This window comes from Melitaea cinxia, chromosome 3 (assembly GCF_905220565.1).
Source record: "Melitaea cinxia chromosome 3, ilMelCinx1.1, whole genome shotgun sequence".
NCBI lineage: Eukaryota > Metazoa > Arthropoda > Insecta > Lepidoptera > Nymphalidae > Melitaea > Melitaea cinxia.
The window spans coordinates 3,988,409-4,050,389 of record NC_059396.1 but is presented as its reverse complement, the minus strand read 5'-3'; the positions used below and the strand labels follow the sequence as shown (position 1 = coordinate 4,050,389).

At 32.7% G+C, this 61,981-nt stretch overlaps 2 long non-coding RNA genes and 2 other non-coding genes across 4 annotated transcripts; 2 read left to right on the top strand and 2 right to left on the bottom strand.

The window, feature by feature from the left end:
• Window positions 1-27,089: 27,089 nt before the first annotated feature.
• Trnah-gug lies at window positions 27,090-27,161 on the top strand. Its single transcript has one exon. It is a non-coding gene; the product is annotated as a tRNA-His (tRNA).
• Window positions 27,162-27,627: 466 nt separating this feature from the next.
• On the bottom strand, window positions 27,628-27,746 carry LOC123669795. Its single transcript, XR_006745792.1, has one exon. It is a non-coding gene; the product is annotated as a 5S ribosomal RNA (ribosomal RNA).
• A 1,100-nt stretch (window positions 27,747-28,846) lies between these two features.
• On the top strand, window positions 28,847-53,532 carry LOC123669073. The gene is made up of 4 exons (XR_006745684.1): window positions 28,847-29,130; window positions 42,520-42,528; window positions 44,101-44,104; window positions 53,522-53,532. It is a non-coding gene; the product is annotated as an uncharacterized LOC123669073 (long non-coding RNA).
• LOC123669064 lies at window positions 30,415-35,120 on the bottom strand. The gene is made up of 3 exons (XR_006745679.1): window positions 35,107-35,120; window positions 32,839-32,840; window positions 30,415-30,741 (listed from the first exon to the last, which is right to left on the bottom strand). It is a non-coding gene; the product is annotated as an uncharacterized LOC123669064 (long non-coding RNA).
• Window positions 53,533-61,981: the final 8,449 nt, after the last annotated feature.

The window sequence follows — 61,981 nt, the reverse complement described above, 5'->3', positions numbered from 1 at the left end:
AGGGTCTTCAAGTACTGGACGGTGAATATCGGAGCGTCGTTACTGCTTGTTATGGGAAAAGTTTATTCATCGTCCTCTCATTAAGAAGTGGTAATAATAAAACTCGCTCCGCTGATGTTATACAGACTATATTTATTCGATAGCTCAGAAAAATATAAGAACTCTTTTTAAGAAATGTATCTATGAACGAAAGGAAGTCCTTCTTGTAGTATTTTAAAGTGAATAAGATAAGTAATAGAATTTTTTATTAAATAAAAATATTATTTAACAGATTAGATAAAGGCTTTAATGTAATATATTAAAGAGTTCGATGTTTTAATGGAGGTTAACTTGTTTATGAGACGTAAAAGATTGCTTTTAAAGAAGAAATATTTTTTATATTACTTAAAGATTTCATTAAAGATTTTGTCTTTAGGGCTTATAAAAGGTTACATAGATGGCATATCAAAATTGTAATATCTTAAATATCAAATTATTCGCTTTTGAGTCAAATCCTTGGAAAAAGTTTGGAGAATTTACAAGAAATTTCCTAGAAAGAAGACATTTTGCGAAGTATTTATTTATTTACTCATTTCTTAGAGAAAAAAATATGTGATAAACAGTGCAGCAAAAACAATCAACAGTTTAACAGTGAACTGTGTATAAGTATTTATATATAAACACATATATATTTAGTTATTGTACAAAAAGATATAATACATAAAGCAAAATAGCTCAAAGCAGACGCTAAAGTAAATTAGATTTTTTTCTTTTGACGTTAAAATATTATAATACGGTCTCTATGAAGGTTCGTTATTTTTTAATTAACTTTTTAAGTTTCACTTGAAACCCTATCAAGCTATTAACAACGAAAACAAAAATAGTAACAACTACTTTGTTGTTGACAGTCTTGATATTAATACTGATATTATAAAGAGAAAACATTTTTTTTTTGTTTTTTTTTTTTTATTGAAGTGAAACTTCTTGGTGCATGAGGGTAATTTTTTTACGGATGAAACGGCAACATTTTTGTCGATGGCGCTGGAACGGAAATCTAAAGCTTTAGATTTGTATAAATATAAACGAGACTTAAAAATTAGTTTGCCAAAGACGTTTCACTTCTGACATGTGTACTTTGTACGCACACACTTTTTTTATTTACAATGAACGAAATCAAATACTACTAGACTGATTCTAATTTTTTTATTACTATTTACGTGCTCAGGCACCGGATCCGGAACCAGTATCAGCAACTGGATTATAAGCAGGATCTTAAAGACCGCAGTTGAACGCCTTTTGTACAAAAGTCTTTATCTGCTGAATCATTATATTTCAGTTTGACTATTATTTTAATTTGTAGCGATTTAAATGTGATTTTGAAGCGCTCTTGAGCGAAGATTTTTTAATATTTTTCAAAAGGCAGAAGTCTCAACAGCCAGACGTGTAATCCACGCGGCCGAAACCTCGACCAGAAAACTAGTATACTTTATATAACTTGTAACATTTTCCGATGCCTGCAACAGGCAACGGGTAAACAAAATCGATTTATAACAGAACGTCGTTAACGGCTTTATTGAGATGTTGGAAACGATGAATGGTTCAGGTGAACTTTTCGCATTTTCCGTACATTTTTATATTATCGCGGAAATATGTGAGTTCCTGTTGTTACTGGCGAATAACGTACCGTCACGTTGTTATTAATCTTACTGAACAAAGGTTAGTTATTATGTTAAGAGAAATTTGTTTTTGAGGAAATTATAGATAGATAAAATAGAACTTACTACTTACTAACTACTTATACTTTACTGCACACCACTCAGATTTTTTTTAAATAAAACTGTTATTTACTCAAAGTGATAGTAATGTACACGACGGTCTTATCGCTTAGTAGCAATCTCTTCCAGACAACCTTTAGAAAGAGGAAAATATGCATTGAAGGTAAGGAAGGCATAGCAATTATTTGTATAATTAGTAAATATAACATTATGCATGCAAACATAATGCATTTTCGTTCCCTACATAATAATATTTAAGTATGTATGTATAATTAATAACTAATAAAAGTACTTGTATGTAAACTTTATGTGAAAAAATTAATAGATCGTGACATTCATTATCTAACGAAATAACATCACGCTCATACCATATAAACAACACAAAAAAAATTAAATAACTATTAAAATGTACAGTCCGAACGAAAATTGCAAACTACTTGTATATAACTACTGGTATATATAATCAGTATCCGCTTAGGACGCATTTACAACATATTGTTAATAATTCAAGAGCTATTCTATAATTTTGTATTTATAAAAATCATAAGCTCTCGATAATAATTGGAACTCGATCGGATATGAAAATTGAAAAAAATCGTTTGTTAGTAGAGTTACTTTGAAAGAATGCAATCAATGCTTCACTTGTTTCCAGACGGGTCGAGTCGCAGTGTCGTGTTATGGAAATTGGAAAACCATGTTAGTCCAAAGCTTACTCAACTTGACGTGAAATTTAAGCTATCCTTTGATGTAGTTATGAGGGGTTAAAAACTCATACAGTTTTTTGTATTGATTACGTTATTTTTAGGATTTATTTGTTAATATTGTATGTATCAATGAAATATATGCTAGCTTATATATACACACATTTAAATACACTTTACTAACACTATAATTTTTGATGATTTATGATGGAAAACGAAACATAAATATTTTTTCTTTCATTTGGGTTAACACTTAATGTCCAAACATTTAAAAATACTGAAAATAATCATCATTACAGCCTATACAGTCCACTGCTGGACATAGGCCTCCACAAGTTTACGCCAAAAATAACGTGAACTCATGTGTTTTGCCCATAGTCACCACGCTGGGCAGGCGGGTTGGTGACCGCAGTACTGGCTTTGTCGCACCGAAAACGCTGCTGCCCGTCTTCGGCCTGTGTATTTCAAAGCCAGCAGTTGGATGGTTATCCCGTCACCGGTCGGCTTTTTAAGTTCCAAGGTGGTAGCGGAACTGTGTTATCCCTTAGTCGCCTCTTACGACACCCACAGGAAGAGAGGGGGTGGCTAAATTCTTTAGTGCCGTAGCCACACAGCACACAGCAGCAGAAAATAATAATATTTTTTTTTAAATAAAATAGTGTTCATACTAATGAGATTCTTGCCAGCTATAAAATCGCCTCAAAGTCAATATTAGCGTTTTATTAAATACAATCATTCTAATATTAATAATTAATACGTATTTACTTCAAAAATTCCATTGGTATAAAGGATTATCGGCCCCTATATTAATGCACTAATTATTTATCGATTTCGAGCAATCGCTATGTAGTTCTAACCAAAGCTAATTGAGCAAATAATCGTAGTGTTGGAGTTATTGGTAATTTACAAATGTTCTGAAAACACGTGTCTCAACCTATTTATCTAATGTAAATTTCATTTCATCGCAGTAGAATAAAAAAGTATATTTAAAAATATATTTTCGAATCTTTTTGAAGCAAAATAAAGGAAATATTTAAATAAATAAAAATAGGATTAGCTCATTCAAATAAAAACTCTTGTCGATTGTATTACATTGTTATTATATTTGAACATCTTTCACTGATTTTTTTTTCCTTTGAAATCGCAAAAATATTTTACATGTTATGATGGCTTAAAATTTTTGCTACCCGTTTGTTATCACGAAGATACAATGATACACCCGACGTGTTAACTCATCCGTAAACGGATAAAGGTCGGACAAACGGATCCGCTGCTTTAAAAGTTACCCGTCAAATATTAAATAAAATGAGGGTATTTTGAAAATATTTCTTGATGAATTATTATTTAAGATAGAGTAAAATTGAGATAGGAAAAGCTAGGTAGTATTCTCAATTATAAATAAATACAATAAGTGAAAATATATAAATTTCATCTCTTTAGTTTTTTTCGGTAAATTATAATTGCTTTTTCACATAAAAAAAAAACATAGACGAAAATTAATATTCGATATATTCTAAAAAGCGAAGCGTAAGCTTTGCATTTTAGACTGATTGAGATGTAAACACCACCTGTCTCATAAATGCTGTATTTTAGTTGACCTTAGGTTAGAAAGTTTAGCATCCAATTTAGGTACATTCACTAATAACTCATGTATTATGTAAAAAATATGCTCTTACATCGTGATTTTTTCACGTTTTAGTAGAAAGGCTTGTTCATTAGCACCAAAGGAACTACATTTCTAAAACAAGTGAAGTTCAAAGGTGCCACGAACAAAGACCACCTTCGTACTTCGATGGATCCTTTGCCAGATCCGTGTTTTTAAGAAAAAAAAAAAAACAATTGAGGCCCATAGCTCTTATTATCAGCTCATAAGGTCCAAAATAGTGAGATATTATGCTATCTCAACGTCTGGTTTTATCCTAAATAATTGCTCTTTTTTAACTTTCATTATTTTTAAGTAATAACCTTTTATCTGAAGAAAATATTAGAAACTGCAAAACAAGTATAAAATTATATCATTTTGCTTTTCAGCTGACAAGCAAAAAAGAAGAAAATTTCTCTTTTTTTTTGTAGGAGATAAGTACTGAACTCTACGTACGAATCTTTTTTTACAGTTTTTCTTTTTACATTCAGACTGCGTCATGGAGATATACTATTTAATGAGAACCTTTTATTTTTTTCTCTTTGTAAAGCTAAATGAATAGGCGAGTCGTCTCATCTGATGTTAAGGAATTAGCACCACAAAACCCGTGCAGCACTAGAGTACCTATATTCAACGGCGTTGATTACAGCGTTGAAGAGAGGGTACGAGGGGAATAAGGCAGACAAAAGACTAAGGGGACAGAGGGGTAACGTATGCCAAGCCGGTTTCTTTACTTTGTAATAGGAATTAAGTTACATTATACAAAATTAATATTAGCTTTTTATATCAATCTACGGTTGGTAGTGGTAGAGCAATAGCCATAAATACAATAGCGGTTATAGTAATTACTTATTTATTAAAACAACATTATCACAGTGGATTTTTGCGAAATATCTGAATTATTATGGTAATTTTGTACTAAAAACCCTCATTACGCTTTTTATTTATGCTTTATAACAGCGAGGCAGCTACTCGCGTTCAATCTTTAATATTTAAATTTACGGCAAAACAGCGCTAAATGTTATAGTATGAATATAAACATTTTATTTTATGGTTTAGTGATGTAATGAAAGTAAGACTGTATAAAAAAATCGTTTTATTATTTAATAATTAACTAGTGTGTATACAGTTACAATAACAAATTGCATGTATTGTGCAATTGTATTGAGTATCATAACCTAACAGGTAAGATTGATAAAAATGATTATATTCATAGTACAACATAACTTTTTCGGGATACTAAATCTGTTGTTATTTATCGCGTACTTAACAGTGGTAATAAATTAATTATTATTTTACTGTATTTTGTATGTACAAATATACATAGATGTTATTGATGTATCCGCATCTCAAAGAACTTTCGTGTTTGTTTAGTCTTGTGTTTAAATTTTTTTAATTATAATTTATTGAATTTATTATAAACGTGAAGTGAAGTTTATAAGTTCTAAAGCTTCCGTATATATTTTGAAAAAAAGGCGTCGTGACTGTGAAAATGTTACAGATAAATTTTAATGAAAAAGATGGACATCGACGGAATTTGTTAAAATATTTACTTTACCTCGAAATAAATTACTGTACACAGCTAAATCAAAAGTGATTTACTTGAAGACGCAAAATTTCACGAAAAACGTTATCGATGTAAACTTTAAACTGTTACAGATTCAATCGTTTTGTTAATCAATTCATTTAATAAACTAACAAAAAAATGTTTAGTTGGTACTGACAATAAACGACACACAAAAAAGATTTTTTATTTTATTTAATGCAGTGATTTGGAATTATGCACGTACACATATTATTATGGTGACTATGGGTAAAACATATGAGTTCACTGCATTTTTGGCGCGAACTTGTGGAGGCCTATGTCCAGCAGTGGACTGTAATAGGCTGAAATGGTGATGATGATGATGCCATATATTTAGGCGTTTCATTTTTAAATATGTATGTAGTATTCGGAAGCATTTCCTGAAACATTTATCGCTGGTAAACGTAAATTATTGATCGATAAGTTATTGAAAGCGGCCTTAATTCGACAAATAAGCCAACCGCCAAAGCCGTATTAATTACGCTGAGAAAATTGGATGGAACTCAGCGTTAGCGAGCTACGGCGCAAGAGAACTTAACTCTCGACGTGAATTAAATCTCGCGGTAATATATTTTATTTCATTCTCGTCTCCATCTCTAAAGCATTTATATATGTTAATTTCATTACTTTTACAAACCAAGAGTCGTAAAAAATTACAACTTTATAACTGGTTAGCGTCGAAATTTGTATTATTTATTACGTATATTCGAGTTATATTTCTGATTTATGATTATATTCTGATATTTTTAGGTGTTGACGTTTATAATAGGCCTTATAATCAGCCTGTAATATCCCCCTGCTAGATTGGAGCAGCCTGATGGATCAAACTCTGATCCTTCTCCTACATGAAGAAAGAGGGCTGTGCCCAGCAGTGGAATGTTACAGGCTGAATGCGTAAACAAATATACATGTATTATTTATACATGTATCATTTATTACGAAATACAAAAATAAACACATGGTTTTACTAGTTAGCAGTACGTTAGCAGTTACCTAAAGCACGGGCACGTTGTTCAACTTTACTATGCTTAGAACAAACAACTGAGTGACTTTTGTTTGATAAAGTCCTTTTGATAAAAAAGTATAACACGCTAGTTAAAAAATAGCAATATTTTATTAATATTTGTTGCCTATATAGAAAGTACGTTAAGAATCTTATTGACATAATTATATCATTACAATTAGCGCTTCAAGCGTCGACAAGTCTTTTGACGTCGTAAGCTATAAACGCTTGGTAAGGAAAATTACTCGCAACGCAAATGCTATTTGTACCATCGTGTATTTTTTAACCGACTTCTAAAAAAGGAGGAGGTTCTCAATTCGACTGTATTTTTTTTTATTTTTATGTATGTTACATCAGAACTTTTGAGCGGGAAGACCGATTTCGACAAATTTTGTTTTATTCGAAAGGTGGTGTGTGCCAATTGGTCCCATTTTAATTTATTTGAGATCTAACAACTACTTTTCGAGTTATATCTAATAATGCGTTGTTACTTGACGCTTTTTTCGTCGACCTACGTTGTATTATACCGCATAACTTTCTACTGGATGTACCGATTTTGATAATTCTTTTTTTGTTGGAAAGGGGATATCCCTAGTTTGATACTATGATAAGAAAACCAGTATCTGATGATGGAATCCTAGAGAAATCGAGGGAAACTCGTAAATCCGCAATAACTTTTTACTGGGTGTACCGATTTTGATAATTTTTAATTTAATCGAAAGCTGATATTTATCATGTGGTCACATATAAATATTATCGAGATCTGATTACTACTTTTTGAGTAATCTTTGATAACGCGTAGTTTCTTGACTATTTTTTCGTCGATCTACGTTGTATTACTTGTCGATGTAATTGAAGTCGGTTTTTTTTTTCGTTTGCGAGCAAACACAATTATAATGTACTTAAATATATCATGTTTTAATAATTTTTTGAGTATGTATATATATATTTGTATTTTTGAGTTTTCTTCTTATAAAACAGTAACGGTCTTTAAAAATGTAAGGAATAAAATCATGTAAAACAGTTATGCTAGAAAGAGATAATTATATTTTTTAAATCTCACGATATTATTTCTTACGTTGTAAACTTCAGTCTTGTGTTGGAGCTGAATCACATAATATTTTACAGAAATCCGGTTAGTTTGTGTCTTTGAATTCTATCATTGTTTAAAGAATGTCAACTAAGCCAAATGACACAATATACTGCAGTTTTTTATGTGTACGTAAATGCAACAGATGATAAACATATGAACGGATATTACATATTTTACTGAGACTAAATCAGAGTTAACATTTTCGTATTGTAGGTTAGGTATACATATATTACAAATACGATGTTTATAATTATTAGTTAGGCATTATCGTCCGTGATTGTAAAATAGAAAGGAAGAATTTAAATCAAATAAAAATCATTGTTAAACATAATTCACTTAAAAATCTTTTATCTTAAAAATATTTATGTAAATCAGAAAAACTTACAAAACTATAATTTAAGAATGTGATTTTGTGTAGACATTGAAGCGAAATAGTTTGATTAACTTTTATATACAGTTATATTTTTGGATATATTTTTACCAAAAGCGTCCTTTCAGTTACGTCGAATTATTAAAAAAATATCTTCATCATTATCATTTCAGCCTATCGCAGTCCACTGCTGGACGGCGACTTAGAGACCACAGGGCTGGCTTTGTCACACCGAAGACGCTGCTGCCCGTCTTTGGCCTGAATATTTTAAAGCCAGCAGTTGGATGGTTATCCCGCCATCGGTCGGCTTTTTAAGTTCCAAGGTAGTAGTGGCCTGCCCAGGTGACTATGGGCAACACGCATGAGTTCATGCGCCATTTTTAGCGCGAACTTGTGAAGGCCTATGTCCAGCAGTGGACTGCGATAGTCTGAAGTGTGTGTGTATGTGTGTTTGTGGAACTTTGTTATCCCTTAGTCGCCTCTTACGACACCCACAGGAAAAGAAAGGGAGGCTCTATTCTTACTGCCGTAGCCACACAACGATAAAAAATATCTTGTTAGTTTTAAACTTAACACTAGATTCAGAAGGATTCTCCTTTTGGGGCGCAGGATATTTTAAGCATACAAATAATAAATTTTGATATTTTTGAAACATATTAATCAAAATTTTGAAAAACGGAAGAACCAAGACAAATATTAAGGTACATAGTCACCTGTTGCAAAGATTCATCTTATGATTTTACTAAATAAAATTGCAACTATGTCCAACCCGAGATCCGAAATGGTCATTGACTTGTGTATTATCAAAATGAATCTAAATTAAAAATCACAATCACTTTAGCTTTTAAATATATTACAGTATATTGTTTTAATTTATTAGATAAGACTCAGGAGTTGCCGAATAATGTCTCATGAATTAGGAGAGATTCAAGCGAAATGGTAAGTAGAGGTAAGTAAACAGTTTCTAAAAACAAACATTTTTATTAAAAGTATTTTACTTACGAGGGAAATGTATTTATCCTAATAGCCGATACATGAGAAATCAGTTACTAGATAAAAGACTATTTACCTAAATACATTCATAGATTCTGTTTTAAAAGCGTAGTGTCTGCTGGGATTGAGGACGTTCCATCTATTGTGAGATAATTTGAGATGATCAAACTATCTTTGTTATCTTTGGTTTATTTATTTTATTTCAGAAATATTTATATGTTGTAAATATAAAATGAGTATTCTTACTGTTGTAATATAATAATATAATGGTAATTGACTTTATGCGATTTAAAATAAATACCATAAAAAAATGTTATTTATTAAAACGAAAACACGTGGTATTAAGTAAACTGGTGTAATTTGCATTATGTTTTCATAAACATGACTTTTACATTAAATATAATAATTAATTAAAATAATTGTGTTTGCTAACGCACTAGTCGTCACTACGATTTTCCAGGGTTTCCCTCGATTTCTCTAGGATTCCATCATCAGATCCTGGTTTCCTTATCATGGTACCACACTTAAAATATCTCCTTTCCAACAAAAAAAAAAGAATTATCAAAATCGGTTCATAAACGACAAAGTTATCCCCGAACATACAATATATATATATATATAATTATATATATATACTAGCTGACTCGGCAAAGTTGAATGGAGCTTTGCAAGGTGTCTAACCGTTCGTTTGTCTGTGCATGAGGGGGTGTTGGTTCCGACACTCATGTACGGAAGTGAAAGTTGAGTATGGCAGCAGAAACATGAAAGCAGAATAAATGCAGTTGAGATGAGAGCGTTAAGAAGTATGATAGGAGTTAAGCAGAGTGACAGGATAAGAAATAGTGAGATAAGGAAACGTTGGGGTGTGAAAGAAGATGTATTGACAAAAATTGAGAAAGGTATGCTCCGATGGTTTGGTCATGTCGAGAGAATGAGTGAAGAACGATTGACGAAAAAAGTGTATAAGGCGAGTGTGGATGGACGGGTTGGAAGGGGTAGACCTATGCGGACGTTCCGAGACCAAATAAGGGACGTCTTGAAAAAAGGCCAGGTCAAGAGTACCCTAAACCGAAGAGCATATATGAAGGGAATAATGATAGTGGACGAAGCGAAAGAAGTATGTAAGGATCGTAGCAAGTGGAAAGAAGTGATCTCTGCCTAACCCTACGGGAAAGTGATTATATGTATGTATGTATGTGTGTAGAAAGCTTGCGCTGTCATGATCAGGATTCGAAACTGAATTACAGTAATACGGTCACACTACGACAGGGTCCTACTACGACACTAGATGATCGCGGCTACCGGAACTGGCAATTTAACAACGAAATAAAATAAATACTTCTAAATAAATCCCTGTTCCGCTCGAAGTGACATCGAAATGACAAAGCCACGCCGTCGTTATTCATTACTTTCAACCGTAAAACAAATTATTTAATTATATCGTAATGACTACAATAAATTTGCAAGTAAATTGCCAGTAAAATAACGAAAGTAATATTTATGAAGCGTTTTCAATATAAATATTCCTAAATCAAGAAGGATTATTTTGCAATTTAAGTTGTTATTAAGATAATAATGGCAATGTAACAAAAAGTTTAAATTCAAAATGAAATTCATTTAAATAGACTTAACCTGAGTCCTTTTAAGTTATCAGTCAGTACATTTATCACCTTGCTTTCTGATAAAAAACAACTCAGGGACCGAAGGCTTAACGCGCTCTCCGAGGCACGGTGGGGAGACCCACAAGGACTGCACAAACACCCAGACCACGGCAAACACCTGTATGGCCAATACAAATGTTTGTCACGTGCGAGAATCGAACTCGCAACCGCCAGCGCAACAGGTACAATCCATGGCTGTGACCGTTGAGCCAACACGGCGTCTTGGCATTTACAATCCATTCAAAAACAGCCATTTTAAAAAACCAGACATAATAACGGTTGGCATAGACATAAGTTAAAGTAAAAAAAAATAGTTCGGTTATTAAGCCTACTGACAAACATAATGTTAAAGATAACTTCGAGGATTTAGAAACGGTCGACAGTCCAAATTTACGACCCAGTGAAATAGTACGGTTACCGGTAGCCGTACTGTTCTTGGCCGTAATAAGTCGAAAACCATTTCAATGGCATGAAAGGTTATGCTGAAATCCTTTTTAAACTTTTACCAACTGTTTTTTCAGAATTTCTTTTAAAGAAAGTTTTTAGATTACATTAATCCAAGTTTGAATTTATTTAGCATCCCTACATCTTAATATACCTAAACGAAGCCGTTATTTAGAACAAACGATATTTTATTATCTATACTAATATTATAAAGAGGTAAAGTTTCTAACTTTGTTTGTTTGGAGGGGTTAATCTTCGCAAATAATGATCCGATCACGAAACTTCTTTCATTAACAGAAAGCTACACTATTCGGGAGTGATATAGGCTACATTTTATTGTTATTGAACAGAAAAATCAGTGAAAAATAATAGCATATGTAAATCAAATCAGAGAAATACGCAAGCGAGATGAAAACTTTACTATTGCATCACAAAAATAATTAACGCCCAACGAAGTGGGCACGGATCGGCTAGTACAACTATAAACATAAATGATAATACAACATGAATAATGAATTATTTCTGTTAACGAAATTAGCTATATTAGGAATTGGAGATGGTGACAGATCCTAGTAATATTATAAACGCGAAAGTTTGTATGTATGGATGTATGGATGTTTGTTCCCCTTTTACGCAGAAACCACGAATGGATATTAATGAAAGTTTACAATAATATAGCTTATACATTAGAATAACACATAGGATATAATTTTTAAAGATAGTGTGTAAATTGTCCAAAATATAACGACAATTGTCAAGTAAGTCGAAAAAAAATCTGCCATCTGCGAGCTATTCTGGCGTGCGCTGCATAAATTGTAGAGTTTACACGTATATAATGTACAAGAGAAATGTTTATCTTAATTACTCCTACAAAAAAGTTCACGACAGCATAATTATATCTATCTTTTATTTGTACGTCATTATTGCAAAAATAGTGAACCATAAATACAATAAAAATTGATAATATATATCTGTTACACATTTGGTAGTAACAAATTCATTTTTATGTCGCAGGACCAATTTTGATGAATTTTGCTATAAAGATAGATATTAAGAAGATAATAAGCTACTCAAAGTACTTATTAATACTGCGCAGACGAAGTCGCGGGTACCAAATAGTACAGTTATAAATGAGAATCCACAGACTATTTAAAGCATAAGTGCTCTTGAGTCGGTAATATCATCAATTCATCAGTATCATTGATTTATAGTACACTAGAGACCCGCCCCGGCTTCGCACGTTTGCAAAAACTATCAGTGTTTCTCTACTATATTATGTATGTATTAAGCATATAAACCTTACTCTGGAATCATTCTGTTTACTTAAGAAAACTACATTAAAATCCGTTGCGTAGTTTTAAAGATCTAGGCATACAGACAGCGGGAAGCGATTTTGTTTTATACTATGTAATGATTGAATATACTCGTAAGGAAGGTAATGTAATAAAATAGCCTAGTTAATGTACAACAATTATAATATTAAAGAAACCTGAACGGCTCATGTCCTAGTGATACTGTGCTGTCCTGCGGTGCTGCAACAATCACAAGTTCCTATAATAATAATAATAAGAATAATAGTAATAGACTTTATTGTATACTACAAAGAAACGAAACAAAAGGTGATACATATAAAGAGAGATGTCCAAAGGCGGTATTATATTAATTTAAATGTAAGTACTACGTCCTTGTCTGCAAGTAGAGGACAATTTGTAATGGTAATTCGTTTAACCTTAGTCAAGCCCTTTATCAAGATAATATTCAATTTAGGTTCGTATCAAAATATGGGCCAGTTGTAATTTATTTGGATTTGGATTAGATTAGTTTTATCAATTAGGACTAGAAACATTTCAGAAGTTGTCCATGAAAAAACACACCATATTAATTTAAAATTCGAAATTATTGTTATTTTTACGTCCTACACTGTGGAACGTTCTTCGGCCCGCTGCGCGCTGGACCGATGGTCTACGTAAGATTGTCAGTATAGGCTGGATGAAGATTGCGGAAAACCGGGATGTCTGGCATATGTCCAGCAGTGGACTGCAATAGGCTGAACTGAGTGACTGACTGTATTTCGAGAGTCTTTTACCAAATTTGTCACTCTTTTTTTTTAAGCCCGTTACGTTGTATTAGGTGAATTTGCTCATTTCTCTCTGAATAGCATCAAATTTAGCAATCAAATCAGTGCCTGCTAAGTTTAAAGACATGCAAATGTTGTTCATCTTGAGCTTCAAATTGTTTTACGAAAAATATCGTAACGTTACATGATGTACATATAACTGACTATTCACAGAGTGTAAGACCTTTAACAAAATAGCCTTTTGTCTAGCTGCTAGTGGCACACATTTTCAAGCTGTACAGTAGATACCATAAAGGAATACAATTAATGATTAATTGGTGCAAAATAATTTAAAAAGATTGGCAGTTTTGCCCCTGTGAAAATCAATATTTTTTTAATGCTAAAAAATTTCTTCGCCTTCTTAGGATAGTCATTTTATACGTCACCTAATTTCTTAAAGAATTGTGGAGAATACAAACAAATTACTCCGAAACATGCAGACGAAAAGCTTACGCAATATAAATTTTATCGAAGTTTTGTCTTTATCAAATCAGGTATACGATTTGAAACCACGGCTCAGTGAGTTATCTAAACACGCTTCATTTATTTACCTTATTTCTGAATCATCTTTCTACGGGTAGTAATAAAAACACAATTTATTGTTGCGATAAGATAAACGATTATATCTTCATAAATTGTCAATAAAATAGTAATAATAGTTTTATTACAAACTAGTCTCCACATATTTGTTGTGATGATTAAATATAGGGCTTCTATAAATAATCGGGCTCCGATTTATGGGGTTTTGGTTTTGGGGGTTGGGTGGGGGAAAAGGGGTAGGAGTGAGTTATCCTCTGGTACCACTCGTTAAAGTTTTGAGGTTGGAATTGTTTTATTTAGAGCTATTACAATGTCTTAAAGCTATCTCCATAACCATGGCGTTTCACACGGTGTAAGTGGTACCAGAGGGTAACCTACTTCCTCCTACCCTCCCCCCTCCAAACCCCATAGATCGGAGCCCGATTGTCTATAGGCTTACCAAATACAGCTATGAGCTGTTTCATTTGCAAACTAATCTTCACAACAATCTCTATATTTTATTATAACTAAAACGTTAACTTATTTAGTAGTTCAAAGGATTTCACAACAGGTTTTGAACTGGCTGTTGTGTTTATGGTCGCAAAGGCCATCCATACATGGTGTATCTCGTCTAGTGATATAGGTATGTATTAGGATGGTCGAGTTTAAAAATTTTAAGAACGTCTGTGAATATCAAAACAAAAAGTTTGACGTTATTCTAAATGACACTTAAGCCAAGATTGCTCAACACTGGGAGAGGCTTAAATATTTACATGTTAAAGCAAAAGATACGGACACATTTAACCCAAAAAGTATGTATATGATAGATGTAGATAAACACTAACTATTAAACTAATAGTTCCTACTGGTAATGTTTTGTGTTGAAACCCTTTGTCAAATTATTATTCATATAAGTGATATTTGCGAGCCGTTAAGTGAATTGCGGTATAACATTTAAACCTTTGTCCCCCTAAGCCCTTCTATTGTGAAACGCGTTTCACAACGAGTCACCGCACAAATCGCGATTCACTATAAATGGATAGGTGTGGTTGGAGTGTAAGCGATTTGTCATCACAACAATTTTACTGAAATGTATCCTCTCAAGTCTATGTATGTTATTAATCACGCCATCATGACTAGAGTCCGTCAACCAGGGCCGGATTTAGATATCTGGAGCTCTCTGGGCAACAAAGGAGTTGAGGCCTCTTGGCCCCAAAATATTTTCCAATTAAAATGGAATTTTTATGTAAAAGGTAAAACGCGAAAGAAATATGAAAACAAAAGTTGTTTACTAGTGTTTACTTGTCTAAATTTGATTTTATTTCCGAAGTCTATTGTGGGGGCCAAAGGGCTATAGCCCCAGTTGCCCTGCCCTAAATCCGGCCCTGCCCACAACTAACTAAAGATCTCGATTAATGTGTATTATTGTAGTGTAATACCAAACTAGCCAACCACAAATTGATATCTGCGATGTTTTATTTTGCTGCAAGCAAATAAAAACAAATTCACGAGTTTTAAATTCTTTCTTTCATAATTGCTATAATTTTATTATAATCACAATGTATGTTAAGTTTTCTTAAAAGTAAAAGAAGCGTCAATGCAGTTATTAATGAACATTTGTTTTTCTTTTAATATAGTCTTGTTTTTCCGCTATTAATCAGTCTGTAGAAGTGAGTTGTAAGTTAAAAATATTATCTTCGTGCTGTCGTCCCATTGTTTTGGCTCCGTTCAGGTGCAAGCTGCTATAGTGGTTTTACCCGTGGCAATTCACTTGAAATACTGAAATTTTATATTTATTTTTTACCTAAAATTTTATAGAAATATACACGAAATCGCTGTACAGAAGTAATCTATATTCGGACTTTAACGAAATATAAGTAAATACACGGAATATAACATAGTTGAAATCGAGAACATTGGTTTTTCTGTATCTATACTTTTCTTTATTTTATCTATTCTACTACTTTCTTGGCGTACTTATATCCGTCAATCTGTAGTGAAGCTGCGTGGTGGATTAAGTTTTGATCCTTCTCCTACGTGGAGATGTTACAGGCTGAATCGTTGTATGTATCATAGCACGACGTTCATAGGTACAGACAGACAGACTATTACTATTTATTAATATTATTATTATTTTTTTTTTTTTGTTCATATTAGGGCAACAGTAGTTAATGTTAAACAACTATTATGTGTGTCTATTTTGGTTCGTATCATACGATTCCGTTACGATTTCACTACAATTATATAAACAATTAAATTTATTAACTCCTGTTACTTATAGACGGTGTCTCAAAATTAATCAGCAGATATGAAGTCAGAGCTCCCGCCAAATATCAGATTTTGCGTGATTCAGGTACAAAGGCAGGCAAAAGGAAATACGAAAATTCTGAAATAATTTCTGCTACTTTAAATATATTTATATAATTTTTTTTTTCAGAATATCTCTCATTTACAGACTTCGACCAATTACACTTTTATTACGCTTTTATTAATATGTATATATCTATTCCATCTATTTACAAAAAATGCTTCTAAGAAATGTGTGACGAAAGTAATAGGCATGTAATAAAAAAATTGATAAATTTACGTCACATATTTCGTGTAAGACACAAAACAAGATCAAATCATTCACATTCCCCAATATATATTAAATAGTACTATTGAAAAAGTTATAATGGGCACACCAGATGGCGCTGAACGAACAAAGATGGTAAATGTCGTGTTGAATATCATTACGTTATCTTATGGGAATATGATGACATTCGCGGTTTGAAATGTTTCGTAAAAGACGTTTGAATAAAATATATTAAAAATATAGCATCGGCGTTTATTTAAATATTGTAATATTACTATATTTCTATTAATAATATCTCCAACATGGAGAAGAGGCCTATGCCCAGTAGCGGGATGTTATAGGCAGAAATCGTTATCAATAATTGCCTTTCTCTACTATATTATAAGGTGGAAAATTAATTTAGAATAAACTGAAGTAATGCTATACATGCTATCACTAAGAGACATTTTTTATATTTTAAAGGGCTAAAAAAGAATAAGCCAAATTTGTATAATGTAAATGGCCTATGAAATAAATAACTAGAATTTATATTATAGGTCGTCAGTCAATTGATCTTTACAATAAAATGAAATAGATAAATAAATCTCACTGCTTCTAACTTAACAGCCACGAATAAAAATGTTTATACCAGAGATTCAGGAATGACATAAAAATTAAAGACATCAATTGATTGCAAGAATTATAAATTTGTACCATTTATTTCAGAACATTTAATAGTCTTTACTCAGTCACATTTCAATTATAATTAGTATTGCTTTATTTACCAAACATTACAACAAAATTTGTGTTTATATTTTGATTATGTAGCTGTCCATATTTAAGAGTACATTGCTAAAATTTTATTCATATAATACGTTTTGAGAATTTTTTTGAGAGGTATGGAATAGAACGGAATAACGCAGTTATAAAATAAATAAATTTCTGGTATAAAAGTAGCTTAATTTAATTCTTATTACATCAGCTATATACTAATGAAAGTCGTATCAAACTCGGTCAGTTTCAAAGATTAGCCGGAACAAACAGACAGACAGACAAAATGTATATGACAAATTGTAAAACATGATATTTTTGTATATGTACCGTTTATAAGCTGTGTGGTTACGGCATTCAAGAATATAGTCATCCTCTCTCTTCCCGTGGGTGTCGTAAGAGGCGACTAAGGGATAACAAAGTTCCACTACCACCTTGGAAGTTAAAAAGCTGACCAATGGCGGGATAACCATCCAACTGTTGGCTTTAAAATACACAGGCCGAAGACGGGCAGCAGCGTCTTCGGTGCGACAAAGTCTGCGGTCAACAACCCGTCTGCACAGCGTGGTGACTATGGGCAACACATATGATCTTCAAATGAGTTCACGCCATTTTTGGTGTGATTTTGAGAGGGCCTATTTCCAGTAGAGGACTGCGATAGGCTGAAGTGACCGTGTATACATCCATATGCATTTAGTAACAGCGGTTATTTTAATATCACAAATAGATACTCGAATTTTATTTATTAGTGTAGATTTCGATGTAAAAACTTATCCGCGGTATATTTTTACGTAATATGATACAAACTCGTGACTGGAACGGCTGACGTTTATGTGACAAGCGACGAAATTCACGTCGGAAAACTAATTGAGTTACAGAAACGTCGAAACGTTACAAATCTACGGTCGTATCTAAAAACTTAACTTATTTTCGATAATGGAAATATACGGGCTCTAATACTAACGAAAATCGTAGAAAAATTTTGTTCAATTGTATGATTAGTACAGCCTGTACCATTCCACGGCTGGGCTGGGATAGGTCTCTTTCTCCATCCGGGGTGGGGTGGCGAATGCTAGCGCTACCCCATCTCGCCCCACCCAGGCAGACGACTGCTCACACGTGGTGGTATTTTGTCAGTAGGAGTCTGACATAACCCTGTGGCCCCCACGCCGGTGGGTATCCATGATGGATTTTCCCCACGTTAAAAAAAGGTCTCTTTCTTCATGTAGGAGAAGAGACGGCATAAGTTTAATAGGTGTGGGTTATCGGATATATTGCTGTAAAAAATATTTCATAAATATAAGGTACTGTTTGAATTAGTAGATTAAGACAAAAAATGTTATAGCGCTGTAATTATGTTTTATGAACCTAAATTTGTAGTCACTCAAAATCAAAATCAAGAACACCTTTATTCAAATAGGCTTCAAAAGCACTTTCAAATCGTCATTTCATAAATTAAATTTTTAAAGTGATTATTATATGTAAAAATAAAGGTACAACCGATTCGGAATGTAGATTCTAAAGAGAGGTACTGGCAAGTAATTTCGCAGGTACCCTTTTGAAAATAATATATAAACTGTGTCTTAATACAAAATTAGTAATATCTTGCATGAAATACAGGGTCACCAAGTCTACACATCTTGATCAACCTATTTATAATAATTTAAATACTTCAATGCAGCCGAGATGAAAATGCTAAGATGGGTGTTGAGTGACGAGGCAAGTTTGGATTAGAAATGAATATATAAGGGGAAGTTTGAAAGTAGCATCCGTGACGGAGAAAATGAGGAGCAATAGGAATATGAGGGCGTGGTATGGGCATGTAATGAGGAGGGATGAAAGCTATGTTAGTAAAAAAATGTTAGGAATGAATGTCAAAGGACGAAGAGCGATCGGCAGACCGAAAAAGCGATGGATTGTGTGAGTGAGGATATGATTCATTTCATAATTCACACATGGATTGTGTGAGTGAGGATATGAGAAAGAAAGGAGTAAGCGCTGAAGTGACGAATAATAGAGAGGAATGGAAGAGGAAAACATGTTGTGTATAAGTGGGATAAGGGCAGGAAGTTGATGAAATACTTCAACAAAATAATCTAATAGAAGATATCGAAGTGACTACAATAAAGTTTTGGTCCATTTATCTTCACTTATTTACAAAACTAGTTAATAAATATAAAAACTAATAGCTGAAATAAACGAAAATTGTTTCCGTGTATCTCCAATTGAGCGCTTGAATGATATGCGCAATACGTCAATGTAACGGAGTCAACGTCTCATTCCTGAACGACCTTTGACATTTCTTATTAATCGGTATAACGTTTTGGAAACAACCTTACAAACATAAAAATAATGGAACACTTTAATATTTTTATATTCAATGTCTAAATTGTTTGGTCATGTAAAATGAAAATAGTGTAAAATAACAAAACATAATTTATATCTTGGTGATATTTAAAATATCATTACAGGTATCTCCTTAAGAAACGATATAAGGCGTGTGATATGAAATAAGTATGGGGAGTGAAATCTTATGAATTACGCTGAGAAAGTTGTTTTACCGGGTAACGTCTCTTACGAGAAATATGATAAGGTAATTTTATTTTTAAATATAACGGTAATCCTTCTAAAAGAGTAAACTCCAGTCACGTGACAGACACGTGCACTTTTTTTATTTGGCATTTCAAGTATTGTAAAGTTTTGAAATAATTTTGTTTTTTAGTATGTAATTTTAACTTAATATACACACACTTCTATTAAGTACACCTCTATGCCGCTTTATTCTTATTCATGTCTTTTTTTAAAGGTTTTTTATTTATTTATAAATATTTATTTTTCTAAAGGTTGTCTGGAAGAGATCGTTCTTTAGCGATAAAACCGCCTTTTGTACATTCCTTTTGTTATTATTATTGTACTGAATGTTATTATATATGATTATATATATATATGAATGTTATTATATATATAGTATATTATGTTATTATTATTGTTATTATTTTTTCTCGTTTATTTCTTTTTCTTTTATGTTACTTGTATTGTTTTTGATTGTACAATAAAGTATATTTGTATTGTATTGTAATGTAATATATTTTAGGTACAAAAAATCGTATGCCCTTATTGGAATGTGTAAGTACTAGAATCGCGTTTATCACAAGCCATTTGCTGTAATCTGTTTTCCGACTCAGATGGCTACTAATCTTGTTATATTTTATATGACGGTATTCTGAAGAGATAATAAAAAAGAACATTTGACTTGTTTGCAGTCGAAGAAAGTACCACACACCTAATACGTAAAACAAACCATTGTTGATTGAAAATCTTTTGCCTTTATAGAAATTTCAGCTCCATTTTACCCCTATTTTCATTATATCTTAGAAATTTAAAAAAAGCCACAGAGGTGTATGACCTTACTGATTAAAAATTATGCTGCACCAGACAACGGCTTTGTTGCTCTTTTATGCAACAACTATTCTACTGATTGTAATGAAATTTGGAAACGTTCGTAGATATCTAAAGATCCGAATTTGGAAATTACGCGGTCGAAATTGCGAGACGCAGCTTGAAAATTATAAATAATACATACTTTAATAAATATATGAATTTAGTAATTCTTGGGTGAAAGAGTACCAATAACATATATACACATTTTAACCTACTTTTAAAAACTTTCGTATATAATATTAGTAGGATATGAAGTAGTGAAAGAAGCTGTACATGTTAAGTAACTTCTAAAGATCAAAGGAAGCCCTTGATAAACGCTGCCTTAAAGTACGCCCTAAGTATGCTTATAGGTTAATCCGCTATTGTCAATATGTTCTGTACTATAACAGCTTCTTAATATTTTCAAAATTTTCCATTGAAATAATTTGTAAATTTAAAAGTGCTGACTTGATATTTTGGAGTTTTTACTATCATACAGATGTTTGCCGTGATCTGGGGGTTTGTGCTTGTGTATTATTAGTTTTCAGAACACAACACAGATGAAAATTACAGGAGCCGTTGAGTGTAAGGCGTTTATCTGTGTTCCAAAGGTAAGCAACTTAATATCTAACTTTGTAAGTTTTGAGCAATAGTCGACTTATATTTTAAACTTATTTTTTTTTTAATAAATATTAAATACGTATTTAAATCATTTTTCGGGCATCAATTAACCAAAATCCTAGATAGATGAGCGGAGTAATTCCAACTAGGCCAACGCGACGGGCCATTAATTTTTTGTCATGAGCTTTTGATTATGATCCACACGCTATACCTAGTAGGATCTAACTATCGATTCAAATGAAAAAACAAAATTTGTTTTAAAAATCAATAGGTTTATAAATGTATAAATTTTACTTTCCTCGTTTAAGTGTAAGTCAGATGTTGTAGCTATAAAGTTGTTTACGCGCTGTTCTCAATGTACGACATTTATAGGAACGTTAAATGTTTATGACATATGAGTGCCGTACATACCGACATAACAATTAAATGACTATCAATTTTGTGATGGTGTTATAAGTTTATGTTTAAATATAAAGATTTTAACTAGTTTTGTTCACTATAGTGTAATAATTCCATGTTTTTAGATACAAAGGGGCTTATGGATAAAAAAATTGTTTTTTTTTTTAAATATCAGTTTCTAGCAATTGTTTTGCAGTTATGGAATTTTTTGTGTTATTTTCCTATTATTAGTAAGGTAGCAAGAGCTCCTGGGGAGGGTCAGGGATAGGGTCGGCAAGGTGGCAATGCTCCTCGTGTTGCTGTTGTCCATAAGCTGCAGTATCCGCTTACCATACAATTGTTGCCAACTTAAAAAAAAAAAAAACATGTTGCAGGTGTGATGAATCATTATTGCTCATTGAAGATGCTAGTTGGCTATGTATATTTATACTACCCCAATGAAATAGTTTCCAAAGAAAATCCTCTGATAACTGTTTCCGTAAATATAACTTTTCGCAAAATAGTATTTGCCTGAATACAAGTTACTATACTGTGACGCATATAAATCTTCAACAGAAACTTAAATGGATGTGTACATACAAAATTTTGAACAAAAGTGTCTCATCGCCTAACAAATAAACTGCTAAGTCTATCAAATTCGTTTTTCTTCCTTAAACCTAAAATCTAGTATTTTGACTAATCATAATAAATATATTTTATTATTGTACAAACCTTTTTATTACGTGGGGAAAATCCATCATGGATACCACTCCGGTGCAGAAGCACCAAAGAGGTTATGCCAGACTCCTACTGGCTAAAAATCCTACGTATGAGCAATCATTCGCCTAGGTGGGGCGAGATGGAATCGCGTTAGCATTCGCCACCTCGCCACGGAGTATTGTATAAACCTACCTCGACGATTTTTTTTTCTATATCTTAAAGTACACCAGCTAGCTAAGGCTGTATGGCTTTATGTTCGCCTTTTGCGTAATGTGTAATATAAGTTTATAATTTTTAAATAAAATAAATAATTAAATAGAAGGATATACGACTTCGATACATAACTATTAAATAGCACAATTCTCGATTATATTACGTAAATGTTTTAATATATCATAAACTACATCACAACGTTAGCAGATATCTACGAATTAAATATTTTCGAAGTTATTGGATCATATTGATCTGTACTCAATTAAATTACTCATTTCAGTATGTAATTACTTTTATATCTGCTATAATTTATTACATTTGGTTAATAACTTTGTTCAATGAACCGAAAATTAATAAGCGAGAGCGTGTTGTGTTTGTTTTTTTCGATTAATAGATAATTGAAAACTTGTATGCCCATTTAAACATTTTATTTGAAAGAGGTATTAAACTCCAGGTACAAATATATGTCTATTTATTTATAATAAAGTGTAACGGTGAATGTTTTTTTTTTTAAAGCATTCATCATTTCAGCGTATTGCAGTCATCTGCTGGCCATAGGCCTTCATAAATTCGTGTCAAAAATGGCACGAACTCACGTGTTTTGCCCATAGTCACCACGCTGGCAGGCGGGTTGGTGACCGCAGGGCTGCCTTTTTCGCACCGAAGACGCTGCTGCCCGTCTTCATCATTATCATCATCATTACAGCCTATACAGTCCACTGCTGGACATAGGCCTCCACAAGTTTACGTCAAAAATAACGTGAACTCATGTGTTTTGCCCATAGTCACCACGCTGGGCAGGCGGGTTGGTGACCGCACCGAAGACGCTGCTGCCCGTCTTCGGCCTGTATATATCAAAGCCAGCAGTCAGATGGTTATCCCGCCATCGGTCGGCTTTTTAAGTTCCAAGGTGGTAGTGGAACTGTGTTATCCCTTGGTCGCCTCTTACGACACCCACGGGAAGAGAGGGGGTGGCTATGTTCTTATTTTTTTTTTTCGTGGGTAAAATCCATCATGAATACCCTCCAGCGCGGGGGCGCCAGACGGTTATGTCAGACTCCTACCGACTAAAAACCACCACGTGTAATCAATTGTCCGCCTGGGGGGGTGGGGCGAAATGGGGTCGCGCTAGCATTCGCCACCTCGCCCCGGCGGTAGAACCGGACAAAGCCTTCGGGCCCCGGCACAATGGTGGGGTGGCCTCGCTCACAACAAAGCCACCCCTCAGACGTGTCGTCCTGCCGGCCGAAGTCCGGAGGTAGGCAAACCGTCTCCAACTTGCCCCCGTACGTCTGCGCCGGAGTGGGTCAGCGGAGACGTCATTCTTCCTGGCCCGCTTCGCAGTGGCTATGTTCTTACTGTCGTAGCCACACAGCTCAAAAACACAGAGTAAAAATACAGCGTTTTTAAAGCATTAGACAAATGAATTTTCCACCGAATGTTGCCGAATTTTTTTACTAATTTTTGCCCATCTAATCTATATTGTGGCTTGTAATATCCCATTGGTGGGCATAGTCATCTTTCTCTATGTAGGAAAAGAATTAGAGCTCAATCCACCACGCTGATCCACTGCGGGTTGGCGGGTTCCGTACTATGAGTAACAATCGCTATCGAGGTATTTATGATAACAACCGCGACCCACTACTTAACATGATTTCCGAGGCACAGTGGGGAGACCCACTAAGACAGACATTCAAGCGGAAAGAAATATTTGCACAAATATAAAAATCTACTCCGAGCGGGAATCGAACACGCAAACCGTTTGTGTTTTAATCGACTACTCGCACCGCTACACCAGCGCGGTTGTTAAAACTATTGAATTAATTTAAACATGAGTGTGGAGAATTTCAGTCAATGCAACGAGCTCGGTCTTGAGTATATTTGATCCCGGAATTCGACACCGCTCCTGTAGTACTCCTGTGTAACGTAACTTCGCATGATTTAAGTCCATACCAGAAGCTAGGAAATCGGATATTTTTCATTCTAAACTTTAGCTATTGTTATATGATGAAGAGGAAAGATTAGATTTTTTATTTGTTTGAAATTCATAAATTCAAAAGCTACAACATCAATTTTAAAAATTCTTTATCAAAATGCTACATTATCGCTTAGTGACATGGGCTACATTTTAATAGGCGAAAACTGAACAATAAACGCCGCGTTGACGCAACGGCGGCAAGACCACGGTAAACGTCTGTATGGCCAATACAAATGTTTCTCATGTGTGGGCATCGAACCCGTAATCGCCAGCGCAACAACCACAAACCAGTGCTGTGACCGTTGCATCAACGCTTTTTTAATTACACAAATTATATTTTTGAACCATAATTTTATTTATACAAAATATTATACATATTTACAATTAACAACTTAAGAACTAAATATTTACAGATAGTTTTGGTATAAATCATGTAAAAATTATATTGTTTTTGAATAAATATCTTAAAACATACCTACACAACAACATTCCTACGGTAAACGACTTAATGCTAGGTAACAGCCGAAAGCAATTTTTTTATTGATAAATTTACATAGAAATAATACATATATAAATATATGAATACACATATTACACCCAGACCCAGGCGGGAATCGAACCCGCAACCCGCGGAACAGAAAGCAGGGCCACTACAAACTGTGCCAACGGGCTAGTCAATAAACTTCGAATATGTTCAATTAGGTAATCATATTTATTAATAGTAAGTAATTTAATACTAGCAATTGAACTTTATAGTTATTACTATTACATATTTAACTCTTATATAAGTATGACATAAGATATAATCAAATTAAATGAATATATAATTAAATATTGAATAACTACGTCATAACACGATATGATAGCAGTTATGATTATTTTTAACCGACTTCCAAAAAAGGAGGAGGTTCTCAATTCGACTGTATTTTTTTTTTTTTTTTTTTTTTTATGTATGTTACATCAGAACTTTTGACCGGGTAAACCGATTTCGACAAATTTTGTTTTAATCGAAAGGTTTTGTGTGCCAATTGGTCCCATTTAAATTTATTTGAGATCTAACAACTACTTTTCGAGTTATATCTAATAATGCGTTTTTACTTGACGCTTTTTTCGTCGACCTACGTTGTATTATACCGCATAACTTTCTACTGGATGTACCGATTTTGCTAATTCTTTTTTTGTTGGAAAGGGGATATCCTTAGTTTGGTACCATGATAAGGAAACCAGGATCTGATGATGGGATTCTAAAGAAATCGAGGGAAACTCTCGAAAATCCCCAATAACTTTTTACTGGGTGTACCGATTTTGATAATTTTTAATTTAATCGAAAGCTGATGTTTATCATGTGGTTACATATAAATTTTATCGAGATCTGATAACTACTTTTTGAGTAATCTTTGATAACGCGTAGTTGCTTATCTATTTTTTCGTCGATCTACGTTGTATTACTTGTCGATATAATTGAAGTCGGTTTTTTTTTTCGTTTGCGAGCAAACACAATTATGATAAAGCAAATTACACTTTGAAAAGAGATATATGTATAGCTGACCCCGCAAACGTCGTTTTGCCATATATGTTATTAACCCCCTTAATCCCCTCCCCCCTTATTACTTATGTCGATTCTCAGACCTACCCGATACGCACACAAAATTATATTAAAATCGGTCCAGCCGTTTCAGAGGACTTTTGTCACTAACATTGTGACACGAGAATTTTATATATAAGGTATAAAGCATACCCTATGATCACGTAAATAGTCATTCGTCGTATATAATTTATACGATTATGTACATTAAGTCAAAGACACATTTTTCTTAAATTCAAAAGCTAATAAGATATCGAAATTATATTTCACGCTAAAATGGTTCCTCGGCTCAGAAATATTCCATACATTTTTCGGCGCCATTTTCTTTGGCGTTTATTTTACCGAAACAATGTATTTTTACCGGCTTACCCTAGAAAAACGGTAATGTTTTTCAAGTATTTTCGTATATAAAGGTATGTGTGTAGATTGCTTTTGTATGTTCAAATGGAATTTGGAATTAGAATGTGTCATCACAGTAATATGTGAGCATTGTGAGCGTAAATATTACAATTTTTAAAGATGCCGGATTTCTTTCGTTCAAATAATAACACGGTTACTTTTTGGTACCACTTGTATGCCTTTCTATTCGTCTGTTAGAAACATTTTATACTTAATGTATATAAACTAAGTACAATAATACTTTGTGTCTTATATAGATATTTTTATGTTATAGATAAAAAATATTAAATTTAAGGAAAAAGTTTCAAAAATCGAATCAAAAAGGTAATCTACAATTCTAGCTAACCACGCATATTTACACACCTGAGGACTTGTTATATATCAATAAACAGTCTCCGATCGCTTTTTCCACTTAACATTTTTGACATATAGCTGCAATAAATCTGTTACACAACACTCTTTTGCAATAAAATCTTTATAAAATTATCAGAGCGTGTAATGTAATGAAATTTTTATTATCTGTTTAGTAAGCGGACCGTTCTTTCGGCGAATCTGATATCGTTCCGATAGCCGTGATCGTCTAGTGGTTAGGACCCTACGTTGTGGCCGTAGTAACCCAGGTTCGAATCCTGGTCACGGCAGCGCAAGCTGTCTCGGCGGAGCATATTTTTTTTTTATTTTTTTTATGATTACTAATTTTATAGAAGACTAATTACATCTTAAGCTCCATAATTAAACATGACAAACGAGACTTCCCTACTAAAAGTACAGCAAAATTTTTATTATTACTAATTCAATTTGTCATAATTATTGTAACGAATTTCGAATATTATGCCAGTTTACAAGGCAGACTAATTGTTACATATTACTTGTTGTATATATTTATCGTGTATACTGATATACACTATATAAGCACCGATAGTTAGTGAAGTAAGCGGTGTATTCGACGTTGAGTGGACGTTGGCGAAAGATTCCGCCAATCGCATGAATGATATCTAATAATCTGTAATGTATAGTTTCACTATAATTAATTCCAAAATAATGGCGTTTACAAATACTCTGATATTCACCCTTTGTGTTTTGAATTTTTTTTTTCACTTAACAAAAAGCCAACGTCACGCGGTGTTCCCAGGCGGTCACCCATCCAAGTACTGACCGCGCCCGACGTTGCTTAACTTCGGTGATCGGACGAGAACCGGTGTATTCAACGTGGTATGGACGTTGGCGATATAAGTAGTTAATCACATGAATGGTATCAATTGGTGTCTAATATTCTGTAATGTATAGTTTAACTATAATTATTTCCAAAAAATGACATTACAAGTACTCTGATAGTGTTTTTAAATTTTTCTTTTCAATATTTTGTAATCTCTTATAAAATACCAACCAAATTAAGATCCTCCCCTTTTTGAAACTACCAAGGTCACGCTTTTACCATCGCACCCTTCGCCGAAGGACTAAGGTTTTTAAGGGAATTTCAAGCGCATCATTTCCACGTACATGCTAACTGTGGAATGACCTTCCTCCTGAGGCTTTCAAACATTGAGTTATTGAGTGTACAAACATCTTTTCACTAAGAGCCGGCAACGCACCCGCAACTCCTTTTATGTGGCATATCAATAATATTGTTGTATAAAAATAATATGTTACAATGTACATATGTGATAAATTTTACGCGGTAGAATTCAACGGTAGTCACCAGTAGAGTCAATATTCAACGTCATTTGTTTATATAATAAGGCAAAATTTCACTTAACCTTTGAAGTAACTAATAGTCTATCAAAGAGGTTAGAATACTTTTGGAATGGGCAGCAGCGTCTTCGGTGCGACAAATCCAGCACTGCAGTCACTAACCCACCCACCTGCCCCGCGTGGCGACTATTTGCAAAACACATGAGTTTACGCCATTTTTGCGCGAACTTGGGGAGGCCTATGTCCGGGAGTGGACTGCGATAGGCTGAAGTGATTGATTATTATTATATACTTTATTGCACTAAAAATAATGTACAGAAAAATTATACAAAAAGTTGATGGCAAAGGTGGACTTATCTCTAGAAGAGATCTCTTCCAGTCAACCAATGTTCATGAGAGAGAGTGTCATATAGCGGGGAACACAGTGCAAGAATTAATAACGTAATAGCTAAAGAATTGTAATATATTACATACTTACAGGTATAAATACATACACTTACATAGATACATATAGATATAATACATATACATATACACACACACTACTTACATATATATATATATATATATATATATATATATATATATATATATATATATATATGTATATATATATATATATATATATATATATATATATACAGGGTGACTGGTGAATTACTATCAATATTTGAGGACGTGTTAATTGACGATCATATATGACGAAAAAAAATTACATATAAAATAAGTATTCATAAACTTCTAAGTAAAGTTAACCAACAGTTATCTCGTTAATTACGCGTCGTCTGGACGCCCTAGCTGCGCAGTCGTCACAAAGCAGGTGTGTAGGTATAGATACATAAGTTATCGCGCGGTCGTTTACCTACGTCCAAACACCGCCAAGTGTTAACAGGGTAGCAGGCTACTTTTGATAAACCAGTATGATCCATTCCCCGTTCATACTTTAATTTTGGCTTAGGACAGGCAAAAATACCAAGATAAGATTAGGCCGACCCCCTTCCCCTTGATAAATATTCCCCTTGATAATTTGATAAACATTAATTTATTACGTAAGAATCTAAACGAAAAAATGAATACACGTTTGGTTTGTTTCAATGTTAATTTTTATTTGTACTTTAGGTAGGTACTAATAATTTTTATTATTTGGTAGTAATAAACTTTGGTTTTAATTATTGATCTTTATCGACATAAGATTTTCAGTCCAGAGGCTTAACAAAAAAAAAAAACAAATAAAAGAAACTATTCACACTTCAATAATCCATTTATTATTTCAACTACAATATTAATCAACGAAATAACGAATGTTGTTTACGAAAGCAAGTGACAACTAGTCGCCACTCGCGCGGTTGTCCGCGATTTTTCAAGGTATTTTCACTTTGCGCATTTTTGTAATTTTACCTAAGAACTATCGAGACTAAAGACATGATCGATCCCCTCTCCCCCTAAATCGTCTTACGTAATAAATGAACCATACTTATTGTCTTTTACACGATATAACACGAACGGGTCACTTTTAAGTACTCTGCATTTGTGTATTGATAAGCCATACCTAATTACTTATAACAGGTCACATTCATACTTGACATAATAAGTATACGCGTAAGATCGATCACTAGGCGCGCGCGCGGAAAGATGGACGTATTCTAGCGTACAAACCTTATGGCGGCGCTTGCCCAACTGACCTAGTGACCTACTAATCGAATTTAGGGGGGAATTAGAATTGGCGGGGGTTGCGGCGTGCGGCGGCAAGCGGCACAGTACAAGGCCAAGGCCGCACGCACGCACGAAAATTAATATGTCTACATTTCATTTATTTAAATTGAAATTTATGGGAATTTTGTCAAAAATTAAGTACCTATTTTTTTTACATAATTCGAATGAGAATCATGTACCGAGTATCCTCTGTAAATATTGATAGTAATTCACCAGTCACCCTGTATATATATATATATATATATATATATATATATATACACATACATACGTACACACATAAATACAAATATATGATATAATATTATAGGTAATTATATACTTACATATTCATTAAGTAGATGATTGTAAATTGAGTTGAGATATAAAATGCTCCTTTAATTTACGTTTGAAGGAAACAAGGGAAGGACTCTTTTGAATGCTTTCTGGGAGTTTGTTCCACAGTAAAGAGGCGCGTACCGCAAATGAATTTAGTTTAAATTTGGTATTGCACTTTGGTACATCCAGCTTTGGTGTAATGCCAGGGCGCCTGGAACGATTAGGAGAGGGTAGGAAGTGGAAACGGGATCGAAGATAAGAAGGAGAGTTTGGGTTACGTATGATGTTAAAGAGAGTAGAAAGGATATGCATATCACGGCGAAGGCGAATAGGGAGCCATTTGATCTGAGCACGGAAGTGAGAGATACGATCAAACTTTCGTAGGCCAAAAATGAAACGTACTGCGAGATTCTGAAGTCGCTCCAATTTTCTAAGCAGCTCCTCTGTCACATCCAGATAGCATACATCGGCATAGTCAAGGATAGGTAGTAGAAGGGACTGCGCAAGCATATATTTGGTTTTGAAAGGAAGAAAATACTGGAGACGCTTGAGAGAGTGGATCGAGTAATGTATTTTTTTGCTGATTTCATTAACATGAGCTTTCCAAGAAAGGTTGCAGTCCATAATAAGGCCCAAATTTCTAACTTTATCAGCGTAAGGAATTGGGACCCCAGAGTAACAGATTAATGAGTGATAAAGTTTTTAATTTAATTACAAAAAATTATTTAAAATTTCCCAATAATAATAATTTAAGTTTTATAAGAGTCAAAACACGGAGACAGAATTTGTGTGAAAAATATTCAAAATTGGTTGTAACACCTTGCCGTCACGCTCCAGTCTCTACGTGACGGGACAGACGTCACGTTTTCGTTCGTTTATTCAACGTCGCATGTTCTAATAATTGATATTAATTGAACTCGACGCGTTGTTTACGTTCTACACGCGTGGATAATTAGGAACAAAACATCACTACCATTAATATTTTCACCATTGACATATGTCAAACGTGTGGCTGAAATACATAAAAGATTAAATAAAGATAGTTAATGAATGAGCGAATGTATGATTGTATAAATGAATGATGAATATGAATAAGGAATGAATAAGAAATATATAAAGATATAAGTATAAGTAGTACGAATAAGTGTAGGTACATACAATGTAGGTGCTTGTCAGATCTCGATCGAATTTAAATGGAAATAAAAGACAAGCAACAGCTTTCGATTAAAAAAAAAACAATCAAATTTGGTAACACAGATAAAAAATATAGATGAGACCATTCTCCATTTTGAAGGCGATTTATAACTATTATTATGTGCTGTTTTTATAACAAAAATCAATAGATATAATAAAGTCACTTTCCCGATAAAAATAGGAAATATAAAGTATATATCTACTGGATGGTATTTTCTTGGAAAAAAAAGGTGAATGTAAAGTAAGACGTGCCGATAACACAAAGGTGATATCAACTCATCTCACACTCGAAGTGAATGGAGTGTGATGACTTACGCTATAAAATAAATCGGATAAGACGCATTTTCTTCCTTTTATGGGCGATAACTTTTTACAGTATCGAGTGTATAATAAAGAATGTGTAAGAAAGCAGTTAAAGTGATAACACAGCTTATTGTAGGAAATCGTTTTTGTTACTCGACAGTAAGAGTCAATTAACTCAAACAGTCCATTCTTTACAAATTCTTCTATCTATACAAATTTTCTGCAGGTGGGAAAATCTGTTAGGTATAATGTGCTCATTGTAACCAGTAGTTCCCATTTCTGATGTAAATTAAAATAATTATTTTATTATCATATATTTCATATCATAGTCTTTCTCGACAAAATAAAGAATGATTTTATCGATGAAGACTGTAGGCTATATAACATCATATTACCTATTATTACTAGTAGGAGCTGAGCACCAATAACTAACATATAATATGAAAACTTCTATGCGAACAAAGTCGCGGGTAAATAATATAAAGCGGGCAATAATATAAAAAAAGTTAAGAAAGTAGTGAAAGTAAGAAGATAATATTTAATGTCTACTACCGTCCACCGCAGTGGGGGTGACGAACAGGGTATTGAGTTTCTCGTCCGACATCGCAAAGGGAGGATCCTCCGACCAGACGGGTGTTGAGTCTGATGGGCTACTGCCACAAACGGATGTTGTCGGGTTCTTGTATATTCAATCGCTCTGATAGCTTTGATATCGCGATGTAGGACACATCAGTTTTCTGTTGTGTGTATGTCGCGAGATAGATGCCGCCACAGCAGTAATCGCAAGTAAGTAGAGTGGGAGATAAAGGTTCAACTCACCTCTATCTATATGTATTTATATGACAAGAATACTATATATTAAATTTATTTAAGACTCTCATAAAGACAACTTAATTTTTTTTTTATTTTTTTATTATGTCACTAGATCGACAAACAAGCGTACGGCTCACCTGATGGTAAGCGATTACCGTAGCTTATAGGCGCCTGCAACACCAGAAGCATCGCAAGCGCGTTGCCGACACTATCCCCAATCCCCCCAGGAGCATTTATGTATTAAATACAAAAAATGCATTAAATGAAATAGTAGTAAGTAAATACTACTTAATTTTATGCTAGTTCTTTCTTTGTTAAAGCAATATTTGTTATTACAAAACAATAAAAATATAATATTTATTATTATTATTATAAAACTACAAGTAAGATTTTGGCTAGCTCTGATCTTGTTTCTTCAATGTTATTGTATTCTGAATATGTGCAATTAGATTCTTCCTATTCCTAGAAAATTTTCCGGTCCGAAAGCCCACTGTAGTTCACACGCCAACGTAATTTAAACTACGAGTATATTCACATGCATAGCGTATCCTCAATCTGCATAAATGTTTACTGTGCAAACTTGACTTCCGAAAATTTTACAATATATACTTGATTCATGACCTGTAGCGAAACCAAGGCATTATATGTATAATGCTACACATAAAATATAGATACGACCTCTTACCGTATACCGATTACCGTAATACCAGAAGCATTGCAAAAGCGTTGTCAATCCTGCCTCCAACCCTCTTCAGGAGCTCTGGTCACCTTACTCACCACAGGAACACAATGCTTCTTAAAAATAGCATTATTTCGCTGTGATGATTTCCGTATACGTATATTTATTACATTGTAGATAAAGCCTAAAAATAATATTTATAAATACTGTAATAAATTAAGCCAATAACATAAGTAAATTTTATTTATGAGAATCAAGAGTATTTTATCATACATCACATAGTTGGCAACATTGTCTATTAGACCGGGGAAATTGGATTACTAACAACGTTAGTAACATTAGAAGAGCGAGTTACCTCAATTTCATACATGCATTAGCATTAGAGATGTACTAGTTTAGCTGATAATGCTGACTATAGAACGTATATGAACGTGAGACTATGAACGTATCGATATAGTCAACGATTAGTCGATTATAAAATTCATATCTTATAATTATTTCTTCGTATAATTATTTAATTGTGATTACTTATTATTAATTTTAATTGTAAGTTTCATAAATTTACAGGTAATAATAATTATTATTAGCAACTGAAATTTGACTTTAAAGCAGCAACTTCTTCGTACTTTACGTTCAAAATAAAATGGGATTTCTTTAATTATTAGAATTTTAATTAAAGAAGCCATAGCCAAATTTTTAGCTTTTTTTCTGACGGGCTTCATGAAGCCTATTGGTTAATTTGCGATACTTTACATTACAGTTCTACATGACGATAACCTCGTAAAGACGAAAAAAAAGTAAATATATAGACCTGGCTCACGAGATTACCGGCATGTGGAGTGTAGAATCAACAATAATTGTTCCTATTTTTGTGTCGGTCAATGGTCTATTAGCGAAGAGTTTCGACCAACACCTTAAGAAACTCTCGTTTGACTGTTGGATCAAGAGTTGGATTCAAAAGGCGGTGTTGTTTGAAACGGCCCGCATTGTCAGATTCCTCATCCTCGATTCTTAACTACCGACAGCCTTATCCATAACCTGCTATCCTGCATCCTCCGGGGATTGCCGTTTTTATATTTTTTAAATATTTTTTTCAATTTTTTTATAAATATATAAAAAATTTGGTAACAGGGTAACATGTTGAATAAAAGAAATAAATACTTTTTATTGTACACCATAAAGAAACGAATTAAAAATTGATACATAATAATAAAGAATTTCAAAGGCGGTCTCTTACCGCTAAGAGTGATTTCCTCTACACAACCTCTGAGTATAGGACAGGGCGGAAAAAATGAAAAGCGTTAGGGAAGTGTACAGAGTTGAAAAAAAAAAATGGGATGGAACTTACAAACTAAATGATATATAAATTATACACAATAAAGTTAATATATAAATATTATATAATACTTCGAGTCAAGTAAGTTCCCATCCACTTTAGACCATCAGTAATCATTTACAGTTGGAAAGGTAACAGTTTGTTTAGGTGTAATAGTGTAACTCAAAAAAAAGTTACAGTAGTCTGTTGCTAGGCAACCAAACACACAAATAAATAATTATGTGTTTATTTATAGTACATATTGACTTCGAAATAAAAAACACATACGTTATTTGTTTCCCCTATACTTTATTCCTTTGATTTAAAGAAAACAAACGTACAAATACGTATTTAAAAATAATCGTGAATAAAATAAAAAAAAATATATATAATTTCGTTAAATTTCCTGATTTTGTAATGTGAATAACATGTGATTTAAGGAACAAATTTCACCGACATAAGATGTAATATTTTATTAATGAAAATTGTTAACTAATCGAGAGGAGCACCTAAAGTTAATATTGAGTAAAATGATTAAGAAGAGTAGGGAGCTAGGGACGAGGAAGTAAGGGATTGGTGAGATCCGGTTTTATTTTAATTGTAAAAATGTATAATAGATTTATAATGTCTTGTAAACCCGCTTTTATATAAGGGTATTGCTGCTGACGAGATGTGTTTTATTTATCTGTGATGAACTTCAAATTAAGAATAAAGCCCTTATAGTAAAAATTTTAGTGCATTCTAAGCATGTCGGTAATATACTTAAATATAAAAACTTATTAATTTATTTACACTTTCGCACACCAATACAAGGCTTTAACAGTATTACAAATGATATATAAAAATAGAAGGACCTGGGTGACCGAGCTTAGCTCGGTATTCTTAGTAAATCGTGTTTTTTGAAAATCATATTTAAATACGAATTACATATTGATAAAATATGAATAATATTTTTCGATTTTATTTCTTTTAGAAAAAAAAAGAAAAAAAACGATAATCGATCTGGAATACGTGAGGATTCGAACCATGATCTTTTCGGCCGAGCGCGATCGGCCGATTTCCCCTGAGCTATTACAACTTTATTGACAGATGCGAAATTTACCTTCTTATTCTAACGATATTGTAGCCATTTTTTCATTGCCTAAAAATAGGGATAAAACGACATTTTCTAAAAATGAATCCTAGCTAGATTTATTTATCTCCCCCGTAATCCCCTGTATACTAAATTTCATGAAAATCGTTGGAGCCGTTTCCGAGATTCAGATTATATATATATATATATATACAAGAATTGCTCGTTTAATAGTATAAGATTTGCATCAGTTGTAACAGGTAGTATTATCGCTAATACAGCAACCTCTTCCAGGCATCCTCTGGGCAGAGGACTAAATAGAGTGTGGGATGGGGCGCAAAAATGTAATGTAAACATACACATGCACATATTATACACATATAAAATTTGTAATAATTTAATACTATTATATACTTTTATTAAGGTGGGACACAGCAAAAAAACATCTTATACTAGAGATCATATTATCTATCATATCCTCTAGACTTGAGAAGTAGCTCAACCTTACAGGAGTTCACAGCTACATACAGTGGGCTAGCGTGGTTTTTTGCCGTCCGGGGCCTACCAAAAATTTGCCGCCCCTAACAATCCATCTACTTTTTTACCAAATTATTTAAACACACTCGTTGCAAGTACAATTTTCATTACGTTCCTTTACCGACTTCAAAAAAGGAGAGGTTCTAAATTCTACTATTACTACGCGTGCTACATTGCAACAACTGTAAAAATTTATAATATTGTTAATCTGAAATAAATAAATAATAATTATTATTATTGCGGACGCGATTTGGAATGATTTTTTTTGGCAATTGAAAAAATCCTCGTGATTTTGCCACCCCCTTTTCGTGTGTCGTCCGGGGCCATGTCCCCCCGGTACCTCTCAAGCTACGTTACTCTCAAGACGTATTGTGTTCTGTAGTGGGGTAAACAAAGACGGGTCTTTATCGGCAACGCGCTAGCAAAGCTTCTGGTTACTGCAAGCGTAAATATACTAGATTCGCTTACCGTCAGAAGGACTGTACGATTGTTACACGCGCCTGTTTATAGTGGTATATGTTAACATTTTCCTCTTTATATACAACGTGTATTGACAGCAGATCGGTCACTTAATTTCGGTATGGCATCAGTGACTATTCACGTGTCAGAATTATCTTTAAGTTTATCTTATATTGTAACGGTATTGGAGAACACTGTAAGACACGTACATTTCAAAACATAATATAAGTTATTTTATTTGAAGATCCACTGTGTAACAATCATTGCTGATTAACGTTTATACTATTTTTTTATAACAAGATGCTTAACTTTTAATGTCTTAAACATATTACATTATAATGCAATTGGCAGTACTTTTCTTCTGTTTTCGTTTCGCTAAAAGCACAATAATTTTTGATTCTAAGCAATAACGTATAATGCAACGACTAAGTAAATTACATTATACTAAATTAACATACGTTGAACGCTCAGCTTAGGTTCTACAAAGAAATCTACAAAAAAAGGAAAAACCTTCTTTATTTTTATTATAGAACCAAATAGTGGTGAAACGATTAGCAAAAACCAAGAGGACTATTTAGTTATAAACTTAAAAAATAATACAATTTAAAATACAATAACCAACCGAAACCATACACATAATCTAGTCAAAAACAACTTTAAAAATTCATCAACATACGCTACCGACAAAAATTTGTACCTCGCAGTTAATCTCGTTACAGAAAGAGTACCTACATAGGATTGGATGTTGAACAAACAAGCTCAGAGCTCGGAGCGGTCGATGGGCTTAACCGTACCTCTCCTGAGCTCACCCTCGATACTGTGTCTATTTACGTATCCGTAAACAGCGATCTGAAGCGTTTCAACGAAGCATTTTCGATACATAGTGCTTTGTAATGTATTTTCGGTGTCATTTGAAATTACGAAAATTAATAAATATTTTGATACTTGCTTCTGTCATTACAAATAATGATATGAATACGTATAAATGAAGACACAACTATTTTTTTTTGCTATTGTCTTTTCTGGCGTGCATTTAAAAAAATATCTCAAAAAACTTTGCAGTTTCCTAAAAACATTTTATAGCTAAAATTATTCAACATTTTATAGTTCACATTCCATGATTATAATTATTTATGATCTCTTAACAAAAAAATAATCGTCGTCTTACAATAGAGAAGCGTAATTAATGAATGATTTAGTCATAATCATTCTTTGGTTTTGGAGGAAAATCCTAGCAGTAGGAATCTTACAGAATTTGGTAAGTCTTTTGATTTAACCTAAACTATCTAAGCTCAAAATTTGACCGTTAATCGGCATAATTTCATTACAAAATTAATTCGACGGCTCTTAATCTAAAGACTAGCCAAGAATTTTTCTGTTCAATCCAATTAAAACAATATTAAGAATTAATTAAAGTCATAAACACATTGTGGTAATAACGCGGAAATCACGTCACTGAAAGGGTTTGCTTTAATTATTTTCCGGCTGACAGCCTTAACTGTATGTAAATTGATTCATTTAATATCGTCTACAAAGTGTAATTAAATGTAAACACATGACTGCCTTGATTTATTCCACTCTTGTCTTCGCGATTTCAAGATTATTTGAAATGAATAATTCTGACTCAAAATAAAATACATGTCATAATAAAACTTAAAAAACTAAAATAATTTTAAATCATATCTATTATATTTTTTTAAATACGCAAAGTTCTCTTTTTGATTTTAATTCAATAAGAAAATTGTACTCAACGACAAATCAATTTAAAACGCTCGATTCATTTAAATCGACTGAATCTAATCACTTAATTTACTGAATCAAATCGAATTTGAGTTTATCGCACTTTTCAATAAATTTTTCACTTTTTTTTCTGTTTTTTTTTTTAGGATACCGACCGTATCAAAATGTACCTAACCAAGGGTATATAGTATAAGGGTAACCTTTTGACATCATGTCTCTATATATCTATCTGTCACACTATATGCTTAGAACTTTCACTTCTTATATTGGATTGAGTAGATTGGCTTATTAAAGCAGACGGTGGGATGGACAGGGGTAGTCTGGAAGAAATCGCTAATTAACGATAAGACTGCTTTTAGTTATTTATTTATTTTTATTTTTTATTTATTTATTCTTAATGTACACCGAAATATAGACGCACATAAAGAAATATACAATACAAGATGTACAAAGGCGACCTTATCGCTAAATAGTGATTTCTTCCAGATAACCTTTGGGTACTGGACACGATACAGTAGCAGCGGTTAGAAGTGCTTTTGTATTGTTTATTTTGTTTCGACTGTATAATTAAAAAAATTGTGTCAATTTTTTAGTAATTCGTGTACAATAAAGTGTATATTCTCTCTTTTTCTGTAAAACAGACAGTTTTACTGTGGTAAGGCACAGCAGGAAATATCCTGCTGAAAACCTTTAACAGCCCGACTGGGGAAGTACCTCAACATTATTAACCTCAACCTTATTAGTATTATTATATATATTTTTTATACTATATGACTCTTGGAGAGAGTTGGTAGTAAGTTCGACAAAGTGTTTGCGTGTTGCCGGTGTGGCAGGCTTTTGCGTCAATCTTAATAGCAACATAAACGTTTACCATCAGTGTTCCGTACACTTGTTTGCCGCTCTAGTCGTATAAAATACAGGCTATATATTCTAGGATTAATTTAAAAAATCTTTCCAGCGATGTTCAAGTGAACGGAGTCGGGAAAAATCCTTGACTTGAAATAATTTTCAATGTGTAATTCAGTCGCGTAGCGGTAACAGCTTGAACATTTCCTAATGAGATATTTTAATAATTAATACTTTCGATGTCAGTTTTTATTTTTAATTACCAAAATGTAGTACATTTTTAAACAGTTTATTGTGAGAAGCTTTTAGGGTTATATAGTCATAATTTTATATCTAAAAATTTATCTCTCTCACCAAGATTTAGTTTTTACTATACTTAATACGAGTAATATAAAGAAAATTTACTAAAATAAATTAAAAGAAAATGAAATACAAAAATATTAATATTTAGTAATAAAAGATGTCAATCACACTGAATAATAAAAATAAAATATCTTATTACGGGCAGCTACGGAACTATAGACTACTTGTGACATAAAGGCTTGACCAATTTCTAGAAAATATGTCCTACTCAAACAAACAGAATACAATATTACGTTATTTGTACACCGTTTCGTCACAGGTAACCATAACACTAAATAATTTACTTCTTCCCTATGAAGCGGTAGGTTCGTTATATCATCAAAGAAAATATTTTAACAAGCTCTCTTATTTACAAATGCAAACTATAAAACACATATATAAACTAACTAACTATAACTTTTTTAATAATTTTTGATAATCCAAGTATTATTGAATTGACATTCCATTTGATAATGATTAATTACTTTTATATTAGTCAGAAATCTGCTGTTATTATTTATTATTGTTAATTTCAGACCAGATGATGCGTTATAATTGTTGTTAGTAATTGTTTTTTGAAAATTGTGTCTCGTTTGGTAATTATCTCTTGTGAAATTTTTGTTTTGTTAATTTATTACTGTCTTTACTTTTAAATATTATAACTATAGTATAATAATAAATTGTTCGCTCAAGTGCATGCAGTTTGCGCCTGTAATTGAGGATACACTTGGCCGAATAACTGAGCTTGCCTCTTAATATTGTATTAGTGTATTTCTTGTTGGCGCAACAAATATATATATATTGTTTTCTAATGTTTACGCGAATTTTACTCATTTAATAAAACACTTTTTTGACACAGGACTGTCCTCCCGTGACCATGGTTGCTGTAAAGTATCCGAAACGTTGGGAATCAAAAGTTAACAATAAACCGCGATAAAATCCGAAAAAAGTGTTTTATTAAATATATATATATAAAATAATCTTACACTATATCAAGCAATCTCTGTGATAACATACCTACATCAGTTTTACTTTGTCTAAATAAACTTTACGTAGGGCTAATTAATAATTGTAAGATGTAGCGGTGTATGTATTAACACCGATGGACGGAGGTTAGATTTCCACTCGAGGTATATATTTGTATTTTGTACAACTATTTGGTAATTGTGTGATATGTCCTCGTAGGTCTCTTTCACCATGTCTCGGTCAATATGTCACGCTGTCAGTCCTAATTGCGATCATGAACAACAGCAACACATCATTACTCATAAAATTATTACCAGTCAATTGTGACGTAGGATAGTTTGTTACGCTCCAACCCTTCTCGTGTATTGTGGAGAAGCTTTTATCCAACCGCGTGATTCGTTTGCAGGTTGATTCAGTTCAATTCTAGGCAAATTAATTATTTACATTATCTTTTTTTTGTGAAATGTAGAATTTTATAACACAGGGCAAGTACTTTATGACAATATTCCTTTGAACAGGCTTACCAGCTTCAATGTTAAGAGCTGTTCTGATAATCTTTTTGATGTGATAAATCCTTAAGTTAACATGACAAAAGAACTCTTAGTAAAGCTTAAAGTTTAAGAGTATATTTAACATACAGGTCATGACATGGTCAAATGCATATTTTACGATTCTATAAAGGAAATACAGACAAACATTCATTTTTATACATATAATTATATATACATAGATGATACAGTATGTATATATAAGAAAGGAGTTCTAATTGTCAAAATCCAACCGATATCAAATCTGAATCAGCGGTAAGACAAGTTTAAAATACAAGAACGCCTCGAAGGCTCCCACGCCTTGTTACTTCTATATGATATTAATACACGGCCAGCCTTATAGAATTTCAAAAATTAAAACACCTTCTCAAAATGTTAATGATGGAGTTTCTCTTATTTTCGGCGAGTCAACTTTTATTAAAGCACAGAGAGATAAAAATAAAGCGATTCAATAGTACAAAAAACGAACTCATTCGTTACTAATCTAGTGAACCAAATTTTTGATATTAACACATGTTTAGATGCTAAATTTCTTGGTAGACAAATTTAGTTTTGACTTGTTACAGCCTATATTACAAACTTGAATTTAGTTAATTATTTTCTGCATTTTGTGGCAAATTATTTTCTCAACGAAAATGATATTATATATGATGTATTAACAACTATAAGCTGCAAAATATTAGAAAGATAGTCAAATTAGATCACTCTTATATATTGATGATGAAAGACCTGATGAACTATTGGTAGTTTGGTTTCCGTTCGAAACCTATTTTAGTATTTTCCGAAATTTGTCTTTGATATACCTACTTGATTAAAAATAGCAGCATTTCACACGTGTTAACTCATTTACGAACGGCATTCACAAACGGTTTGTTAGTTTTAGAAATAAGATAACAGCCGTTTATTCAACATATATCAACGCTTACATAATATCGCTATCGCTAATAAACATACTAAAAAAATTATATTATCCCTAACTATATTTTATTTGTCTTACAAAAACATAATCTCGACGGTGAAAGTTTCAACAATGTTCTGCTAATCTGATACACGTGTACATTAAATGGCAAGTAATGGTGTGCGAATGGTGTGTAATGTTCCCAACCGCACTCCAACCTTGAGATCCGTACAACCTGCGCCTGCCCTTTCATACAAGTAATAACGGTAACCACATAACTTACTCTAGAAATACAGGAACAAGTTTCTGTAATAAGTAGACTTAACATAAAATATCCAAAGTAAAACGAAAAACTACAAATATGGAAAGTTAAAATCACAAATGTTTAAATAGTTTGATTAATTACTTGTTTCTACTCGCAATTAAATTTACAGTAAGTAGTCAATGCAAAAAAAAAACTATCTCTATTAGGTAAAAAACTAATGAATGAATAAACAACTCACAATCAAAAGCCCTCATTGCGATTTACTCCTGTGTCGGGGATCCGGAAACACAATACACAAGCATAAACTAGTAGACGAGACGTGACAAACTTCTGTATGGGCAATATAGTATGCCATGTGCGGGTATCGAACATCCAGCTCTAAGACCATTGCGCTAACGCGTCGTCAAAAAAAAGCCGTTAATAAAAATAAGCTGAAGACTTTTAACTGATGTAGGACACAGCAGCACATTTTCTGCTCAAAACCTGGAGCAGCTTGAGGAGTTATCTTACAGAAGATAACAGCTAAATAATATTGCTGTCAAGCATTGTTGTGTTCCTGTTAGGGAGTAAGGTAAATAGAGCTCCGCTTCTAGTGTTGCAGACGTCTAAACGGTAATCGCTTACCATCAGGTGAACCGTGCGCTTGTTTACTGACCTAGTTGTATGTGTAAAAAAAATAAAGAAAGCGGATATGCAACGAATAATGAAAAATTTTACAAAGATGATTGTTAACAAGAAGAAGTACAATAATTCTGAAATATATGCCTTTACACTTAACTGGATGGAAATTAGGGTAAAATATGAATTTTAAATAATTGAGAAGGTAAAGTGGACCTTTACAACAGGTCTAATAATTATATTGGAACGCGTGCGAACAAAAGGTCAACAACAGTGCGTGTGTGGTAACAAACCTGACCACTTCATCGGGTCTAAATTGAACTGTTGTTATTCATAATTTTTATTTATTTTATTTTTATTTTGTTTAGATACATAACTTCTCACATAAAATATAATATAACAATGACTAAAAACCAAAATAGTATTACATAGTTTGGGCTTAAATATAGGGAATCCTAAACAATTTTTAATATTATATCAAAAATCGACCGTTCCAGCGGGGATCGAACCTGTACCTCTGACTGACCGTGTCGATGCTTTAGCCAATTAAGCTATGGAACGATGTACGTGCTAGACCGAAATTTTTGATATGATGATTTTATATTTGGTTTTAAGCGATGCCGTCTATAGTGAGTTCTTTATAGAACTTGTAACTATTCAAAGTTATTATAAGTATTACTATAAAATTAAGTGCATAGTTTAGGAACGGGTGCGGCGATTGGGCACTCTAAAATATAAAGCATTGACTAAGTCGTTACAATCAATATGTCCAACTAATAATAAACATAATTAAATTGTTACATTTTATACAATAAATTTTAATAATAAATACAAACCGGGTTAAGGATTAAGCCCCAATTGAAAAACCAAACGTCCGGGGACTAGGGACGAAAAAACTAATGGATTATACTAGGGAGTCATTCAATACCTCTTTCTTCATATGACTGGTGATTAATCATCACGGAAACTCTAGCTGCGTCAGATGCTGAAGGTGGTTAACCGGGATCAAACCGTTGGCAGATATTACGATAGACGATGTAAACTAACTCCACACCCTACTTAAGCGCGAAATATACAATACGCGCTTTACTTAACCACACTAATTTCTCGTAAATTATTTACGAGAAGATTTTTTTCCTCATAATCGAACAACTCCCTAATAAATATAAACTTTTCAACAATTTTCTATAATTACACGAAGATAATTTATCTACGTTAAAACAAAATACTTTTATAAGTATAATAAACATAATAAAGGTTAGACCTGTTTCTCCGCCAGTTCGTGATGTAACATTGGTTTTAATATTTTAAACTTACCCCAACTATAGTACGCGAACTCACTTTACATTCGAATGAAGTTTGGAACAGTAATTCAAAACATATAAATATATTTCTGATATCGAAATAATTGATTTATTAGCAATATAACCGTTTATTATAAATACACAATCTGTTAGCACTTTTTTTCTTAGCCTCCTTGCAGGCGTGCAAGCTTTTATTGTAAAAAATTTAAAAAAAAATCATCCTTCATATTCAAGGAGCTTCTATAATAATTTCCTGACATAATAAAAAAACAAGTCATTTCGTCAATTATAACTAACGACAATAATATTCGTTCTCGCTATATTTTGCTATCATCCGTACATCTAAAACGTTAACGTTCAAATAATATTTTAATCGTTCAAATAATGTTCTAATATAACTGTATTCAAAGAAGACTTTCAAATGATATTTAATTTATAGTTTGATATTCATTCTGTATAAAAATGTGTATTTTATAGCATATCGTACTTTCTATTCTGTGAGATTAAAGCACTGTCTCCTTGAAATGTGCAATTAATAGATATTATTTGGTAGTTGTCTAATCTACTTGATACAAAAATTTCCTTGTTGTATCGGCAAAATTTTTCAATTTGACAATTGTCAGATTGAGCTATTGCTAAAGTGGTTTAAGTGTGAAATCATAAAATAAGTTGTTCCTGTCAATATTTGACACTTTATGATAGTGCCACACCGGGAAAACACTCATACATACATACAGGCCATGACAGAAAAAAGTGTTCACTTATTAAATTATAAACGTAAAAACATAACAGAAATAGGTATTATATTTTTTCAAAAGTGATCACATTTCGAATACCAGTAGTAATTATTTCGAACAGAAATGTGTAACACGAATATGGAAGTTGTAATGAATTATGAAAAGTTTAGAAACACCGGATCCTTCAGCTAACGACCTGCGAGTACCTGTAACATTCCTATCTTTACATACAATTGTATTATTGCTTTAGAATAAAGTCCATGGTTTATATTGCTTTAATTTAGATTAACTTTTACTGTGGTAGGGTACAGCGGGGTATTATATCCAGCTGAACATTTAGACGTCTGGGGAAATGCCTCAACGTTACAGAAGATCACAGCTATATAACACTACTCTAAGAAGTCTTGTGTTTTTGTGGTGAGTGAGACAGCCAGAGCTCCTGCAACGCGCTTGCGATGTCGTGTTGCGATGTGTGTGTGATCGCTTCGCCAACGCGTCGTCAAAGTATGACATATCTTCACATGTAACAGTGGATAAGTGGGTTTCACAAAAGTTGTTCAGCACGTCAAAAGTATTTTAAATTCTTATCAGTGGCAAATTATAATTTCGTAAATTTTTATGTATTTATATGTATTACTATGATTTAAAACCAAGGAATCATTAGTGGACGAATCTTGAATCTGTAAAGCCTGGATTTCAAATAACACTTTTTTCGCGATTCTGCGATTTAACTTAGCTATTGAATACCGTGTTCACGATAACATGAATAGCTCTGAAAGCATTCAAGTATTATGTAAGCAGGCTTAAAGACGAAGGCTTAATGTTTATTTTTACCTTTACTGACAAAAGAAGCGAGGAAAGACCATAAATATTACGCAAGGGAAAAGGAAAGAACTTCTTTAATCCTTGGATTAATTTCATCTTTCACACGTTTTTATGTAATATTCATTTAAAGTCCTAGTTATGGTTTATTTAAACTATATGAGATGATGATTAAAGCTTAATAACTTTGAAAAAAAATTGTACAAAACATGATTTTAATGGAATAAGAGATATTATTTACTATTCAAAAACCTTAACCAGACATCAATAATTGTGTTTGTTCGCAAACGAAAAAAAAACCGACTTCAATTATATCGACGAGTAATACAACGTAGATCGACGAAAAAATAGTCAAGTAACTACGCGTTATCAAAGATTACTCAAAAAGTAGTTATCAGATCTCAATAAAATTTCAATGTGACCACATGACAAACATCAGCTTTCGATTAAATTAAAAATTATTAAAATCGGTACACCCAGTAAAAAGTTATTGCGGATTTTCAAGAGTTTCCCTAGGTTTCTCTGGGACCCCATCATCAGATCCTGGTTTTCTTATCATGGTACTAAATAAGGGATATCTCCTTTCCAACAAAAAAAAGAATTATCAAAATCGGTACATCCAGTAGAAAGTTATGCGGTATAATACAACATAGGTCGACGAAAAAAGCGTCAAGTACCAACGCATTATTAGATATAGCTCGAAAAGTAGTTATTAGATCTCAAATAAATTTAACTGGGACGAATTGACACACACCTCCTTTCGATTAAAAAAAAATTGTCGATATCGGTCCACACGGTCAAAAGTTCTGATGTAACATACATAAAAAAAATACAGTCGAATTGAGAACCTCCTCCTTTTTTGGGAGTCGGTTAAAAAATATATAACAGAATATTTAATTCCTGTTTTGTAGATATCATTTTCTTTTCATATCGGGAAACACCTTTTGCAAAAATACATAATCAAGCTTGAATTTTAGGCCATCGTGAAAAGGGGGATATTGTTTGAAAAAGTTAAATTAACCTTAGCGGTGAGGTCCGAGGCGTGGCGACGAGTTTGTTCTTCTAAGACTGACCGCACGTTATTAGAATTGTCTGTTAAATAATTTCTAAAAAAATTAGTAGCGATATTTACTTCAACACTATTCGTCACATCTCGTAGAAAAAGGTTTTGTGATATTTATTTACTTGTTATTCATTAAATTTTGACGACGCGATAGTTACAGCACTGTTATATGTTCTAGCGGTTGCGCCGTTCGATCCATGTAGATACATGGCATATATTTGTATTAGCCATACAGATGCTTACGGTGGTCTGGGTCTTGCATTTAGAATTAATTTACACAATAGTACAAATAAAACAGTAAAATAAATAGAAATATAAACGTCACGTTTAAACGTCGTTACTTTATGTTATTTTGTACCAATCTTAACCTGACAATAACAAATTCAAAAAATGTAATTTGGAACATTCGTCCGGAACTTATGCGCGTATACCTACACGAATTTCAATGAATAATTTGTATATATGTAGACAATTTAACTCTCATAAATTATTTCGTTAATTAGTCAGCTAAGTGTCCTCCAAAATACATTTTTTTTTTACATTTACCTTCAAACATCTCTTACATTTACGTTCTAGTTCTCTTATTATTAAGTCTAAGATATCTTTCTTTTTTATTTGAACTGTGACATTCATAAATATTGTCTTAGCAAGATAGCTTTAAAGAAATGGACATCTCTTCAATTGGAATGATTTTAATTATAATAAGTATATCTAACAATGTCCGGTCACACTTAACGGCACTGAACGTAAATTGCAGGAAAATTTTGTATCAAGTTATCTTTACCAATTTTGAAAATCAACAACCAAAACATACTAACTTTAAATTTAAAATTATAAAGGACTCTGTCCAATTGGAAGTATCATACTGTGAACATGCTGTAATTATATTTAACATGAATGTTCACGAAATCGGCAGGAATTACTATTATATATAAACACACACACACACACACACACACAGACTGTCGTCTGTTCCTATGGTAGGCAATTTTAATATTAAGATAAAAGCCAGCTAGCAGCTAGGCAGCTGCTCCAATGCGGGTTGGCGGATATATTATATCCACACTGAGAGGGGGAGGCATCGAACCCAGAACACCTAGAGCAAAAGACCAAGTCACTGTACGCTGCGCTGATGAGCTGTTAAATATACTTTATTGCATTGAAAAAAAACTACATAAAAAAGTATAACATAATCACAAGTTTTATGGCAACATATATCGTTTTCAGTCCTAAAACGTCACGGTTTTGTTCTAAGCTTAATTACTTTTGAAACTCGTGTTAAATTCAAAGCACTTGAATAATAATCAAGGCGTTGAAAACGTGCTTCGCCTTAGCGAAACAAAACGCAACGCTGGAAGGCTTAAAACTACCTTTTATGTTTCCAAAAGAACCATAATCTAATTAATTATCTTGCTGTGTTAAAGTGCTACTATAATCATGGTAAGGATGATCATAGGAGGTCTGAAGAATTTATATCATGTGCCTAGCCAGAATTTTGTACAGGCCAGGCAGAGGTATGAATGCTCAATAAGTGCATAATACAAAATTGAAAATAATATACAGAATTTTTAATCCTGTTATTAACTTCAAGCCAGCCCCAAACGCCCCAAGTTGCCCCACTGTGGGTACGCCCATGGTCAGTATGATATGCTCGTACCAGCACTGGAAAAGATATTCTGTGTCATAAGTAGTATAATAAGTATAACTTGTCTTTTTGTCAAAGCATTTTTAAAAAAGATTTTCAATTCACCTTTCTGATGTTTATAAATTATCTTATAACTGAAATAATAGAAGATTTTTTTGGTGTTGTTTAAAAACTGTATTTTATTATCAAACATTTTATCTGATATTAACCGTAAACAAACTCTTATGAACTCAAACACCCCCTTTGATAGAAATATCGGCACCCAAACCGGAACCTTATTGAACCGATAAGAAGCAGTGGTGTAGCAAGCAATAAAAATGATTTAATGAGTTCTAAGTAGCGACATATTTATCGTTATGAAGAATAATGATTGTTATAGTGCACCAATGTATGGGATACAAAAAAAACTAACAGAACTAAATCTAGGTCTGCTTTGGAAGGACTTTTTCATTAATCAAACATCGGGGTCGCTTTTACGAATGAGCCCGATTCTAAAATTTAAAAAAGGAACACCAAAAAATTTTCGATTGTTATGTTTTTTTTTATCTGGGTTGTATTCAGTTTTTTCCCCTACAATATTTCTCCAAACAGAATTAAATTTTTTTATGAATATTTAGAAATACGACATTCATATTTGTTCACATTTTTTATGTTACTCTTAGATTATGTCTTAATATTTTGTTTGTAATTGGATTATATTTCCCCTGTCTTACCTATTTTTCTAAAATTTAATTGATTTTATTTTCTTTTCTGACAATTAAAAAATTATAAAGAATTCACAATGTTGTTTGCGCGTAAGTATTATTTAGCTATTGCTACAATTAGTTAAAATTAAATTTATTTTGGTCTAGCAGTAAATTCTACAGTATTTTTAAAGAAGGAAAATAATTTCAACTAATAATAATATTCTCTATTTAAATATAGACTGATAACACACGACGATTTTATCCGTCGAACAGTCACAGATGAACTTTAATCAATTATCCTTTCTTTTTTTACAAAATTTACTTTTTTTAAGTGACAAATAAACGGTTTGTACGATGGTGACAGATACAGTTGCTTAAAAATGCCAGCGACATCAGGAGCATAGCCGACCCTTTCTCCGATTTTCCCCAGGAGCTTTGGCTACCTTATTCACCACAGGAATACAATACTCCTTGAGAGAAGTGTTCTTTAACTGTGATCGTATGTAAGGTCGACATACCTACCCAGTCGGACTACCACCAATAATGAGCAAGTTGTTATATTTCCTGTTGTGCTTCTGAAATTTTCAAGTATCAAGATCTGTAACAAAATAAAATGTAAATATGTCTTAATGATAGTCATTTAAATTAAACTAAATATATTATGTATACGACCGAGATAAATCTATAGCAACATATTAGGTGTATAATAGTTTATTTAGGAATCCTAATCACACAGGAACTCACATAAGAATATCCAAAATATTTATACATCCTCTAAATTCAAATAAAATATGATAATAAGTATTTGCTTCGGAATGTACACAGATCCATCTTTGAGTTATAATATTTGAATATATATTATATATAAGGGCGAGTCATATCTTTTAATTTTCCGCACGACAGAGTTTTGTTTCTTCGTTATTATTATGTAATGTATTCGAACCACTCCTTTGAATAAGATATATAAATAAACAATAAGGCTATTGATCTTCTGCAATAAATTGTAGCTTGATGTTTTACATAACAAATATCAAAATGTGTATAACAAACATTGACATGTAAAAGACATAATTGCCTCCACTGGTGACAAGCGAGCTGGTGATTTTTTTTCCCAGAGAATCGGCATAGCAATTCCACGCGAACATAATTTGTAAAATGTATCTGTATCTGTAAATATTTAATTCTTAAGTTATAAATTGTAAATATGTATAATTTTTAATAAACTTTTACTTAATTTATAGCGTAAAAAATGATACATGTCATGTAGGCTCTTCTCAGCTAAATTTGCATCTGAGTCATGATTATGGATTGCTCCTGAACTTTTAAAATAAAAAATATATTTAGTAAATCAGAAACGAAATTTACGTATTTTGAACAAAATCCACAAGGCTTAAGTCATAGCTAATTTTAAAAAAATAACGAAATTCTACTTCAAGTAAATAATATTATAATCAAAGCAAAATAAACTTTATGACTAATTGGATCAACAAATAATTAAAAGTAATCAAAATTTTAAAAATATATATGAAAATAGTAACATTGGCTGCCCAACAAACATTTACGACGTTGAGTAGACGTTTTGGTGACAACTTAATGTTATTTAGTATAATCGTATAAACGACATTAGAACGTTTACTCGACGGCATTAGGGCCCATTTTATTCAACTTAAGGCGCTAAGAGTTTCGTGTAACAGTCATATAAATACCTATATAGTCGCATAGGAGTCATATACACGTTGGCGATTTGACTACATGTCATGTAATGATAGCTGTCGCGGCGTGTATTCGACTTCGTGTCGAGTAATGGCACACAATATGACGTTTATCTAACGTATTCGTTGTATTATTGTCATTTAAAGATGATACTTTTATATTGAACGAATGAAAAATTGTAACAGATTATAAACATAACACACACTAATTGAATATGGCAGTTTTTTTGACAGCTGAGTTAAAATATTGTATTTTTTACCTTGTTGAGGTGATAAAACCATTTCATCAGTTACAAACCATTGTGCAATCAAATTTACTGATTAATGTGAGGTAACTTTGTAACAAATTTTTCATGCGCTTTTAAAATTTTAATGTTTTCGTATATTTTTATTAATAATTTATTAAGTGACTGCGTTATACGACAACTATATAACTTCCCGACGTATATACTGCGTACATATTGTAAATGTGTACGCCATGACAGTTGATTTAGGGATCAATAATAAAATAATAAACGCCTAGCTAACTTATTTCAAATAATTTATATTTTCAGAACAGAAGAATTTACGAGACATATAACTTAGTTAAGTCTGAATAATACTTTTTTTTTAGATATACCCCACAATTATGATCCATATTTATGTGGATGTTGATAAGTTTTTATCGAAGATGGACTTCATCGAAATGATATGCGCACATTTGAAATGGCCGTGGTCATTATCATTTTTGTAATACTTTAGGATGTATACAAGTTACACTAGTACACTTATTCGACTTATATATAATGGTTACAAGTACTACGTGTAAACAATTACTATTCGTTTAGCAGATGTTTAAAAGGTAATATGACTATGATAATATGACAAAATTAATAGTATTATGACGTTTACACTACGAAAACGTTTACACGACGAAAAGTTGTATATGAAAGTTTTATAGATGTCTTCATAGACGCTATTATATGACGATTGTAAAGAAATGTCGAAATAACGTCTATACGACAATGTTATACGACAAAAAATCTATACGTCTATTTGGACACATAATGCACCATAACATGACGTAGAGTTAAAAAAATACTGTAATATAACTTTAATAAGACTCAAAGTCATATAATTGTTTGATTATATGACAAAAATGTTTGTTGGGTGCTGTCCTATTGAGAAATTTATTTTTCATACTCTAGAAGGCAAATATTTTTCATGAATTATATTTTAACTATAATCACCGAAATATCCTATTATCCATTTCGTGTCTATCATTACGCTATACATATTTAAAAACCGCGTGTATTTTAACTTAAAATCGATTTTGAGATGCGTAAGAAAATTATATACGAATACATAGGAGTTCTATGAATAATTTTACATTTACGGTACCTATGTACGTACCACGAATGTCATTTTGAAACTCCCACTATTTCGACTCACGTGATCATGGCGTATCCCAGAAAAATCACGGTAAGTCCACACGCATTCACACACGCATGCACAAACGCACGCAAGTACACTCATTTTTCACACATACGTTCATTTTTTTATATGTAACACACACAATAACTGAAGAACTACTCAAGACACGAAAACTTTTAGACATTAAAGAAGGTGGACTTGACAAATGATTCGCGTTTCCTGTGGAAATTGGTATCATAACAATGCCTCCATTCCTACCGAGTTCAACCTAATCGTTATTTATTCTGTCCTTTGTACCACTACCAGGTCGTTTACCCTTTATGGGGATTTGAAAAAATAAGCAGGTTGGTAGATTTTTTATAGATGAACAGTTGCAGAAAAAGATTGATCGAATACTCTTAAAGGTGATTGTTAGTTGTGATGTGTTAGTTGTAGGTGTGAGGTTAAGCCAATTTACTAACATTTTTCAATTTTCATTTATTCTTTTAATGTAAATACGCGCTATCAAAGATTACTCAAAAAGTAGTCATCAAATTTCAAAGAACAAGACAAGTATCCGCTTTCGATTAAAACAAGAATCATTAAAATTATTTATAAAGAATAAACTGCTACCCTAATGGATAATACAGCTCACTCGATGATATTCACTGAAGTAGTTTTAATAACTTCAGATAGATGGCGTTGCGACAAAGTACGCACCGTCTTAAAATACACATCATCAAAGAATCAAAAATGAAGAGTCAAAAGTACTCATTATATCTCGATCATATCTAAATGGATCACATGACAAGTATTAGCTTTTTATTTTTAAAAGAAACACGAAAATCGGTGCAGCCAGTAAAAAGTTATGAGGTATATAATACAAAAAATAGTTAAATAAATACGCGTTATTAAAGATTACTCAAAAAGTTGTCTTCAGATTTCGATCAAATCGAGTATTGTAACTAACATTGTGACACAAGAATTTTATATATAAGGTTTCTCACAGAATTTATATTTTAATAAATATTCTTAGTTCAATCACAATAAAATATAGCCTATGTCACTCCTGAATAGTGTAGCTTTCTGTTACTGAAAGAAGTTTCGTGATCGGATCAGTATTTTCGAAGATTAGAAGTTAGAAACTATCTCTTTATAATATTAGTATAAATAACTCAAAAAGTACTTGTCAGATCTCAATTAAATTTAAAGAGGACCTCATGATATGCAACCCCTTTTAATAAAAAAATTATCGAAATCGGTCCATCCAGGCAAAATTTCTGAGGAAACTTACATGAAAAAAAAAAACCACAAGATTTGAGAACCTCCTTCTTTTTTGGAAGAAAGTCAGTTAAAAATAAAAAAGTTTCAGCGGTGCTGCTATTGGAACACCGACCAAAACCTAGGTATACAGTAATCCCCAACAACGCACCATCAGATTTACAACACACATGCATAACATAAAAATAGCACATAAATAAACGTAAACATATATTTTGTAACATCCGTCATTTCAACCAACCAATTTTCCAACCTTTAAATCAACTATTTTCAATAAAAGCATGACGAATACAAAATAAAATAACCAACAGTGAGCACAAAAGAACCACATCCGAATCCGCTTCCGTCGAATTCGGCTAAAAGTCGAACCGGTCAGATTTCACATTAAAAAATGAAATGGCATCAGGTCAACTGACCCTCGTCATGATCAACAATGTGACTCGTTCCGTGATTAATTATTCACGTACTAATGGTGTTTGTCATAATACGATCCCGCTTTAGGGTTCCGTGTGTTAAGCATCTCAGTATTTCGCTTTCCAGGTAAAAGGTTTTCAGTGAAATCCTTTTATACATTTTATTTTCTTTAGCTTTCAGTAACGTTTCAAGGATTATGCCGAAGAGGGGAGGAAAGTTTCGTGTGAAGATTCTCAACAACCTTTTGTACTTATTTGTTAGACATACACAAATGAATATACTTATATGAAATATAAATATGAGTGAATTTGCTCACGTATTTGTAAATATTTATAAATCTCCTGTTTTACACATTGATCAGACAAATTCAAAATATTTCATCGTAGCCTAAAAACCAAAAATAACAATAATGTTATATAATATCTATTGGATGTATACATATTTATACCACAAACAACATGGATTTTCACCCATGTCTTTTTAAACAACTTTTTTGTTAATTAACTTCAAAATATGAGGAGGTTATTAATTCGACAATATTTTTCTATGTATGTTTAATCAGAACTTTTTACTGGGTCAATCAAAGGCTAATATTTGTCATGTGGTCTTATTTAAATTTGATCGAGATTTTATGGGTACTTTTTTAGTGATCTATGATAGCGTGTATTTACTTGACTATTTTTTCGACTACCCCCGTTCTATTACTTGTCGATGTCATTGAATTCGGTTTTATTTCGTTTGTGAGCAAACACGGAAACTGACCATGTCAATTCAGGGTTTAGTCGTATGATCGTATCCTAATAAGCCAAAAATATTAATTTTTACGTTCATTAAATGAAATAGCTTACTATAATACCCAATGTATACTTATCATTATATGTTAATGAGCTTAGATATAAATGTGCCAATTTCCTATAAATATTCATATTATGTTCTAGTTGACCTCACAAATAATTACTTTACCTAATTTACATGACATGAAAATCTACTTTGTGCGAAATCCGACAGTAATAGAACTGAATTATTCCTAAATAGAATCCCAAAGCTACACGTTATGTAGATGAGGTCAATAGTCTCTGGTTTGTATTCAATTTATTAATAAAATATGGTAATCGCGTATAAATTGTATGCATGTTGTATTATAATTGCTATTGTTACAAATTTCGATGTTATTAACTGACAAAACAATGCCAGAAAGGACCTACGTTACTTTATGCTCTTAACTGACTTCACAAGAGGAAGTTCTTTTTTTGCTCATCTAGGATTTTCTAGGATAGGTATAGATATTTAAAGGATAAATTGTTGATGTAGTTACACTAGACTGTTAATTAGCGAGGAAATGATTGAATATAAATAAAACGAATAATTTCAATGCCAATAATATTTTTTTATGATAACATCTTTTTCATCGAACTAAATAATCTATTTACTCATCGAAATAAAAAATGTAATAAAAAATACTTTTTCAAATAGATCTGCACATTTAACCAACGTTAAATCATGAAAAGCGAAAGATTTAAATGTTAATTCTTTTTTAAGTCGATCTTAAAGTATTTATGTATATTAATTATTTAGGTATTTAAATGTCAAACCTCGTTCCCTTCACGTCGCAAATCTCTCCGCACTCATGACGGACTACGTGAAGTACCGACTTCAACAGGTTCAAACAGAACATGAGCATGGGTATATCTTTTTACATTACTGTCGAATATAATTATTCAGAAATATTCTGCTCTTAGAGATTGATTTTTTTCAAGTTATATTTAAAAAGCTTTTTTTTCCATTTTGAATTCAAAATACATATACAACTACATCTCAATAATCAATCGTCTGTCCAAGATATTTACTTGATTTTGTCTAAAAATAGTAACCCTTACATTAATCATAAGATAAATGAGGGGTGACTTTCATCAAGCTAGTATCTAAGCATTTAATCAGCGTGACATGAATCATGCGATATAAAATATAACATCATCTGTGTCTAATGTAGAAGAAGATCCCACAATCAGGTCTGATCTGGTGAAAACAGATTAAAACACGTAGGTATATAAATAGACGAACCTGAAACCAAATGTTCTATCAATAATAATTTGTGAATAATAGTTGTATTTGTTATAAAAAAATATAAAAAATATACACTAAATGTAATTTAAAGTATTGTAGGTAATCACGTCAAGCATTACCCAACCGCTCATTTGTTGACACAAATCAAGGCGAACGCTTCAATTGCCGACCATTTTGTGACATATAAAAATTACCCAAGCTTTAAAAATGCTCACGAAGCCGAGTAAAGCCAAGTTAATTTGTAGTCATTTAAAAGAGAAATTATTCTGTTAAACGAGGGATTTTACGTCATTTTTATTACCGCCTTTAAAGTAAGATTGCCGTCACTTAAAATAAGAATATTTGCATTTTCAAAACTTATTTGCGTTTTATTTAAGACGAAATAAAAAATTATGTACTTTTCTAATATACGTTTAATATAATTATTAAAATAATTTAACGAAGTGTAGTGGGGAGACGCCAGATGACTCATTTGCGGCATGACGACAAGGAGACACGGAGACACAGGGACGACGACAGCTTGAGGATGCGACGACACGATGTGGGTGCGAAGACACGACGACACGATGACACGAAGACACGACGACACGTTGACACGAAGACCGGTTAGGGAGGAGGCAGCAGTGAGGGACTTAGCGCAGGATAATCTTTATCCTATGATTCCTATGGGTCGAGACTCTGAGGGCAACCGGTCAAAAGGCACAGTAAGGATACTCAGGAGCGTGCACGAACTAAGCGCTAGAGACTAGTGTACCACCAGAAGTGGAATTCCTTCAGAAGTGTAATTCGTCCTGAAGTTCATGCCTATTTTTTTTTTCGAATTGATGAGTGCTGTTGGCCCTATCGGCCTTTAAAGTGTCACCGGTGAAGGGGGCGGGTACTATAAACACTGGCCGCGAACGAAGAAGAGGAGACCTCTCGGAGGGCTCGGAGAAAACCTACGTCTAAAGGGTGTCTTCTAACGAGATCACATCTCGGCTTAGAGTTCGACGGGGGTACATAAAATTGGTAACCAGCAAAGTATATTCATCCTTTGTACAACTTTGATAGCGCGATTTAAGGAAGGTCAACGCCATTTAGTGACGAAGGAGAAACTTCACAATATCAATCCGTTGCTTATAAACTTTGATAGCGCGATTTAACGGAGGTCGGCGCCATCTAATGACGAGTGCGCTATTTAAGACTGTCAATTCTATGTTAATATGTTTTGTTACAATAATTTAATATATCTCTTACTATTTTTAAATAATGTTCTTTGGCTTGCTGACTTTTTTTTCTAATTCAAACTGATCTGACAACAACGACAGCGAAAAGCAGAATTATTCAATTTTATGCAGTCGTTCGGGTCTAATGCTTGTGCAGTCATTTTTTTCAGTCCTCCCCAAGTTCGCGCCATCGTCGGTCCAGCGGGCCGGACCCGTCTGCTCCAACGGCCACCGGTCCTGCGATACAGTTGACCAGACCACTGCCACTTCAACTTGCTTATTCTATGGGTTTTGTGACTAATTTCTATTTATTAAAGATTCCTTTAGTAAAATAATTGTTGTAGAACAAAAAATAAACGTATTCGAATGCAGTGAAATTTTATGAGTACGTAATCATTTTGACTTATCTTTTTTTATAATTATAATGTCCAAAAAAGACCTAACTGATAATTCCATTTAAAGTTTTAACATAAAAATTAAATATTTAACAACATTACCTACATTAACCTCATTCCCACCTCAATAGAGGGTTCTTTTACAAACAAATTTTTAAATTACCGTTACGTTAAAAAAATTCTCAGAACAAGGAAAAGTAATTAAAGTTCTAATTAATTGGATAATAAATGTAATATAGCGTTAATGTACTTTTATCAAAATAAAAAAATGGCTACCAAATAAATGACACATACATTTTTTTTTGCAAATTTATAGTGAGTTGGACTACCATACGAAAAGCTTTATCTTAAAAATTGAACATAATTAATTTTTGGAATTAGACTTCTTTTACAGAATACGTATTAGAGGCTATGTCTCTTATAACTCGCATGGTTAGACTGACACTTTGGCAAGGTTGATTCTGATTTTTGTTCGACGGTTACAGGTTCAATTCCCGCTAGAGTGAGATATAATTTATGTATACGAACTCTGTATATGTATATTTATCACAAACATATGTATCTAAATCAGCTGACTGTTACTTTAAACACAGGCAACAAGTTGCCTACATTAGGATAAGATCACTGTATGAATACATTAAATATATTTACTTATTATTAATAGAAAAATAAGGGTAAGGGTAGAAATTAAAGAAAGTCTCCGATCGAAAAACTACTTCGGAGTTTTTATATACTCTTAAATATTTTACGATAATTTTACATATCATCAAACTTCCAGCTTAGACGTCTTAATACAATTAAATTCGATATCGTAATTGTGTTCGCTAGCAAACGAAAAAAAACCGGCTTCAGTTACATCCACAAGTATACAACGTAAGTAGACGAAAAAATTAACAAATGCACTAGTCATCACTACGATTTGCGAGGGATCCCCTCAATTTCTCTAGGATTCTATCATCTGATTCTGGTTTCCTTATCACAGTATCACCTTTAGGATATCTCCTTTCCAACAAAAAAAGAATTATCAAAATCGGTTCATAAACGACGAAGTTATCCCCGAACATACATAAAAAATATATACATATATACGGTCGAATTGAATAACCTCCTCCTTTTTTGAAGTATGTTAATAAATTAGACCATGTCTTCTGACTTATCTTGAAACTTGACCTCGGTCTTTGTGATTACAAGCCGTCTTCTCTTTGATCCTGCCATAATTAATCAGACTACCGCATTTAATGGTCGTCTACACAACAATTACAGTACAATACGAATCAAATTGTCCTGTATCATGGTCGGACTGAATTAATTTGGTTGATAATTGTCTGTTTTGTTGTATGTTTAGACAGGAGAGTGAACTTGATCAAGTAAATTGTGTATGATTAGCTAGATTAGAGTTGTTAACATTTTCTTTATTTATAACATTTTTTTATTACTTAATATATTCGTGTACCATTCTCAACAGAAAGCATGGCCTGTGAAACTAAAAACTAAATTTTAGTTATTTGTGAAAATCGCGCAGTATACAATCGAATGCTTAAAAATGTCAATTGTAATAATATTCAACGGTAATTGATGATCTACCAACATATTCGCGTTCGTTTCAATATACCTGGGTGACGGAGTTTAGCTCGGTATTTTTAGTAAATCGGGTGTTTCAGGGTGGAAATCATATTTAAATACGAATTGCATATTGATAAAATATGAATAATATTTTTCGATTTTACCGACATAATAAAAAATATGACGTGGCTATTTAAATAAAAAAAAAACGCGTGCAATTAGAATAAAAAAGAAAAAATTATAATCGAACTCCAAAATATGAGGATTTGAACCGTGGTCTTTTCGATCTATCGCGACCGGCCGATTTCCCACTTGAGCTATTACAACTTTATTGACAAGTCCGAAATTACCTTCGTATTCTAACGATATTGCAGCCATTTTTTCACTGTCTAAAAACAGAGATAAAACGACATTTTCTAAAAATGAATCCTAGCTAGATTTATTTATCTCCCCCGAAATCCTGCATACTAAATTTCATCAAAATCGTTGCAGCCATTTCTGAGATTCAGATTCTATATATTTATAGATTTACAGATTGGCAATGGCTTCAGTAATAACTACTGTACTGTAAAATCAAAAATAATTAATAAACGCAGAAAACCACGATACTTGCGCATGTAGCAAATAATGAATTTATAAAAAAAAGTAAAGTTACTAAATAGATAAAATGACTAAACATGAAAAATGGTTTAGTTTATATTATATAATCATATAGTAAAATTTGTTTAAATTGAGTTGCTCTTTTTCTCTTGGCAAGTGGTCACGTCTATCGCTCGACCGTTGCCATCTGCTTGTCTCTTGCCCAACAGACGAACAATATTGTTACTTCAATTTAGGCTATCATTAATCACTGGGAACTTAATACGATAATTTTAGATTATTGACATTGATACAAATGGAATAGCCGTGCTTCACGCCTCAGTCAACCTATTAGTTTAGGTCACTAATTTACATAATAAAATATCGCTTCGATGAACCGTTTGTTATTGATAACTAACTTCAACTAGCTTAATATAATATGTTCATATTATTGTTGCAAATACGTTCTACTTTTATTATATACAAGCTGACCTGGTGTACTTTGTACCGCCATATACTCAAAAAATAAATTAAATAATTCGATGCAGTCAAACGGATTTTATACGTGTTCATATATATATTTCACAATTACTCGTATTTTTTTATGGACAGATACACAAAATTTAACATAATACAAAATAATTAAACTAACTTCTATATGCCTACGAATAATGATAAAAATTAATTTAAATTTGTTCGTTTGGAGTAGGTTTAGACTATGGAAAAAATTTAAAATAACACCCTTGCAAGCGCCAACATCAAAACTGCAAGTTACCGCTTCGGTGAACCGACTTTGTTAGAAAGTAGCACATTGTATACGAGTAAGCGATTGAGCAATTTAATATTTTTAAGTAACACTTAAATTGTATATTGTAAAAAAAGGTTATGTTTATAAAAATAATACGAGTAAACAGTGATTTTATTTAAAATTATATCTCCTATTACTTTCAGAACTTTTCTTAGATAGTGTCACATATTAAGTTATAACAGCTACTGTAGCTAAAAATAAAATGACAATACATTCACATAATTATAATAACCAAAATACAAATACATTTATTACGAACAACGAGAAAAAATTACAAACAGAACGTCCAAAAAATATTCGTAATAAACTTATGTGTGCAGTAGTGTACACTAAAACAAATAACACTCAGCATGTATTGAAACACTATATAATATATAATACCCAAAAATTTCAAAGCTAGTTGTTAAAAAGCGCTTTTGACGGACACACGAACGAAAAAGGCAACGACAATATTTACTTCGCTTTATAGTTGCAAAAATTAATTATATTTACAAATATTTATTTTAAAATCGCTGTTTCTTTTAACACACAGAGGACCTTACACAAATTGTGAAAGGATACGAGTAGATTCGTTCAATTCGACCCGTACATTTGCCCGTTCAGACTCGTCAGACAAATTTTAGATGCAGTGGTTTTTAAATTACACTTTACTATCTTTGAGATATGTCGGTAAAAGCAGTATAGAATATTGACTTCATACACTTTCAAGCTATTGTATAGCTAACATTTGTATTAATAATGATTGTTTTTTTAAACATGTATAAATCGACTTTAGTTATGATAGACAGGATGGGCATGCTTTGTGGTTACGGCAGAAAAGAATATAGCCACCCCCTCATTCCCGTGGGTGTCGTAAGACCTATGACTAAGAGATAACACTCCACTACCACCTTGGAACTTAAATAGCCGACCGATGGCGGGATAACCATCCAACCCTGCGGTCACCAACCCGCCTGCCCAGCGTGGTGACTGAGCAAAACACATGAGTTCACGCCACTTTTGGCGCGAACTTATGGAGATTAATTTATATTTGTAAATAAAATTAATAAGAAGTAATAATCATACGCTTCAGCCTTGTAATATCCAACTACTGGGCCTCTTTTCCCATGTAGGAGAAGGATCAGAGCTTAATCCACCACGCTGCTCCAATGCGGGTTGGCGGATATATTCCCTACTATGAATAACGATCGCTATCAGGTGTACATGATAACAACCGGGGCCGACGGCTTAACATGCTCTCCGAGGCACGGTGGGGAGGACTGCACAAACACCCAGACCACGGCAAACACCTGTATGGCCAATACAAATGTTTGTCATGTGCGGGGATCGAACCCGCAACCGCCAGCGCAACAGGCACAATCTGCTGTGTGTGCTGTGACCGTTGCGCCAACGCGGCATAGTAATAATCATATTATCATAGTATTTTATGTATTTTTAATGTAAACGTGACTCATTGTAACACAGGAAAGATTT